The sequence below is a fragment of the Microcaecilia unicolor genome, chromosome 8 (genome assembly GCF_901765095.1).
Source record: "Microcaecilia unicolor chromosome 8, aMicUni1.1, whole genome shotgun sequence".
NCBI lineage: Eukaryota > Metazoa > Chordata > Amphibia > Gymnophiona > Siphonopidae > Microcaecilia > Microcaecilia unicolor.
In genome coordinates, this window is record NC_044038.1 from 202,012,275 (window position 1) to 202,084,363 (window position 72,089).

General features: G+C 44.0%; 1 protein-coding gene across 2 annotated transcripts; it reads left to right on the forward strand.

Moving 5' to 3' along the window:
- Window positions 1-1,472: 1,472 nt before the first annotated feature.
- Window positions 1,473-43,863, forward strand: LOC115475857 (CDK5 and ABL1 enzyme substrate 2-like). Of its 2 annotated transcripts, none has more exons than XM_030211902.1 (9): window positions 1,473-1,904; window positions 11,232-11,324; window positions 29,051-29,128; window positions 30,403-30,511; window positions 35,955-36,105; window positions 36,722-36,825; window positions 38,578-38,684; window positions 39,166-39,370; window positions 42,576-43,863. In XM_030211902.1, exons 1-9 carry the CDS (start codon window positions 1,522-1,524, stop codon window positions 42,645-42,647), a joined length of 1,302 nt encoding a protein of 433 aa, XP_030067762.1. In that variant the 5' UTR covers window positions 1,473-1,521; the 3' UTR covers window positions 42,648-43,863. The 2 variants fall into 2 exon arrangements, with proteins under 2 accessions (XP_030067762.1, XP_030067761.1); XM_030211901.1 differs by lacking the exon at window positions 42,576-43,863 and adding an exon at window positions 39,520-40,666 and having other exon boundaries at window positions 1,474-1,904.
- Window positions 43,864-72,089: the final 28,226 nt, after the last annotated feature.

Consider the following 72,089-nt stretch of genomic DNA (forward strand, 5'->3'; position numbering starts at 1 on the left):
GAGGGACCAAGCCTGGGAGTGTGGGATAGGAGCCTGGGAATGCCCACGCCGAGGCCAGGATGGGCCAGTACAAAGGTCACCCTGGGTGGAGGTTAGGTAACTGCTTTGGTGACCAAGTTAGAAACTATGAAAAAAACAACTGAGACACTTAAAATGGATTATACAATTCAACTGGACCAGGTCCAGTTAGATGTGAAGGGTTTGCAAGACTTTAAGAATGCTACAATTGTGGACAAATGAGTTGTTCATATGTGGATTGAACTATTAGGAAATTACAATAGAAGGTTGAATTCACCTATTTTGAATTTTCCAAAGACCTTGGTCTCCACTCCCCATAGCTTTGTCCACCTTCAGATTCTCCAGCTGTTTATCTTCCTGTAAGGATTGTCCAGAGTGAAGCAGTAGGCCGGCTGCCAGATCCATCATTGGACTTAAATAATATATCAGCTATACTAGAAGAATCTATGACAGAAGTTGCGGAAAGAGCTACATTAATAATGTTCATGGTGTTTGAACATGTGAACTCTATTTGAAACAATATTTTAGGCACTTTCAAGAACTTTTTGGTGGGTGTAAAATATTTCCGAACAGTGCAAAGTTTACCCAAGAAAGGAGACAGGCTTTTCTTACAATGCGTCAAGAAGTGAAAGATTTGAGTGCATCTTTTTTTTTTTTAGCACTTCCATACAAATGTAGAATAGTATATGGTCAATTGAAGTATGTTTTCTTTGCCCCTGAACAGCTGCGTTACTTCCTGGGCTTCAAAAAGATCCAGTTTTGCTTGGTTTGATTTATAATCGAGGTATTTTCTGTTACACCTTGCTTTCTGATTTGTTACTTTCACTGCTATATTTCTTCGAGAGTTCTCTCTCCTCATTATTGTGGTCTAAGGAAGATTACTATATATTCCTGACTAAATCTGCCTATAGTGTTATTATTAATCTGTATTGCTGGGTCAACAGAAATCTTGTAATATTCATACATTTATATATATATAATTTTTTAAACAATATCGGTAAAATAATACTGCCGTGTACAGACAGGACGACAACAACCATAATTCCCAAGTTGTGGTACTGTTCAGTATGACTGCTAACCATAAACATTGCTGCTTGCTCAGCGACGGCGGGGTATAATTTATTTTGCAGTCAAAACTGTCAAGCCAGTGTCCAATCAGAGCTCGCTAGAACAGTGTGAGCCAAAGACAGCGCGGGACGTACACTGATGGACCAATGTGCTTGGCTAGACGTATGGTCCAATAAATGCGAAGGTTGGGCGGGGCGAAGCGAAGCCCTTGAGTAAATGGGTGCATGCGATGGCAGGAGTGCGACAGCCGGTTGGGTCGGTACGTGTGACTGTGCAGGATAGGCAGAGGCGCAACAGTGTGGTCTAATGAATGGGAAGTTTGGGCGGGCGTGACCGTTTGAGCCAATGAGTACATGAGGTAGTCAGAGCGTGGCCCAGTGAGCCAATGAGAGCGCGATGGGGGGTGGGATGAGGCACTGAGAGCTCAGTCGGAGAATGGCCGCCGCTGCTTGCGGGCCTCGGGCCTCGGCGAGCAATGGCGGCCGGGCGCAACAGCAGAGGAAGCGCGGAGACTCCCGGCGCAGGCAGGCTGCCCTCACCTTCCTCAGCAATATCTCCCTGGATGGGCGGCCGCTGAACGGGAGCTCAACACCCCCGCTGGTTGACAGGCAGGGCCCGTATCCGGGGCCCCCCAATGGGCCTGCGGCACTTCTGCCCAAAGAACCCGGCGGGACCGGGCCACTCAAAAGCGAAGGGAACGTGGATGCGGCTTGGTTAAGCGGCCTGTGCCCCCCGCTCTCCCCCGCCTGCGCGCAAGGGCCGGGGTTCCTGGCGCCGCACAACAACAGCAGTTTCACGCTGGACCTCCAGAAGCAGAGGTGAGTGAGGAACGCTGTCAGGAAGCTTACATACTTAAGTATTGCCACACTGGGACAGACCAAAGGTCCATCAAGCCCAGCATCTTGTTTCCAACAGTGGCCAATCCAGGTCACAAATACCTGGCAAGATCCCCCAAAAAAGCTCAATGCATTTTGTGCTGCTTATCCCAGAAATAAGCAGTGGATTTTCCCCAAGTCATTTTATTAATGGTTTCTGGACCTGTGCCTTTAGGAAGCCATCCAAACCTTTTTTAAACCCCGCTAAGCTAACCACCTTTACCTTGTTCTCTGGCAACAAATTCCAGAGTTTAATTACACGAGTGAAGAAAATTTTCTGATTCGTTTTAAATTTACTACTTTGTAGCTTCATCGCATGCCCCCTAGACCTAATATTTTTGGAAATAGTAAACAAACGATTCCACTCCACTCATTATTTTACTACTACTTAAAATTTCTATAGCGCTACTAGATGTATGCAGCGCTGTCCTCTATCATATCTCCCCTCAGCCATTTTTTCTGCAAACTGAAGAGCCCTAGCCGCTTCAGCCTTTCCTCATAGAGAAGTCGTCCCATCCCCTTTATCATTTTAATCTCCCTTCACTGTACCTTTTCTAATTCCACTACGTCTTTTTGAGATGCGGTGACCAGAATTGAACACGCTATTCGAGGTGTGGTCGCACCATGGACTGATACAAAAGCATTATAACATTTTTGTTTTTCATTCCTTTCCTAATAATATCTAACATTCTATTTGCTTTCTTAGCCACCGCAGCTCACTGAGCAGAAGGTTTCAACGTATCATCAACGACGACAGCGAGATCCATTTCTTGGTCGGTGACTCTTAACGTGGAACCTTGCATTACGTAGCTATAATTCGGGCTCCTCTTTCCCACATGCATCACTTTGCACTTGCTCACATTAAGCGTCATCTGCCATTTAGACATCCAGTCTCCCAGTCTCATAAGGTCCTATTGTAATTTTTCACAGTGATTAGAGGGAAGAGGAAGTGGCAAGGCCCCCCCCCCATGGTATAACCAATGAGTGTTCCAAGCCTCGTTCTGTTGCTCCAGTTGCATCTGTCTCATTATGGAGTCGGCAGAGATTTTGACTGCACTTCATGACAATTTCTTCTATCCCCACCGGAACCCCACAGCAACTTCATTAGCTTTCGTCTAGACTACTGTAATGTGGTCTATGCAGGAATTGCTAAAACTGAACTCAAAAGACTGCAAACAATTCGAAACACTGCTTCCTGTGTTCTATCCAAAACCCAACGTTGAGACCACGTTACTCCCTTGTTCCAAAGCTTCACTGGCTGCCAGTCAACCAGAGAATTCAGTTCATGATCCTGACTTTGACTTACTGGCCTCCCGGATTATCTGGCTAGACTCCGTTCCCTTAACAATCACCACCTTACTCTTCCTAATCCTCTATAAACACCCTGGCAATCCATTCTTGGCCCCTTACTTATGGAATAATCTCCCCTCTTTCGTTAAGATCTGAGCCATCCTGTAGTAATTTTAAAAAAGCCTTGAAATTGCATCTGTTCGCTTTAGCCTTTGAATGCTTTTTTTTTTTATCCCTATAGTGTCTGGCAGTTGGCTAGCATGGTTGACAGTTGGACTTTCTAATGCTCTTGAATGATTGTGTTGATTGTGAATGTTAACTTCTATCCAAACTTTTTTGTTTGTTTATTTTAATGGAGTTCTTTTCTTGCTTTTTTTTTTTTTATGACTTTTGGGTTGTTCATTGCTCTGATTTGTCTCTCAGTATCCCCATTCCCGTGCAGTTCTCTAGTTTGGGATCAGACATCCAGGGGTGGGGTGCTCGATTCAAATTCCACTGCAGCTCCTTGTGATCTTAGGCAAGTCACTTAACCTTAACCTCAAATATAACAATTAGATTGAGCACTCCAGGGACAGGGAAATACCTAATGTACTTGGATGTTAACTCACCTTGAGCTACTACTGAGAATGATGTGACAAAATCTAAATTACTAAATACACACTACTTGAGTGAATCTCTTCAGAGTTTAGGTATAGCCTAGTAATTAGTGCAGCAGACTTTGATCCTGGTGAACTGGGTTTGATTCCCATTGCAGCTCCTTTTGACTCTGGGCAAGTCACTTAATCTTCCATTGCCCCAGGTACAAAAATAAGTACCTGTATATAATATGTAAACCGCTTTGATTGTAACCACAGAAGGTATATCCTTGCATAAAGATGATTAATAAAAATATAGGTGTGGAGGTTATTAGAAAATATTAGGGGGTAAATTATTCTATTACTTTTAGCATATAACATCATGAAACACATACTGGCATGAAATAACATCACATGCTGGCACACATTATTATTACACAATAAAGTGAAAGAAAAATGTTAAAAAAAAAACTAAAGTGGAAGCTTCTCAGTATACCTATATAATACATGGCATACGCACTGCCATCATGCATGCCTACAGCTAGAAAGGCAAAAGCTTCTAATGTGTGACAAGTTAAACAGTAGTAGCTAAAAGGAGACATCAGGAGAGACCTCCAACAGGGAAAACATTACTGAAAAAGATGTCCCTTTAAAAAAGCTTTAGGGCCCAGATGCACTAAACCTTAACGACCCTTTAACGAAGACATTTTCAGCCGTAGCATGCATTAAAGGCCATTTTCCAACGATGCTAGCAGCTAACGAAAACGGAATGCAAACGAGTAACTACCATTGAAATGTGGACAATTCGGGATGCACTAACCATACCGACGATTGCAACGAATCATTTACCGTGATAAATTTAACGTGAGGTCAGACCTGTCGTTAAGGCCTGAGCTGTCATCTCCCCGCTTCCCCCTGCAGCATAAAAATCCAAGCTGGCATGTTTAAAAACAAAAGTGAGATAAACAACACAAACACGCTTTCCCCTGCATAAAATTGAAAATCAAAACAAACATCAAAAAAGGATCGGGAGGGGGCAAAGGCGCTCATCAGGAGCGACCTGTATGGACGGCCTTGCCCCCCGCCCCCCCCTCCCGCCCAAGGTTGCCGCTGCTCCCCGCTTTTCCCTGTATTAAATAAAAACTCAAAATAAAAATCAAAACTTTTGCAGCGCTGGGCCCCCCTCCCTTCCTGTCTCTCTCTCCTTCTCCCACCACTGCCCCTCCACCGGGCCCCTCCTCCGCCTTACCGGGCCCGCGCAGCGCCTCTCACCTCTATGTGAAGGCGCTGTACGGGCAAGAAGTACAACAGCTGATCGACGCGAGTCTTCAGGACGTCTCTCCTTCCCTGACCTGGGCACGCCCCCGTCTGACGTAAGCAACGTTACTACGTTAGACGGGGGCGTGCCCAGGTCAGGGAAGGAGAGACGTCCTGAAGACTTGCGTCGATCAGCTGCTGTTCTTCTTGCCCGTACAGCGCCTTCACACAGAGGTGAGAGGCGCTGCGTGGGCCCGGTAAGGCAGAGGGGGGGCCCGGTGGAGGGGGGAGCGGCGGCGACGACCTCATGGGGTGGGGCACGGGGCCAGAGGATGGCAGGAGGCGGAGCAGTGGTGGGAGAAGGAGAAAGAGAGAGACAGGAAGGGAGGGGGGCCCGGCGCTGCAAAAGTTTTGAGTTTTTATTTTAAGTTTTTATTTAATACAGGGAGAAGCGGGGAGCAGCAGCGACCTCGGGCGGGGGGGCAGGGGGCAAGGCCATCCATACAGGACGCTCCTGATGAGCGCCTTTGCCCCCTCCCGATCCTTTTTTGATGTTTGCTTAGGTTTTATATTTTATGCAGGGGAAAGCGGGGAGCCATGTGTTTGTGTTGGTTTTTTTTGTTTGTTTGTTTTGACGTTTGCGGCATGCGCAGAGCAGCCAGCATAACGCTTGGCTGCTCTGCGCATGCTTTAGGGGCCGATTACCGATGGGGATTACACCAATTTAACAAATCTTTAATGCATTGTACTTTACAATACCGTACCGTTTTTTTGGTGCATTCTTCGTTTTTTAAAATTCGTTAAGGACTTTTACGTTTTACATTTTTTTACGTTTGGTTGATGCATCTGGGCCTAGGTGTCAATGAAACACTGAAAACTAGCAGCTAGGGAAACAGAAACCGAAGTGAGCAAATGGTCAAACTAAGTGTACTTCATGGACTTGACAAATACATAGTGAGAGGTGTTGTACAGGAAAAGCATCCAAACTGCACTAGTATCACAAAATTAGGACACGTCTACTAAACACACTCTATGCACACAGTGGTTTATTTAGTTAACAATGGGGCTCATTTTCAAAGCACTTAGCCTTACAAAGTTCCATAGTAATCTATGGAACTTTGTAAGGCTGAGTGCTTTGAAAGTACGCCTCAATATGTCTCTAGAAGAGAATGCTGGGCACGTTTCTTGTCTGTTTTATATACAAAATAATAAATCCACAGGATGTGAAATAACGTACAGGGAAAAAGCCTCAAAGAGCTTGGGGACTGTATAGTAATTCTCACTCTCAACAAGCTGAACGGACAAAAAGTCCTCTCCATCATCAGCAAAAACCCCTGCGGCTACGGCTATAAAAGAAATATTTGCGGTAGCCAATTATTTTAAAAAGTTTTCAACGATAGATACATTTTCAATATATTGAACGCTACAATAGGAACACAGACAAATTTTTACTAATCACTGGTTCACTTATCTCTATTAAGCGTGTTCAATCCACGGTTGCTCCCGCTGTGCGGTCCCTCAAACACTGCCCTGAGCCGACGGTGGCCAGCGTTTCGCTGCTTCTTCAGGGTCTCAGGCTGCAACTATACAAAGTTAAATCGTCAGGATACTAGGTTAAAGTAGCAAACAAATATATACTCTATCAAAATATTTAGTAAACCCCCCCCCCAAAAAATCACACAGTACATGGAATGCTCGCACAGCTTCCTTCGGCAACGTGTTGGTATTAAATAGACGCCATGATGTGTTGTAGTTATAGTCCTTGTGACGTCAGACGCTGAGATGATTTTGGCCAATCGGCAGTGTGGAAAAAATGACAACCGATCAGCTGAAAAAATAACAACCAATCAGCCGACTGAATGAAAACCAATCACCATTCTAAAAAAAGTGACACCATTCTATGCGACTTGTTTAGACCTCTCGGTTCTAGGGAATGAAGTCTGTAGATCCATTTCTGTTCTGCTTGTAATAAATATCTGCGGTGGTCTCCACCTCATGGGGATTTTAAGATTTCTTGTAAGATCGTGCAAGTAAAATCATTGAAGGCATGTGAGTAGGCTTTGCACTGTGAAACCAAGGGTGAACCTATTTTCTGAATGTTGATCGCACTTCTGTGTTCAGTCAGGCAGATGGATAGAGATCTCGAAGTTTGACCCACGTAGATTTTATCGCATGGGCATTTCAAACAGTACACAACAGAACTAGATCTACACGTAGTGTTAGTGCGAAGAAAATACTTTTTCTGATTACTTGGATTTACAAACACGGAGGACTCTGACATGATCCATCAAAAAGAACATTCTCCGCATTGTCTATGACCTGTCGGGGCCTCCGTTCTCGTAGCAGGATCATTAGGGCAGGATAATGCAGCCAGACATAATAATTCCTTGAGATTTCTTTGTCTACTGTAAGCAATCCTCAATTGCGCATCTTTGAACAGTGGGTGGGTTTGAATTAAAGTCCAGTGTTTCCTGGCAATCGCTGCTACCAGGGGTGAGGCCGAATTGTATCTCATAACATAGGTGAATATTGTGTCTTCATCTGTTGATGCTGTACGTGATGTATTTAATAAAAGATCTCGGTGATTGTATCGTGCTCTACGATACGCCTTCCGGATTGCCGCTTTAGGATATCCCCGGGTTGCCAACTTCCAAGACAGGGATCATTGCTTGATGTTTAAATTCTTGATCACTAGAACAGATCTGTCGGTGTCTCAGAAATTGAGAAAGTGGTAAGCTGTTTTTAAGAACCGTTGATTGACAGCTTTCATAATTGAGAAATGTATTTTTATCTGTGATTTTATGAAAAACTGTCGTGTTGAAACCATATACAGCACATTTTGACTTGAGGGCAAGCTCCAAAGAAAGGGGGCTGACTGTATATTAGAGAGGTAAAGTATCTCTTACATATAGAGCATGGCTGTTATAAAATGTCAGGGATATATGTGTGCAAAATGTAGGCGCCCAAAAAGCTTTTTGAAAGGGATTTTGGATTTGGCTCTCTTCTTTTTTTTAGTAGTAGCTCAAAGTGAGTTCCATTCAGGTACAGTCTGCATTCCCGAAGGTATAATTTGGGCACAGTTACAATACACAAAAACCTGCTTGTGTGCACAAGCATTTGTACCCTACTAGGAAGCATTGTATAAGCCTCTTCTATAAAGGTACATGGGCGTCTATTTCTTTATAAAATGGGTTCTTTTTTTGAAGATTTTTTTTTTTAGGCACTCTGTTAATTTTGTGTCTCTACAGCATTGCATAGATCTACAGAAATAACAGTTTTATTAGCCCCTAGCAGTGTTATCTCCACATAAATGATAGCTTACTTCTGTTTTGGTGATGTCTGAGATTCAGGACATGAGTGACCAGTCAGGATGCATGTTTCTTGATCGCATTTTGGACCTGAATGCTTGTCTTGTGGAGCTGAAAGAACCACTCAGCTCCACAATATAGGTCGCACTCCGTATATTGTTTTTTTCAATGAAATTTATTGGATTTACAGACCTTAAATTTCTATCTAAATGGAGAGTCAAATGCAATACATTTTGGTTAGTTATTTTGGTCTTATTTAAAGAGGTGTTTGAACATTTTGGCCAGCATAATTGCATGGCCAAAATTGGACATGTTTTTTTGTTTTTTTTTAACACTGCAGGCATGAGAAATGGTGTCTTGTCCTGCATTGTTTCCTATGGCTCGATATTATGGTATAGGATTCAGAAAGCTTTAGGAGACAGACCTAAATATAAACCACAGCAAATGCATTTAGAATTTAAACATGCCATATGTTAACAAAGATATGAAAACGGAGGGTTGCTGGTCTCACATAAGTTAGCCCATTGATGCAGATGACACAAAACTATTCAAGGTTGTTAAAACACAATCAGGTCACCGAATTAACCAGTGTGGTCTGAAACTGCTGTTATTATCCTCAAGTTCAATAAAACATCCTGATGGAAATTTCCACATGTAAAGTTTATCCACTTTACATGTGGAAATTTCCATCAGGATGTTTTATTGAGGATAATAACAGTGGTTTCAGACCACACATTTGTGTTGACCACATTGGTTAATTCAGTGACCTGATTGTGGCTCAGTTGCAGCTGAAAATATGGGCAACACTGTTGAGATGAAATGACTATTAATTATCAAGGGAACTCAAGAGGGTAGGCATATAGGTACAGGTGGACTTTGCAACACTAATGGTGGATTGTATGATGTATGTATGTGCATGTATTGAGTATTAAAAGTTTTGTATATTCATAATCGGAGTACATTTACTGTATAAGGTTGGAATAACTTAGTACTCTGAGATAAAACATTATCCCTCTGTGTTTATAGATTAAATTTTAACTGCCAGACCCTCGACCATTCTTCTAACGTTCAGAGATCCCTTCTCATCATTTCTACTCCCTCCAGGGTATCCACTCTATTGGCTATTTTCGTGTCATCTGCAAAAAGGCATACTTTTCCTTCTAACCCTTCAGCAATATCTCCCACAAATATATTAAATAGCATAGGCCCCAGCACCGACCCCTGAGGAACTCCACTGCTCACCTTCCTTTGCTCCGAGCGGATTCCATTTACCACCACCCTCTACCACCTGTAGGTCAACTACTACTACTACTTAGCATTTCTATAGCGCTGCCAGGGTTACGCAGCTGTCAACCAGTTTCTTATCCAGTTCTCCACTTTCAGTCCTGAGTTCAACCCTTTCAGCTTATTCATGAGTCTTCTGTCTGCATTCTGTATTGCACCAGTCTTCAGAGGTACCTTCTGAGCAGCATCTGTGTTAATTCCCTGGATGCAGTATTCTTTATCTCCCCCTCCCCATGCTACTTGTACCACACTGGACACCTGTTTGCATATTTTCTAGTTTTCAGTATGAAGTTTTTCAATGGCTTGTTTGCTGTCGGATATGTTTTGCGTTTGCCACTTGTGAGTGGCAGTGATCTGCACAAGTGACAGAGAATAAGCTTACATTCGAGATACAGACATTGTCTTACCTACCTAGGTGGTGCTTCATTTAAGAATATAATAAATGAAGTTAAGCAAATTCAGAGCCTGCGTAAATGGCAAAAACAGATCAGGATCAAGGCTGGAATAGACTTTGATGGCAACTCCAGTAGTTTGAAAGTAGGACCAGTGCCAGGCAGACTTCTGCGGTCTGTGCCCCAAATTTGGCAGGGAAACGCAGAAACAAAGTATGCCAGTGACTAATCATGAAGAAGTAGAGTGGAGTGGCCTAATGGTTAGTACAGTGGACTTTTATCCTGGCTACCTGGGTTCGATTCCCACTGTAGCTCCTTGTGACCTTGGGCAAGTCACTTAACCTTCTATTGCCCCAGGTACAAAAACTTAGATTGTCAGTCCTCTAGGGACAGACTTCCGCATACCTCTAGTAACGCTATAGAAATAATTAGGACTAGTAGTAGTAAGTAGAACCAATGCAGTTGTGTCAGATTCAGTACAGGTCTTTAGCTGTAAACACTTACTATGTTAGTACATAAGTTAGGGTCTATGAATCCTGACTTATCATCTTGACAGTAGTCAGTCTGGTTCTGTGGCTGCTGCAGGAACTTTTGGTTTAATGGTGGTACGCATGCCATCCATTAGTCTCACTAAGGCTGCTAGCTTTATTGATGGTGTGTACCCTTAATGATCCCAGAGGCGCTTATATTCCTTTGTTCCAATTCCAGGTCATAGTACACAGTAACATTTCAGCCAGTCCTGAAAATGGACTAGACTGAAATGTTCTTTGTGGTTGTATACCATGAAACGTGGTATACATCTTTCAACAGAAGAAATAACAAGAGATGTGGTCTTTGTAATACAGATGCTAGTAAATGAAGAGCTCTAATACCTGTACAGACCTTTCGTGTAGCCCTGCTTAGGCTAGCAAAGGGGAGAGAACAATTTTCAAAAGCCATTTGCACGGATAAGTAGCCTGGCTGAAAATGGCTCACCCTTTCTGATGGTAAAAGTGCACACTTAATCTGCTATGTGGCGGTATTTCATGCAGGTAGGAATTGAAACAGCATGCATAGTTGTATATTTTTCAATCAATTGCTGCTTTTAAAATAAGCAATAGGATTTATTCATTGTTTACATTAACGAGTTTACATGATTCTATATAAAATATTTTGCAATTTCAGAACAAGGCACTTGTCTGGATCTCCAAGACCCAAAACTTTGAAGAAAATTCATTTCATTAAAAGCATGAGGCAGTATGACACAAGGAATAGCAGGTAATGGAGTCCTAAGTCAGGTTTCAGCCATAAATGATATTTATAGTTTGGATTTTATTAGAAGGATAGTTGAGGATCTTGAATTCCTTGTCACTTGCAGCAGATGAAACCAGGAACTAGTGGGTTAAGTCCGCCTACCAGCAGGTGGAGATAGAGATAAACTAAAGACAGTGATGCCAGACAGCCACTATCTCAGCAGGTGGTGGATGGCTTTTTCTCCAGCTCCTGAGCCCAAGGCCTCTGAGGGTGCTCCTGGACCGGTGATCAGTTTGAGCCGGGGGTGGCGGACTGGTGGTGTCCCCTTTGGCAGCATACACAGTTGCTGGGTCCCTGCTGCACCTCAAATTCCCTCTGAACAGGCTTTTGCTGTTCCTTTCTTTCCCTGTTTGTTTCTGCCTCCTCACTGAAAAAAAAAAAAAAGAGAGAACCATAGAATTTATTTAAAAGAGAAACAGAGAAGCACAGGGAAGTGTGTTTTTCTCCGAGGACAAGCAGGCTGCTTGTTCTCACTGATGGGTGACATCCACGGCAGCCCCTCCAATCGGAATCTTCACTAGCAAAAACATTTGCTAGCCCTCGTGCGCCGATGCGCACCGCGCATGCGCGGCCGTCTTCCCGCCCGAAACCGGCTCGTGTCGGCCAGTCTTCTTTTGTCCGCGCTCGGTACGGTCGTGTTACGCAGTTCGCGCCCCTTAAGTTGACCTCGCGCGTCTCTTTTGACTTTTCGCAAAAAAAAAAAAAAAAAGGATTTCGGAAGACCTTTTCGGTCTTTTTCCCTTTCCTCTAGTTCTAGTTTTTGCCCCGGTAAGTTTCTTTTCGTCTTCGGGGTAGGCCCTTTTGAGGCCTCTGGTCAAATTTTTTTCTCCCCCTCTTTTTGGTGCCTTACGCAATCACGAGTTTTGATCTCGCCGGCGTGATTTTTCCGCCCATGTCATCGAAGTCTCCCAGCGGCTTCAAGAAGTGCACCCAGTGCGCCCGGGTAATCTCGCTCACTGACAGGCACGCGTCGTGTCTTCAGTGTCTGGGGGCTGGGCACCGCCCGCAGGCCTGTAGTCTGTGGGCCCTTTTACAAAAGCGGACTCAGGTAGCGAGATTGGCCCAGTAGAACGTTTTGTTCTTGGGCTCTTTGTCGGCATCGGCACCGGGAGTATCGAGTGCATCGACGTCGACAGCGTCTAGACCTCCGTCCTCGGCCGCGACTGCATCGAGTGCATCAAGGCATCGACCCTCTGCATCGGGGCTGAGACATTGGAAGGCTGCGTCGGCGGTACCGAGATCTCCACTTCTGATGTCGGACGGTGGTGCTTCGACTGGAGTGCAGGTGAGGGCTGTCCATTCCCCTGCTGGTGGCGGTGAGCCTTCGGGCGGGTCTCCCCCTACCTTGAGGGCTCCTGCGGTACAGCCCCCCCCCCCCAGACCGACCTTCTTCGGCCTCGGCCCCGAGGAAGCAACGGCTGGATTCTACGTCGTCCTCGTCGGTGCCGGGAAGCTCCGGTGACATGCTTCGTTCCAAGAAGTCGAAGAAGCATCGACACCGGTCCCCTTCCCGTATCGGCACCGAGAGCTCTGGGTCGCCGAGGGAGTCGGCACCCAGTAGGCATCGGCACCGAGAGGACCGCTCACCCTCTGTTCAAGAGGTGTCGATGCGCTCCACTATGGACAGCCCGGAACAGCCTCCACGCCCGGAACAGACTCTGACATCGACACCTGCATCAGCTTCCACGTCTTTCTCCACAGCCGCTCTGCACGAGAGTCTCCGGGCCGTCCTCCCAGAGATCCTGGGAGAGCTGTTGCACCCTTCCCCTCCGGTACCGGGGGTGCTTGCGCCACCGGTACCGTCGAGTGAGGTGCCGGCTGGCCCCTTGCCCGGGGTGAGGTCTCCGACATCGGTGCCGCTTGCGGTACCGACTGCGGTCGCCTCCCAGGAAGGCTCCCCGACGACGTCGGCGGAAGGAGCTTCGCCGGTGCGGGCGAGGGAGTCTACCTCTCGACGCTCCCACCATGGCCGTGGTTCCACGGAGTCGAGCCGGGCACGGCTTCAGACACAGGTCCGTGAACTTGTGTCTGATACCGATGGTGAGGCCTCGTGGGAGGAGGAGGAGGACATCAGATATTTCTCTGACGAGGAGTCTGATGGCCTACCTTCTGATCCCACTCCCTCCCCTGAAAGGCAGCTTTCTCCTCCCGAGAGTCTGTCTTTTGCGGCCTTTGTCCGGGAGATGTCTACGGCCATCCCCTTCCCGGTGGTTGTGGAGGACGAGCCCAGGGCTGAGATGTTTGAGCTCCTGGACTATCCTTCTCCACCTAAGGAAGCGTCCACAGTACCCATACATCATGTCCTCAAAAAGACATTGCTGGCGAACTGGACCAAGCCATTAAGTAATCCCCACATTCCCAAGAAGATCGAGTCCCAGTACCGGATCCATGGGGACCCAGAGCTGATGCGCACTCAGTTGCCTCACGACTCTGGAGTTGTGGATTTGGCCCTAAAGAAGGCTAAGAGTTCTAGGGAGCATGCTTCGGCGCCCCTGGGCAAGGACTCTAGAACCTTAGACTCCTTTGGGAGGAAGGCCTACCATTCTTCTATGCTCGTGGCCAAAATACAGTCTTACCAGTTCTACACGAGCATACACATGCGGAACAATGTGCGGCAGTTGGCGGGCTTGGTGGACAAGCTCCCCCCTGAGCAAGCCAAGCCATTTCAGGAGGTGGTCAGGCAGCTGAAGGCGTGCAGAAAATTCCTGGCCAGAGGGGTATATGACACCTTTGATGTTGCGTCCAGGACCGCTGCTCAAGGTGTGGTGATGCGCAGACTTTCATGGCTGCGTGCCTCCGACCTGGAGAATAGGATCCAGCAGCGGATTGCGGACTCGCCTTGCCGTGCGGATAATATTTTGGAGAGAAAGTCGAACAGGTGGTAGAGCAGCTCCACCAGCGGGACACCACTTTCGACAAGTTCTCCCGCCGGCAGCCTTCAGCTTCTACCTCTACAGGTAGACGATTTTTTGGGGGAAGGAAGACTGCTCCCTACTCTTCTGGTAAGCTTAGGTACAATCCTCCTTCTCGACAGCCTGCGGCCCAGGCTAAGCCCCAGCGCGCTCGCTCTCGTCCGCAGCGTGCGCCTCAGCAAGGCCCCTGGGCTCCCCAGCAAAAGCAAGGGACGAGCTTTTGACTGGCTCCAGCAGAGCATAGCCGACATCCAAGTGTCAGTGCCGGGCGACCTGCCGGTCGGAGGGAGGTTGAAAGTTTTTCACCAAAGGTGGCCTCTCATAACCTCCGATCAGTGGGTTCTCCAAATAGTCCGGCAAGGATACACCCTCAATTTGGCCTCAAAACCTCCAAATTGTCCACCGGGAGCTCAGTCTTACAGCTTCCAACACAAGCAGGTACTTGCAGAGGAACTCTCCGCCCTTCTCAGCGCCAATGCGGTCGAGCCTGTGCCATCCGGGCAGGAAGGGCTGGGATTCTATTCCAGGTACTTCCTTGTGGAAAAGAAAACGGGGGATGCGTCCCATCCTAGACCTAAGGGCCATGAACAAATATCTGGTCAAAGAAAAGTTCAGGATGCTTTCCCTGGGCACCCTTCTCCCCATGATTCAGGAAAACGATTGGCTATGCTCTCTGGACTTGAAGGACGCCTACACGCACATCCCGATACTGCCAGCTCACAGACAGTATCTGCGATTTCAGCTGGGCACACGTCACTTCCAGTACTGTGTGCTACCCTTTGGGCTCGCCTCTGCGCCCAGAGTGTTCACGAAGTGCTTGGCTGTGGTAGCAGCGGCACTTCGCAGACTGGGAGTGCATGTGTTCCCTTATCTCGACGATTGGCTGGTGAAGAACACATCAGAGGCAAGAGCTCTACAGTCCATGCAGATGACTATTCGTCTCCTGGAGCTATTGGGGTTTGTGATAAATTATCCAAAGTCCCATCTTCTCCCAGTGCAGAGACTCGAATTCATAGGAGCTCTGCTGGATTCTCGGATGGCTCGTGCCTATCTCCCAGAGGCGAGAGCCAACAACTTGTTGTCCCTCGTCTCGCGGGTGCGAGCGTCCCAGCAGATCACAGCTCGGCAGATGTTGAGATTGCTGGGCCACATGGCCTCCACAGTTCATGTGACTCCCATGGCCCGCCTTCACATGAGATCTGCTCAGTGGACCCTAGCTTCCCAGTGGTTTCAGGCTGCTGGGGATCTAGAAGATGTGATCCACCTGTCCACGAGTTTTCTCAAATCCCTGTATTGGTGGACGATTTGGTCCAATTTGACTCTGGGACGTCCTTTCCAAGTTCCTCAGCCACAAAAAGTGCTGACTACGGATGCGTCTCTCCTGGGGTGGGGAGCTCATGTCGATGGGCTTCACACCCAAGGAAGCTGGTCCCTCCAGGAACACGATCTGCAGATCAATCTTCTGGAGTTGCGAGCGGTCTGGAATGCTCTGAAGGCTTTCAGAGATCGGCTGTCCCACCAAATTATCCAAATTCAGACAGACAACCAGGTTGCCATGTATTACATCAACAAGCAGGGGGGCACCGGATCTCGCCCCCTGTGTCAGGAAGCCGTCAGCATGTGGCTCTGGGCTCGCCGTCACGGCATGGTGCTCCAAGCCACATACCTGGCAGGCGTAAACAACAGTCTGGCCGACAGGTTGAGCAGGATCATGCAACCTCACGAGTGGTCGCTGAACTCCCGAGTGGTGCGACAGATCTTCCAAGCGTGGGGCACCCCCTTGGTAGATCTCTTCGCATCTCGAGCCAACCACAAGGTCCCTCAGTTCTGTTCCAGGCTTCAGGCCCACGGCAGACTGGCATCGGATGCCTTCCTCCTGGACTGGGGGGAAGGTCTACTGTATGCTTATCCTCCCATACCTCTGGTCGGGAAGACTTCGTTGAAACTCAAGCAAGACCGAGGCACCATGATTCTGATTGCTCCCTTTTGGCCGCGTCAGATCTGGTTCCCTCTTCTTCTGGAGTTATCCTCCGAAGAACCGTGGAGATTGGAGTGTTTTCCGACCCTCATCACACAGAACAAAGGGGCGCTTCTGCGTCCCAGCCTCCGGTCCCTGGCTCTCACGGCCTGGATGTTGAGAGCGTAGACTTTGCCTCTTTGGATCTGTCAGAGGGTGTCTCCCGTGTCTTGCTTCCAGAAAAGATTCCACTAAGAGGAGTTACTTCTTTTTATGGAGGAGGTTTGCCGTCTGGTGTGACAGCAAGGCCTTAGATCCTCGCTCCTGTCCTACACAGACCCTGCTTGAATACCTTCTGCACTTGTCTGAGTCTGGTCTCAAGACCAACTCTGTAAGGGTTCACCTTAGTGCAATCAGTGCATACCATTACCGTGTGGAAGGTAAGCCGATCTCAGGACAGCCTTTAGTTGTTCGCTTCATGAGAGGTTTGGTGTTGTCAAACCTCCCCGTCAAACCTCCTACAGTGTCATGGGATCTCAATGTCGTTCTCACCCAGCTGATGAAACCTCCTTTTGAGCCACTGGACTCCTGCCATCTGAAGTACTTGACCTGGAAGGTCATTTTCTTGGTGGCAGTTACTTCAGCTCGTAGAGTCAGTGAGCTTCAGGCCCTGGTAGCCCAGGCCCCTTACACCAAATTTCATCATAACAGAGTAGTCCTCCGCACTCACCCTAAGTTCTTGCCAAAGGTTGTGTCGGAGTTCCATCTGAACCAGTCAATTGTCTTGCCAACATTCTTTCCCCGTCCTCATTCCTGCCCTGCTGAACGTCAGCTGCACACATTGGACTGCAAAAGAGCATTGGCCTTCTATCTGGAGCGGACACAGCCCAACAGACAGTCCGCCCAATTGTTTGTTTCTTTTGATCCCAACAGGAGGGGAGTGGCTGTGGGGAAACGCACCATCTCCAATTGGCTAGCAGATTGCATTTCCTTCACTTACGCCCAGGCTGGGCTGGCTCTTGAGGGTCATGTCACGGCTCATAATGTTAGAGCCATGGCAGCGTCGGTAGCCCACTTGAAGTCAGCCACTATTGAAGAGATTTGCAAAGCTGCGACGTGGTCACCTGTCCACACATTCACATCTCATTACTGCCTGCAGCAGGATACCCGACGCGACAGTCGGTTCGGGCAGTCAGTGCTTCAGAATCTGTTCGGGGTTTAGAATCCAACTCCACCCCCATAGGCCCATGTTTATTCTGTTCCAGGGTGCACTCTGTTAGTTGGATAAATTGTTAGGTCAATCTCAGTTATGTCCTCGCCGTTGCGAGGCCCAATTGACCATGGTTGTTGTTTTGAGTGAGCCTGGGGGCTAGGGATACCCCATCAGTGAGAACAAGCAGCCTGCTTGTCCTCGGAGAAAGCGAATGCTACATACCTGTAGAAGGTATTCTCCGAGGACAGCAGGCTGATTGTTCTTACAAACCCGCCCACCTCCCCTTTTGGAGTTGTGTCTTCCCTTCTCTTTGTCTTGCTACATATGAGACTGGCCGGCACGAGCCGGTTTCGGGCGGGAAGACGGCCGTGCATGCGTGGTGCGCTTCGGCGCGCGAGGGCTAGCAAATGTTTTTGCTAGTAAAGATTCCGATTGGAGGGGCTGCCGTGGACGTCACCCATCAGTGAGAACAATCAGCCTGCTGTCCTCGGAGAATACCTTCTACAGGTATGTAGCATTCGCTTTGCTGAGAGCAGGTTTGTGTTACTGCTGTCTGAGTCCTGTTTTCTGTTGCCTGCTTGTCTGAGCCTGCCTCGAAGTGGAGTCGGAGGGTTGTTTTTCTTCAGCTCAGCTGTCAGTTCCCGAGCTTTCCTGGTCTGGGGTAAGTCCTGCTGGGGTCCTGTTCAGGGACGGACGTTGGCAGTGGAGGTGGTAAAACGCTGTTTCCGATGCGGGAAACGGCGTTTGGCAGCAGGCCTTTGCAACGCGGGGTGCGCTGATTTGGCGGGACTCGACGGAGCTGTGGCGCCCCCCCCCCCCCGAGCGTGCTTTCCCGCTCCAGTGCCTGGCGATTCTCGCGCCATTTTGCAATCGGTCGTGGAGCCGGCTCCGGTAGCGGTTTTGGGCAAAGCTTCTTCTCCACTGGTAGGGGAGTCGGGGGAGCCGTCAGGCACTGTGGGCGGTGGTGCAGGTGCCATGGCTGCGACCTCCATTGCGAGGGAAGGGTTTTCGCCAGAGTTTATTTTGCTACTCCATCAGGCGTTTTTGTTGAAAAGGGCCTTGCCCCCCCCCCCCCCCCCCCCCCCCACGCGGCTGCGACAGCTTCGGCCTTGATTCTCTCAGGGGGTAACCAAGAGATTTGGTGGTTTTCCTCCCTTAAAAAGCCTAGGCTTTCTTTGTGGTCTGAGGAGGGGTCCTGCATACTGTCGCCTGCAGCTTCCTCCGTGGTGACTCTCTCGGAGCAGACGGGGGTAGAGGACGTGGAGGACGGTGTTCTCACTGACCAACTGGAGGACTCTTCCGCCGTGAAGATTTTCCATAAGGAGGAGTTGTCCTCCTTTATCTCTCAGGCGCTGGAAGCCCTGAATATAGAGTACCCCTAGGTTGCGGCTTCTCAGGCTGTCAACCCCAAGATGGCTAGTACCAGACGACCTTCTAAGGCCTTTCCAGTACATGAAGCTATTGAAGAGTTGATTTCAGCCCAGTGAGCGGATCTGGATGGGCTGGAAGTAGCCAGGGCTATGGCCAGGCTGTATCCAGTGTCAGTGGACCGTTTAGAGCAGTTTGCTCTACCTAGGGTGGATGCCCTGGTGACGGTGGTCACTAAGAAGACTGCTCTTCCAGTGGAAGGTTGTGTGGCACTTACGGATATGCAAGACAGATGGCTAGAGGCCTCATTAAAACGTGCCTTTGAGATGGCCGCTTTGACACTTCAAGCTTCTGTTTGTAGTTCTTACATAGTAGATGACGGCAGAAAAAGACCTGCACGGTCCATCCAGTCTGCCCAACAAGATAAACTCATATGTGCTACTTTTTGTGTATACCTTACCTTTATTGTACCTGTCCTTTTCAGGGCACAGACCGTATAAGTCTGCCCAGCACCGTCCCCCCCTCCCGCCACTGGCTCTGCCACCCAATCTCGGCTAAGCTCCTTAGGATCCATTCCTTCTGAACAGGATTCCTTTATGTTTATCCCTCGCATGTTTGAATTCCGTTACCGTTTTCATTTCCACCACCTTCCGCGGGAGGGCATTCCAAGCAATCCACTACTCTCTCTCTGTGAAAAAATACTTCCTGACATTTTTCTTGAGTCTGCCCCCCTTCAATCTCATTTCATGTCCTCTCATTCTACCGCCTTCGCATCTCCGGAAAAGGTTCATTTGCGGATTAATACCTTTCAAATATTTGAACGTCTGTATCATATCACCCCTGTTTCTCCTTTCCTCCAGAGTATACATGTTCAGGTCAGCAAGTCTCTCCTCATACGTCTTGTAACGCAAATCCCATACCATTCTCGTAGCTTTTCTTTGCACCACTTCAATTCTTTTTACATTCTTAGCAAGATACGGCCTCCAAAACTGAACACAATACTCCAGGTGGGGCCTCACCAACGATTTATACAGGGGCATCAACACCCCCTTTCTTCTGCTGGTCACATCTCTCTCTATACAGCCTAACAACTTTCTAGCTACTGCCACCGCCTTGTCACACTGTTTCGTCGCCTTCAAATCCTCAGATACTATCACCCCAAGATCCCTCTCCCCGTCCGTACTTATCAGACTCTCCCCGCCTAACACATATGTCTCCCGTGGATTTCTATTCCCTAAGTGCATCACTTTGCATTTCTTCGCATTGAATTTTAATTGCCAAACCTTAGACCATTCTTCTAGCTTCCGTAGGTCCTTTTTCATGTTTTCCACTCCCTCTGGGGTGTCCACTCTGTTACAGATCTTAGTATCCTCTGCAAATAGGCAAATTTTACCTTCTAACCCTTCGGCAATGTCACTCACAAATATATTGAACAGAATCGGCCCAGGTGGGCTCCCACTCGGATATTTGACACGCTATCCCCATGTGTGAGCACCAGATCCAGCGTCGCTCCCTCCCTCGTGGGTTCTGTCACCATTTGTCTGAGCAAAACACTTTGGAAAGCATCCACGATCTCTCCACTTCTTTCCGATTCCATAGACGGAACCTTCCAATCTACATCCAGCAGATTGAAATCTCCCAGCAAGAGCACCTCTCTCTTGTTTCCCAACCTTTGAATATCTGCGATCAGGTCTTTATCTAATTATTATGCGGCTAGAGCTTGTCTCAGTTGGCAACATTCTGTCATGGATTCGATTTCGGAGTCTGATATGCCAGGAACTCCTCAGATGTCGCTGATGGATATTGGGCTGGCGAACTTGGCGGATGCCTTGTATCATTTGGTCTGTGCTTCGGCCAAACTCATGGCATTGACCGTTTCCTCTCAGCGTCTTCTGTGGCTCCATAATTGGGCCGCAGATATGGCCTCTAAGCAACGGCTCATTAATTTGCCTTTCCGAGGGAAATTGCTTTTTGGGGAAGACCTAGAAAAGATTGTTTAAAGATTTAGGGGATTCCAAATCTCAGCGTCTTCCAGAGGATAGACCCAAGTCTACTTCCAGGCAGGGAGCCTTGAGTTCATGTTTCAGAGAGACGCGACAGTATCGCCCGGGGCAGTCCAATGCAGCCTTTCAGCGTCCTCGTTTTGGGCAGCGTTCTTCCTTTTCGCAACAAGAAGCGCAGGTCCACTCAGGAGGAGAGCAGATCGGTGGTCAGCTTTCTCTTTCTTCCAGAGTGGGCCAGAATTACTTCGGACCAGTGGGTCCTCGATGTGGTGCGAGAAGGTTACAAGCTAGAATTTTTCTCTCCCGTCGCAGACTTTTTTCTGGAGTCCCGCTGTGTATCCCGTGCCAAGAGGACAGTGGTTCTGCAGTGTTTGCGAGACCTGCTAAGGATAGGGTCATAGTAACATAGTAACATAGCATAGTAACATAGTAGATGACGGCAGAAAAAGACCTGCATGGTCCATCCAGTCTGCCCAAGACAAACTCATATGTGTATACCTTACCTTGAATTTGTACCTGTCCTTTTCAGGGCACAGACCATATAAGTCTGCCCAGCAGTATTTCCCGCCTCCCAACCACCAGTCCCGCCTCCCATCACCGGCTCTGGTACAGACCGTATATGTATGCCCTCCCCTATCCTCGCCTCCAACCACCACCCCCTCTTCCCCCCAACTGCTCCGCCACCCAATTTCAGCTAAGCTTCTGAGGATCCATTCCTTCTGCACAGGATTCCTCTATGCATATCCCATTCATGTTTGAACTCCGTTACGTTTTCATCTCCACCACCTCCCGCGGGAGGGCATTCCAAGCGTCCACCACCCTCTCCGTGAAAAAATACTTCCTGATATCTTTCCTGAGTCTGCCCCCCTTCAATCTCATTTCATGTCCTCCTCGTTCTACAACGCTTCCCATCTCCGGAAAAGATTCGTTTGGCGGATTAATACCTTTCAATATTTGAACGTCTGTATCAATCACCCCTGTTCCTCCTTTCCTCCAGGGTGTACATGTTCAGGTCAGCAAGCCTCTCTTCATACGTCTATCGTGCCTGTTCTCGTCGAAAGGCGCACAGGTCCGGTACTCCATCGTTCTTTGTGGTTCCAAAGAAGGGAGGGGATTTTCGCCTATTAATCTCAGAAAAGCAAACCAGTTTTTGCGGGTTTGTCACTTCCGCATGGAGACATTAAGGGCAGTTATTGCTGCTGCTCAACCAGGCGAGTTTTTGACAGCTCTCAATTTGAGGGAAGCTTTCCTGCACATTCCCATTTGCAGCCCCATCAGAGATTTCTCAGATTTGCGGTGCGGGTCAGCACTTCCAGTTTCGGTCCCTTCCTTTTGGGATGCCACTGCCCACGCACTTTTTCCAAGGTCATGGTGGTGGTGACAGCGTTCCTGCGAAAGGAGGGGATTCGAGTGCATCCATATCTCGACGACTGGCTGATTCGGGCGACAACAGCAGAGGAGAGTCGAGTGGTCACCAACCGAGTGATTGCAGTGTTGTAAACCTTAGGTTGGGTGGGCAGTATGGACAAGTCATCTGGTTCCTACTCAGTCTGGAGTGTCTTGGAGTGCAATTCGATACGAAGCGGGGGAAGGTGTTTCTCCCCGAGGGGCGAAGGATCAAATTGCTTTCTCAGGTACGGACCTTATTGAGTCGTCGTGCTCCCTGAGTGTGGGACTGTGTTCAGCTCCTCGGTTCCATGACGGCGACCTTGGAGGTCATTCCATGGGCAAGGGCTCACATGCGGCCTCTTCAGAATTTCCTTTTGAGCAGATGGTTGCCGACGTCGCTGGATTATCAACGACATCTTCCTTGGTCGAGCCAGGCCAGGGACAGTCTCGCGTGGTGGCTCCGGTCAGCCAATTTACAGAAGTGTTTCTCTGGCGTCTCCCAATTGAGTGGTAGTCGTGACGGATGTCAGCCATGCGGGCTGGGGAGCCCATTGTCTTCATCGAGTAGCCCAGGGATCGTGGACCCCTCTTGAAGCGACTTGGCCAATAAATCGTCTGGAGTTGCAAGCAGTCGTGAATGTGCTGCAGAGTTTTCAGGACCTTCTGCAGGGGCAGGCGGTTCATGTATTCTCAGACAAAACCACGACGGTGGCCTACATCTATCGGCAGAGGGGCACTCGCAGTCTTCCCTTGGCAGTGGAAGCATCTCGTCTTCTAGTATGGGCGGAAGCGCATGTTCAGAGTCTGTCGGCAGCGCACATAGCGGGTCAAGACAATGTTAAAGCGGATTTTCTCAGCCGGACTCTTTTGGTCGCAGCGGAATGGACGCTGTCAGACTCGGCTTTTCGGCTGATCTGTAAACATTGGGGAAGACCAGTAATGGATCTCATGGCCATGGCATGCAATGCCAAAGTTCCCCAGTTCTTCAGCCGCAAACGGCAGCCAGGATCCGCAGGATTGGACGCTCTTCTCCAGCCATGACCGGAACAACAGCTACTGTATGTTTTTCCTCCGTGGCCTCTGATAGGGAGAGTTCTTTGCTTGCATAGGGCGGCATCGGGGGCCAGTCATTCTTAGTGCTCCGATGGCCGTGGTATGCCGGATCTCGTTCGAGCACTCTGAGCCACCATTGCGACTTCCTGTGACTCCCGATCTGCTGCATCAAGGGCCAGTTCAGATGGAAAATCCATCCGTTTTGGTCTTAGGGCCTGGCTATTGAGAGGCAGCAGCTGAGGAAGAAGGGATTTTCAGGACCAGTCATTGCACTGTTTTGGGGGCCAGAAGCAGTCTACTTCAGCAACGTACGTGCGAGTGTGGAAAGCTTTCTCGGCGTGGTGTGCTTTGCGTGCGCCTTTTCGGGCGGACATTCCAGTTATTCTGGAGTTCCTTCAGCATGATCTTCAAAAGGGATTGTCATATAATTCCTTTCGATTGCAGGTGGCTGCGCTAGCTTGTTTTAGGGGCAACTGGACGGTTCCTCTTTAGCAGCTCACTCTGATGTGGTCCGTTTCCTACGCAGGGCTCTTTGGCTTTGGCCTCCTCTTTGGCAGCCGTGCCCAGCATGGCATTTGAATGTGGTACTGCGAGCCCTCCAGGCCCCACCATTTGAGCCGTTGAATAAGGTTTCTGAGAAGGATCTAACACTTACGACAGTGTTTTTGGTGGTCATTGCTTCAGCTAGGAGGATTTCTGAAATTCAGGCTTTCTTACAGAGATCCTTATTTGCAGTTTTCTGAAGCAGGGGTGTCGATCCGAATGGTGCAGTCATTTCTACCCATGTCAATCAGTTGGTTTATCTTCCGTCTTTTTGACTAGAGGATTATCCGTGGGAGTTTGCCTCACTACGTTTCCTGGACGTGCGGAGAGCCTTGTTTCGTTACTTGCAGATCTCTAACGAGTTTCAACGCTCGGATCATCTCTTTGTGCTCTTGTCGGGATCGAAAAGAGGTGAGGCGGCTTCTAAGACTTCCATTGCTCACTGGATTAGAGAAGTCATTGGAGCGGCGTGTCTGCTACAAGGGCGGGCGTCTCCAGTGGCCCTGAAGGCGCATTCTACTCGGTCACAGGCGGCTTCTTGGGCGGAGGCGGAGGCCTTATCTCTGGAAGAGATTTTGTCGGGCAGCTACTTGGGCATCCCGTGGAGTGGAGGAGTGGCCTAGTGGTTAGGGTGGTGGACTTTGGTCCTGGGGAACTGAGGAACTGAGTTCGATTCCCACTTCAGGCACAGGCAGCTCCTTGTGACTCTGGGCAAGTCACTTAACCCTCCATTGCCCCATGTAAGCTGCATTGAGCCTGCCATGAGTGGGAAAGCGCAGGGTACAACTGTAACTAAGATAAAAAATACTTTTGCAAAGCATTACAGGCTAGACGTTTCTGCTTGGGAGGATGCAAGTTTTGGGGCGAGAGTGTTGGCGCAGGGAGCGTTGGCTTCCCACCCTACTTAAGGAATGCTTTGGTACATCCAGGGGTGTGCTGGTAAACTTTTAACAACGGGCTCTCTCTCCGGGCATAACCGGCCCTGAAATTTTTTTTTTTTTGGGGGGGGGGGGGGGAATACATGCCTCTCTCTCCCCTCCCTTGTGCAGGCACGCTAGGCATACCTTTGCCGAGCCCCACCAGCCAATAAATGGACTGCCACCATTCTCTGCTGCTTGCTTCTGGCTCTGAGCAGCATGATGGAACCTTCTTGCGCTTGCATGAAAAGTCCCAGCCTGATGCTTAGAGTCAGAAGCAGGGAGCAGCAGCAGTCTATTTACTTGGTTGGTGGGGCCAGCATCACTGCCAGCAAAGTAAAAGAGAATTCAGGAGGGGGCCCAAGCCCACATTTTGGGAGTCACTTGTTAAAGTAGCCATGGGGAGGCCTACTTTAACAACCGGCTCCCAAAATTCTTAAAAACTTAACAAACGGCTCTTGCGAGCCCGTGAGAGCCCGCTCCAGCACACCACTGGGTACATCCCACTAGTTCCTGGATTCATCTGCAAGTGACAAGGAAGGTAAAATTATGTCTTACCTGATAATTTTCTTTCCTTTAACGCAGCAGATGAATCCAGGATCCCTCCCTTGTTCAGCTGACGTTTTTTTCATTTTCCGCTTAGTGTGGCTATTTTTTCTTCCGGGTTCTCTTTTGCAAAGTTCAGACAGATATGAGAACACAGAAAGGATTCCGATTTCTTGATCAAGTTGCAGTTATTTCGAAGTTCTTATTTGGTTCTCTGTTTTTCATAGTGAGGGTGGTTTCTGGTTGATATTGGTTTCATATTTTTGGCCTTGGCAAATGCTTACGAATGACATACTAACTGAGGAAGGAGTTGGCCGTCTGGCATCACTGCCTTTAGTTTATCTCTATCGCCACCTGCTGGTGGGTAGACTTAACCCACTAGTTCCTGGATTCATCTGCTGCGTTAAAGGAAAGAAAATTATCAGGTAAGACATAATTTTACCTTAAAATTGTTGGGGTCGATATTCAGCTGTGGTGGTGAGCGTGTTTTGGTTTTTTTTTTGTCTTGTTTTAACCGCTGCCTGGATTATTCCTGGATATTCAGGCCCTCATGATCAAAAGCCCTGCGCTGTTCCGAAGAGCGCCCTAAAAATAGCGCCGGGACAGCGCAGGGCTTTTCTGCATCGATGATCAAAGATAATGCATGCAAATCTAAGCAGCGCTATTATCTTTGATTATCATGTTTAAAGTGCAGGAGAATTGTGCCGAGCATGCGCTCAGCGCAATCCTCCCGCACTTGTTTGACAGGTCTGGGCTGTCAAAAGCCCAAACCTGTCAAACAGCCTGCTCCGAGGCCCCCCCCCCCAAACCCCCAGAAAACGTCGTGGCCGCCGCCGGCCAAACCCTCTCCCACCCACCGACGGGGGGGGGGGGGGGGGGTTGGAGGATCGGTGGGTCTCCAGCCCCCGAAACCCCCAGAAATCGTTGATTGGCTGCCTCCGGTCAAAGGATCTCCCACTGTGATCCATCGACGAGGGGGGGTGGGGGCTGGAGGTCCGGTGCAGTGCATGCAAATATCTCATGAATATTCATTATGGGTATCCTGAAAATCTAACTGGCTGGGGTGCCTCCAGGACCAGGTTTGGGAACCACTGCATTAGTAGTTAGCTGATCTGCAGAAAGAAGGGTGAAGCAAAGTTACTGGGGAGAGGAGGCTTGAATTCTCCAAAGGCAAGCAAGCTGCATCATTTCTACATATGGGTGATGTCATCCAACGGAGCCTTGATGTAGACACTGATTCACTAGCACTAGAGAAAGTTCTAGCAGCATCCTACCGCGCATGCATTATGCCTTCCCGCCCAATGGTCGAGCGCGGGTCCATCAGGTTTTTTGGGAGGTTTTTTTCTTGTAAAGCTGAGAGGATGCGTTCCCCTGCAGGTAATTCTTTTCTTTTTCTTTTAAAGTGTATATTTCTTTTTCCCTTGTAGTTCTTAGTTTTTATTCAGCCTTTTTTTTCCTTTATTTTTCGCTGGTGCCTGCGCTATTAGGCCGCAGCACCAACCTCAGTTAGATCTCTGACCTCTTTTTTGTTCAAGTTTGAGGAGTTTAATTTAGCTGAGATTCTTTTTTAAATGTCCAAAAGACCCCCACCCCCCCCCCCCCCCCCCCCCCCCCCCCCCCCCCCAGTGGTAGCACCATATCCGGAAGGCTCCCGAATTTGAGAGGGCCCAGCTGCCTCACCACTCTTTGGTCATCTAATCTGCTCTCAAATGAGCCAAAAGCTCTCTGTCCCATGCCTTGGCTTCCCCGGGGCGAGAGGCCAAAACCTTGGACTCATTTGGGAGGAAAACCTTTCGGGACTCTATGCTCGTTGCCATCATCCAGTCCTGCCAGCTCTTGTCCTACACAAAAACTGTTTGAATACCTCCTGCTCTCTGAGTCTGGCTTGAAAACCAATTCTGTAAGGGTTCAACTTAGTGCAGTTGGCATTTAGGGGGTGAGTCCATCTCTGTGCAACCCTTAATTGTTCACTTCATGAGAGGTTTGTTGTTGGCAAAACCCCTTACCAAACCTCCGTTTGTGTCATAGGATTGCAACATAGGCTTCACCAGCTGATGAAAGATCCTTTTGAGCCTCTGGATACCTGCCATCTGAAGTTTTTGACCTGGAAGGTTGCGTTTCTGGTGGCACCCGCTTCAGCTCACAGTTAGTGAGCTCCAAACCCTAGTAGCTCACCCACCATACATTAAGTTCCATCACAACAGAGTAGTCTTCCACACGCACCCCAGGTTCCTTCCTAAGGTCGTTTCGGAGTTCCATCTTAACCAGTCAATTGTTCTTGCAACATTTTTCCGCAGATCTCATGCCCATCCTGGCAAAAGTTACTACATACTTTAGACTGCAAGTGAGCCTTATCCTTCTATCTGGAGCAGACTACAGCCCCATACAGTCCACCAGATTTTTGTTTCTTTTGACCCCAACAGATTGGAGGTGGCCATCGGCAAATACACTTGTCAAATTGGATAGCAGACGCATCTCATTTTCATATTACCAGGCTGGGCTGACTCTTTAGTGTCATGTCACAGCGGCTCATAATGTTGGTTGGCCACTTGAGATTAGCCTCCGTAGAGGACATTTGCAAGGCTGTAGTGTGGTCTTCAGTCCATACATTCACATCCTGCTAATGTTTAGATCAGGACACCGACACAACAGTCAGTTCGGACAAGCAGTTCTGCAGAATTTGTACAGTGTCTAGAATCCAACTCCACCCTCCTAGGCCCTGTTTTGTTCTGTTCCAGGCTGTACCTATAGCTACTATGTATATAGTTTCAGATTGATTGGCATTACAGTCTCCACGTTTCAAGACTTCATTATCCTAGCTTTCTTGTTTTCAGTGAGCCTGGTAGCTAGGGATTCCCGCATGTGGGAATAACGGCCTGCTTGTCCTTGGAGAAAGCAAAAATTCTTACTCGTAACTGTTGTTCTCAGAGGACAGCAGGCCTCATATTCACACATACCCACCCACCTCCCCTAGGAGTTGTTTATAGCTGTACTTTTTATGCTTTTCACCTGACTGAGGGAGACGCTTGTCCGAAAGGGCAAAAAAACACCAATGCATGCGCAGTGGGATGCTGCTAGAACTTTCTCCAGTGCTAGCGAATCAACGTCCATACCTGGGCTCCGTCGGATGAAGTCCACCAGCATGTGTGAATAAGAGGCCTGCTGTCCTCAGAGAACGCAAAATACAGGTATGTATCTTTGCTTTCTGGATATCACATTCATGTTATAGCAATTGGCTAAGTATTTAGTGCTATTTGTGTACATGTTTTGTTTAGATGAATAAAAGTAGATTTCTAAGGTTAGCCTTCCAGTGTTGGAAGCTCCCCTGAAGAATATTTGGCTGTGTTTGTTTAAATACTCTTAATTGTCTAGAAGAAACTAAGACGTTTTCTAAGAGGAGTTTGTGTTTACCCTTCTGAGTGAAAAGAGGGAAGTTCACACTTTTGAATTAAGCGGAATAAAAAAGGGACACTTCGAATTTGAGAGCATGATCTTTTATTGAGCACTAGGGAAACTTCTGGAGGGATAGCAGCTGGAGATGAAAAAAGGGGGCCTGCCACTAGAGGGGAGCAGGGTGCAGTGTAGACAGAGTACTCCCTCTTCAGGACAGCGCCTCCCTGGCTGATGATGGCTCCAGTACAGGGAATCAGTCGTTGCTTGGGCAGTGGAGTGAACCTGGGAACAGACACCAGGGCACCTCATAATTGTGACAATGTACACAATAAAAGGAAAATACATAATAAAATCAAAACAAATTAAAAAGTTTGTACTAATGGTCTTTCCCTCCAGAATTGTGTTAATATGCGCCAAGAGATCGCTCTGTACTGCCTTTTCTATCCTGCCATACGGAGAGAATCTGCAGATCAAGTAAGTAGCAGTTTTCTGAATATTTATAATGATGCATTCAACGCAGCTCTTTCATTTAAAAAAATTAAAATGTGGAATTGTCTTAATTCCCCTGGATATTTGTGAGTATATGTCACGCAGTGCAACTGGTAAAACTTACTTGATAAAAATAAAGTGCAGAAAATGTACTTTGTTTTGCATATTAATTTTTAAAACTGTGCTGAAAGTACTGTACTTTATAAAATGTAATCTAACTTTCCAGGCACAACTTATTAATTTGTGAATCACACTTGTAAGGTCCCTCTTTGAACAGAAAATATCAAACCACATTTAACATTATAGAGTAAGGTAAAATAACAAACATGGACTGACTAAGTGTAAAAGTTTCTGAAATAGTTCTGAACTACAAATAGATGTAATTTTTTAATTGTGTAGAAGTGTCACGTGTCTGAGTATAATTCTTGGAAGAATGGGCAAGAGCAGGATGCTTACTGGTGGAAATTGTATTTTATTTATTAAAAAAAAAATTGTGAGAGAGAAGCATCCAGTTCTCAGACCGTGGGAAAGGAAAAAGGATTCGAGAGGAGGGGGAGGGAGAGAGACTGCTGCAGAATCGCAAATTAGCTGGAAGTGTCTTGCTTCTTTAACTTGTTTAAATCTACTGCTGAAAATGATTGAGGAACTGCTAAATACCTGCTCAGGTTAAGGTGAGTGGGGTGATTGGGCTTGAGAAGCAAACTGTAGTGTAGTAATGTTAAGATTCAAGGTCACGTCAGCTGTGAGTGTGCTTGAGCATGCACTGACAGATCAGCAAAGCGCAGTCCTAAGCAAGAGGAAACAAATTCTTGTTTTAAGTGCTCCTTGAGTGCTGGTTTGAGATGTGGGATGCTTTGTCAGTCTGTAAGCAAAACCATTTTTAATATCTTGTTTCTCTTCTGTGTATAACCTTCCTATTTCTAGAACACTTTTCAGGATTTCAGTCTCTTGTACCTATTTATAGGACGTGGGAGAATTTGTTTTTGTTCCAAAAATGTATGTTCTTTATTGAAACAACAAATGCTAACACAGAATAATTCTCAGTCACAGTGGATATCAGGCAGTATTAGTGTGTTTTGATGGAGAGCTGCAGCTGGAAAACCAGAAACAACACACAAATTACTTTTTAGTTCTGGAAACATTTACGTTTTACACCATTCTCTGTTTCCGTGCTAAATATTTGTTGAAAATGTTGAAGTAGTTCAATTTGTTTCAGATAAAATTGTAGTAGCTATGTTTTCTCCTGCTTACATTGACAGTGACTTAAAGGTGGAGGGACAGAAGCAGCGCCATCCTTCTGGTGGCGTTTCAGCCGTGGCAGAGATGGCACTTGGACTGGAGGGAGTGGAGCCTGGAGTGGATGGAGAAGTGAGTATGTTTACCGCAATTTGTACCATTTGCTAAACTGCTTATTACTTGTAGCGCTATAGAAATAAGTAGTAGTAGTAACACTTGACTGTCTGAGCAAGCCAGAAGTAAAATTCCTTTTGAATTCTTAAGGTTGGTAATTCCTTCGTGCTGCTTTTGGCATCCAGAACAATAAGAGCAAACTTCTGTTGCTATGAGTCTTCATTTGAAAGTATCCCTGGGGGAGTTTCCTCTTCCTACCCCCTTCCCAACCACAAGCGCCTATGTTTTGCCTAGGGAGGGGTAATTTGTATTGTGTTTGGTACCTCCAGTTGTTCAATCATTTTAAAACATTGGCAGCTGTGAATCTATATACATAGTGCCCAAATGTTTAGGAGGAACCCCTCATACATGCTAATTCAGTGACCCCCCCCCCCCCCCCCCCCCCCAAGGTAGAGTTTTGCCACATTCAGCAGCTGGTGGAAAGAAAGGGTAGGGGCATGGAGAACCATAGCCATTGCTGCTCAAAGAAGACTGTTTATACCCCCCACTCCCCTCTCTCTATTATATTACAATATTACATTACATTCTAATCCACATATTCAATGCAGGGTACATAAAGATATTGGAGCATACTCTAGGAATTTCAGTGACTCAAAATAAAATCATATCAGATTGTCGTGACAAATTTTTGGAATAAACTTTTTAACACCCCCCCCCCCCCCCCTCGGGTCGCTGCCACTTAAGCATCGTCCTTCAGTCAGAGTTTTAAAGTGTATTTATATTACCATGGTAGGCCCTCTGCGCTTGTTTTCCTAGGGCCCACTAGAAATGTAATCCTATCTTTGCCTACAGCCAGCAATTCCGGCTGAAACTCGGCTAATACAAACCCTCAGTCTGGTACCTGTCACCATTGAGAGCTCCCCAACCTCCCAGTTGCTAAGACCACCACCTCTATACCTTGCCAAACCAGGGAGCAGACATCTGCCTCGGGAGTTTAATTGAAATAATCCCACACAGTAATGGAAAGCATCGCCACTTGTGCGACACCTTTCGATTCCTTCTCTTCTTGGCTTTATTGCCTATTTAAAACAGACTTGTTTTGTTTCTTAACAAAGAGCTAACATTTTAGCAGTCCTAAATTTATTTATTTATTTATTTATTTTATTTATAGATAATTTAAACAATACCGTTTCAAGAATGTCTTGTACAGCAAAAGAAAACATTTCAGAAAAATGTAAAGGAAATCTCAAATTAGAGAACAATATGGAAAAATATTTTCAATGCTTTTCATTTAAGTCTACAATATGGAGAATGAAGAATGGAAAACTAAATTAAAGAATATTTATTTATTCATGACACTTATACCCCACATTAGCCCAAAATAGGCTCAAGTTCAATGTGGCTTACAAACAAACAAAGTGAGTAAAACGTAATAATGTACAGAATGTAGCACAAATTACAATAATTTCAAGATGCAAATTTAATACATGAGTAGTAAGTAACCATGGATTTAGACAATCTAACCTGGGTTAAAGAATATCGCTTCTAATTTAAGACTGAATAGTCTCTTGAGTTTCCATGGTAGAAGGAGGAGCAGTGCTATTCAGTGTTCTAGTTGACAAAAAAATATTCGGATGGGTCAGTTCAAAGAAAATATACTGTACAGAATGGTATTTGATGACATATTTGCATGGAAACTAAAAAAAAGTGCTCAACTTTAGTAGCCCAGGTTTTAAGAGGAGAAACGCTTTCCTCTTCCTTTGGATATCTCTTGACACATCGGCAAAAAAGTGTAAGCCACACTGAGCCCGCAAAAAGGTGGGAAAATGTGGGATACAAATGCAATAAATAAATATCTTAGGAAGGTACTTGTCATGATGTTTAAAAATAATCTAAGAAACCATTCTTTATCTCTTATTAATTCAAAAGTGAGCAATATAGTTGCCAGGCTGACCAGCTCAGATTCAGAACATTCCAAAATGTTAGACGTCTACATCCCAACAGCTTGCACTTGCTGACTTTGCTTCTTTCAGTGACAATAGATGGTAACAACCCTGATTAAATCTGTAAAATCTATATTGCATATCTCTTAAACAATTCTTGTGGTGATATTTGAGGTTATTTTGGAAAATTTAGGAGATGCAAGTTAGCAGGTGTGACTTATTTTCCAAAATTTCTATTTTAAGCCTCATATTCATTGAATCTTTAACACATTTTGTACTGTATTAACACGATTCATTCCCTTCTCTAATTGTTCCACTCTAGTAACCCTGTGTGTCAAGTCTGAAACACATTTATATAGTTTAGTCTCGACCCCCTTAATTTCAAAGTAAGATGGTTAATATGAGGAACGGATGAATTCCCAGTTGACCAAAGTAATGTTAGCATGATGCTGAAGAAATGATTGTGGCAAGGACACACCTGTAGTATGCCAGAAAATCATTTGTGAAGCTCCTGCGAGTCCTTCACCAGCTGCCACCATGTCTCCCTCCATTGAAGCTCATGAGAGCAGGCAAACTTTCCACACCTCAGACAGTTGCCTCATGCAGAGACTCAAAACTTAGAACTGCTCTAGTCAAAATATTTCCAGGAATACAGGCCCCAACCTGAACAGTAGGTGAACCAGTTCCTAGAGTAATTGCATCCAGATAACTGGTATAGAGGGGCATTTTCGAAAGAAACGTCTAAATTTGGATTTGGACGTCTTTGTAAAATGTCGAAATCTGGAGGCAGGGAAAAGTGTATTTTCAAAAAAACATGGACATCCATCTTTTGTTTCGAAAATACCAAGGATGTCCTTAGATTGGACATCTTTGACTTTTCGGCGATTTTCGAAACCAAAAATGTCCAAATGCAAGCCATTTGGACGTGAGAGGAGCCAGCATTTCTAGTGCACTGGTCCCCCTGTCATGCTAGGACAGCAGTTGGGCACCATAGAGGGCACTGCAGTGGACTTCATAAAATGCTCCATGGTACATAGCTCCCTTGTGTGCTGAGCCCCCCCAAAACCCACTACCCCCAACTGTACACCACTACCATAGCCCTTATGGGTGAAGGGGGACACCTAGATGTGGGTACAGAAGGTTTCTGGTAGGTTTTGGAGGGCTCACTGTTTCCTCCACAAATGTAATAGGTAGGGGGATATGGGCCTGGGTCTGCCTTTCTGAAGTGCACTGCACCCACTAAAAGTGCTCCAGGGACCTACATGCGCTGTCATGGACCTGAGTATGACATCTGAGGCTGGCACGTAATATTTTTTTTTTTTTTTTTTTTTTTTTATTTATAAATTTTTAATTTCTTACAAGTACAAAACTTGTTACAGAAAAACAGCCAATTTTAAATTTTTAAAGTAAAAAAAAAAAAATTTAAACAAGAATAAGTTTAACAGCTTTCTTAGACCTCAATTAAGGGGGGGGGAGTTACATAATCAGTGGAGATTTAAAGGTATTATTGCCAAATTATACATAACGCGGTTTATGTGCACTAATTCGTCTCTCATCATTTTACTATATTTGCATGCAGTTGTTTCATGTCCAGAAAGGATTTCAGCTGTTCTGGGTCATAAAATACATACTTTATCCCACTGAGCTTGACCAAGCATTTGCAAGGATATGCTAACAAAAATGAGCCACCTAACTTAATGACTTCCTGTTTCATTAGTAAAAATAATTTTCTCCGTTCCTGAGTTACCTTAGTAACATCAGGAAATATCCACAATTTGTTTCCAAAGAACAGTTCTTTTGAATATTTAAAGTACAATTTAAATATTGTGTTGAAGTCCTGTTCAAATACCAGGGAAACCAAGAGGGTAGCCCTCTCCGGTACAATTTCAATAGATTGTTCTAAAATTGCTGATAAGTTGTTGAAATCTACTCCTTCTACTCCGAGGCCATCTTTGTTTCCTTCTTTTCCAGCAAGTCTTGTTGGCAAGTAATATATTTTACTTATAGGGGGAATAAGTTCTTGCGGTATTTTCAAATTTTCCAACAAGTATTTTTTGAATAAGTCAATAGGTGTTTTACCGGGAATTTTAGGAAAATTCAGTACTCGGAGGTTTAGTCTTCTATTGAAGTTCTCAATTTGTTCAATTTTTTTATGCATTGCCAACTGATTTTTCATTACCGTGATTTTAAATTCTTGCAATTGAACAACATCTTTTTTTAAATCTTTAACTTGTATAGTCAGCTCTTCTTTCACCATTTCTAAATTTTTCACCATGTCTTCAAATTTCAGGGATAAAGTATTTACCTTTTCAGAGGTATTTTGAAGAGTAGAGTCGATTTTTCCCAGCATCAGCCATATCCTCTCCAGATTCACCTCCGGGGTTGTTCCGGGTCCCTCAAACACAGGGACTCCTCTTTCTCGGCTACTTTCTTGTGGTAAAGGGTCTCCGCTTGCAGCCACCTTGATCACCTCCATGGGGTCTCGGGTGCTTGCTCCCTCGACCATCACAGACGCCGGACACGGAGGACAGCTTGATTCTGGAGGCGGAGATAACGATGTTTCAAGGCCCAATAGGGGAACCGCTCCACCGGCTGCCCCTAAAGCAGGCGTCTCCGTCTCTAATCTATGAGACGAACGCGAAAGGAAGGGCTCGATGCTGCCTTGAAGTGGAGAGGAAGCAGCTGCGGGTCGCGGAGGAATCCTCACTGCTCCTTTCCGCTTTGTATGCGGCATTTTGCGGTAGGAAAAATCTATTTCACTCGTGCAGCAAGGAGCTCTCTTCCCAGACGCGGTCACAAATCCGCCATCTTGGAAACGCCCCCCGTCCACGTAATATTTTTAATGATGTTTTTTGAGGGTGGGAGGGGGTTAGTGGCCACTGGGGGAGTAAGGGGAGGTCATCCACGATTCCCTTCGGTGGTCATCTGGTCATTTCGGGCACCTTCTTGTGCTTTATTCGTAATAAAATCAGGTCCAGGTGAAAACATCCAAGTTGTCATGGATGTCTCTGCTTTTTTTTCAATTATGGGTCAAAGACGTCCAAGTGTTAGGAAGTCCCGCCTTCACCACGCCTCCGATATGCCCCCTTGAAATTTGGACGTCCTTGTGATGGACTTCAGTTAGAGACGTCCAAAATGGGGTTTCGATTATACCGATTTGGACGTCTCTGAGAGATGGACGTCCATCTCTTTTGAAAATGAGCCTGATAGTGTGTTTGCAGCAAGGTGGTCCCTTAACTGCGGGCTCAAAGTTGCATTTAGCTGAAGAGAAGCAGCTGTAGCTCCTGCTTCCGTACGCTGCTCTTGCAGGCCAGTCGCTCTGGTCTTCGATACATTTGTATGCTGCACAAAGGAGTCAGTCACTGGGCTCAGAGGGGCAAGCCTGTGTCTTCCCACGTTGTTTGCCCATGATAAGGTTTTTAGAGGAAAGAGCAGTCCAAGTGCTTGACTCCCAGCAGTCTTAATTTAAATGTAGATGTGTTTGCTTTATCACTTTGGTTTTTTTTCTTCTTTCCAAGGTGGTTTCCTACTCCCGTTTCTTATATCCAACTAACGCTCTGATGAACCACAGAAGTGATAACGTTTCTGCCCATCACAATCGATTGATGGAGTCAAAATGGAGTTACAGAGCCTCAAGATTAGCTGCCATGCCATCAGGAACAGAGCTAGGTAAAGTAGTAGCCATTTCTTTTTTCTTTTTTTTTTTAGAAAGGTCCTTATTAATGATCCAGCAAACAAGAAGATACTTCAATTCATTGATGTTTTGTAGGATTTCCAAGATAACAAATAGTAATACAACAGTAAACATGTTCCAACATAACACAGGATCATCATTTTTCCCCCTTGTTTTACCCCCCCCCCCCCCCCCAACCAAATCTTTGGTCAGCAAGGTGCTCTGAGAAACATTGGCATCCCATGTCTAATCACTCTCCAGTTGGTTGAGGTGGAGTAGCAGCCGTTTCTTATCCAAAGCCTGTCACTCCCAAAACAAAGCCTTGTACAATGGCTATATTTCTTATGTGATCATTTTTCTTGTAATGAAACCATTCATATACTGATCTATGTTAAGTCTTTTGCTTATAGAAAAATGCAAAAACATGGCTCCAGTAATGACCGATACCCCTAGAGAGGGATTGTCATAACCCTATTTTAAAAAATGTATTGAATTGGCAATCTTGGTGGGAGATTTTCTAGTATCAGTACTGCAGCCTGATTCTGGATGCCTTCTAGTCATGTCAGCACTAGTGGTATTCAAATGTTTATCACCCCTCTTTCCCACCGCTAGGAAACGAAACTGGGGAGACCACAGAGTATAATCCAAATCTCTTAGACGATCCGCAGTGGCCCTGTGGCAAGCATAAACGTGTCCTGATCTTTGCTTCATATATGGTAAGACCCTCTATGACCCTTAGTATTGCAGACCGTCAGCATGTGCAGTTGTAGATTGATGGGGCACCCTCTGACATTTGAAGAAAGACAGATCCGGTATTTGTGCATCTGACAGGGTTAAAATGGCAGAACCAAAACTTGGGATTTGAGAAACAATCTGGTCAATAATCAGGGGGAAATACATGGGCACCTGCTGCCAATATCTGGATATTATTTATTTAAAACACAACTACAAACTGCAAAACTGATGGATGACCATTCTGCAGGGTATATAAATTTGTACACAGTTGTTATTCAAAACATACACAGGCAAGATTTATTTACTGAGGGGTCCTTTTACTAAGCTGCAGTAGCAAATGGCCTTAGCGCGCCTTTACGTGTGTTTTTTCCTGCACGTTAAGGCCATTTTTACCACAGCAGTAAAATGGCCAATTTTTATATATTTTGTATTAATGGCCATGGGCTAATATAGCATGTGGCTGTTAAAAGCAGTTACCGCATGAACGCTTACAGCCACCCATTTTATAGGCGGTAAGGTCTCAAGCGGTAGTCCTGCACTAATCCGCTAACAGTAATGTAGATGTGTTGATTTGACACACACGCACCCCATCAACCAAAAAAATAAAAATAATTTTAGCACTTGCAAATTTGAAATTTACAGGAACACCCAAGCACGTCCCATGGTAAGCCATTTTAACCTGTGGTAAGCACGTGCTAGCACATAACTGCAACTTGGTAAAGAGCCCCTTAGTTATTTTTTGGGATTTATTACCCACCATTTTGCAGATATTCACTCAAGGCGATGAACAGTTTGAGGTAAAGCTTAGTTTTGTTAGCAGCGTAACATTATGCTTATGTTTGGTCATTTTACTAAATACAATCAAGGCAAATTTGGTTTGCCAATCGTACACATCAGAGAAAATGAGATAAATATAAACTCATAAAGGCTTCAGTAAATTAAAGAAAAATGTTAAGCCAATTTGTAAACTGCAGCAAGCCACTCTGAGAGCACAGAGCCTCAGACAGGAAGATTCCAGAATCCTTGACCTGGAATAGAAAATGCCATTCCCCAGGTAGGGGCTGTGAGGTGCTCATCAGCTGAGTTACACTTTAAGAATGTAGGCAGTGTACCAGCAGATAAATGACTTCTTAATTTTCACAAATATTCAGATGCAGCCCAGAATGATTTAATAATTTAAAATCATTAAAGCTTTTCAATTTCACTCTTTGTAAAATGGGCAAGCAGTGAAGAAGTCTTATTGTGGTGGTTATTCAGTGGCCCTGTCCAGATAGTGCTGCTGAATATGCCGAAACTGCCTCAGCACTGTTCGGATAGTGATGCAAGGGCAGAGTAGCAAAAAATGGCAATATTGAAATTGTCTTCTGGATAGATAGGACAAGTCCAGATAGTGGTTTGAATATGGCCATTTTTCAGAGAGCAGCCTCACTTCCTGCTCAGCACAAGTATTCGGTGCCACCCATCTACTCAGTGATAGCAGCACAGAATATCTGTGAATAGATTAGACACCAGAGCCAGCATTTAAATCAAATGCCAAATACATTTTAAATATTGTCCCATATGTTTTCATCTCAATGTTTCTGTAAGGATTTTGTTCACTATTGCAGTGTGATGTCTTTTGTGCACGTAAGGTTAGATGGTCAATACTGCATTCTGCTAGGATATTTTAAGTACCTAGTGAGAGTGCCTTCAGTGCATCATTTGGTAAAGTAATGTAAAACCTCTTTCTTTAGACCACAGTAATAGAATATGTCAAGCCGTCTGACCTCAAGAAGGACATGAATGAAACATTTAAAGAGAAGTTTCCTCATATCAAGTTGACACTTAGCAAGATCAGAAGGTAATGGGGCGTTCACTAGGAAGCTTTACTACAGAGGGTTGTGGGAGGTATGTGATTTTGGGCAGCAGTGACTTTACAAAGTAATTCGAGTCAGATAGCTTCCCTGATAGGATACCGGTTGGGGTTTTGGGCTGTCACAGATTTGATTCCCTGTCAAGGAAGATCATTTTGGAAGGAATAATCTGGTGGTTGGAACATTTGGACTGATGGGAGAAGTTATGGGCAAGTCACTTTTTCCATATGTACTTCTGGCATTTATCTTGATTTTGTTTTGCCGGTTAATAAATTCATTTTACATTAGGAAAAAATATAATATGCTGAGCTTTTTTGATTGTGGATTTTAGATCATTTTAATGCTTTACATTCTGACATGTCTTAGCTACTTACACAAAAAACGTTTGGTTAGAAAGTTCTCCTGAAGTCTTTAGGGTATCTGAACAAGCAGACTTGAAGCACTCATTCTCTCTGTGGCTTCCAATAGCTTGAAGAGGGAGATTCGGAACCTGGCAGCAGATTGCAGTCTGGAACCCGTCACCGTGGCCATGGCTTACGTTTACTTTGAGAAGCTCGTGTTGCAAGGCAAACTCAACAAACAGAACCGAAAGCTGTGTGCCGGTGCCTGTGTGCTGCTGGCAGCTAAGATCAGCAGTGACCTCAGGAAACATGATGTTAAACATCTTATTGACGTAAGTGTCTGAGGATGTGGTGCCAGAGGAATAGGACCTTTCTTGGAAGCCGGTGTGATGGTCTGTCCTCCTTGTGTTTACATGTCCTATCTTATTGCTAATGTTTCTTCTCCCCCCCATCTCCCTATTTCCTTTCTTTTAAAACACAGAAGCTAGAAGAAAGGTTCCGATTCAACCGGCGAGATCTGATTGGGTTTGAACTTAAAGTGCTTGTAGCTTTGGAACTGGCCCTTTATCTTCCTGAAAACCAAGTTTTACCTCATTACAGGCGCCTCGCACAGCAGACCTAGCCACAGCAAGATTTCAGTAGCTCCTCAGTGACTCCAGAAATCACAGCCAAACAAGATATGCAGAACTGGTCATGAACTCTTCGTATCGGGAAGAATTTAATACAAAGAAACTTCCATTTCAAAGTGGATCCAGTGAGATAACGTAACAGGCAGGGTTCATGAAGGGGCTGCAAAGATGCTTCTGTATGGGTCCCTGGCTTGCTTATGTTTGGATTGTAAGATGCTCAGAGACTGGCTGTACACACTGAAATGGTGAATTAAGATTGACAATTCAGGGATGGGAAACCTCAGAAGCCTTAGAAAAGCACCATAAAGCTCTCCAAGGATATTTAATCCTGTGTTTGAAAATAAACTGTACCGCTCCATAATGGTTCCCTTAGGACAGTCCTGTAATGGAGCTGTCCTATTGCACAAATCACCATGTAGTTCAAGTGAGTGTCTTCTGCAGTCTGCCAATCAGATTGCCCGATTCCCATGGTGTTTTGCAGTAGCTGACTTAAATGCAGGCACAGAAGTTGTCAAATTAGCATTTATTTTTCTTCCTTTTTATTGTGGGTAGTAAAGCACAAGGAATCGATTTATGCAGTTGCTACTGTACTGGGTTATCCCTTGAGTTTTTGGAGGTGGGAAGACGAGTACTGGCATTAAGCTGCATTGCCTTTAAATGTTTTTAGCACTGAGTTTTCTTCCTCTTCTACTGAGAAAAGAAATTTCTTCCAGTGACTTCCATTCCAGAATATCTGATGAAAGTACAAAATATTTTCTTAGTTTTACATGCATCAAGATGCAGGTTTTTTTTGTTTTGGTTTTTAAACATGTGCCTAAAACTGGCTGGTCTGGTTTCCAGTATATTTAAGTTAAGTTATTGTCTGGAAGTAAATTCTGGAGTTAAATAGCAATTTCTCTTTCAGCTTTTCTATCTGTTTTGCATCAAATCAAACTTCCTGATACATGCATTAACTATCCACGAAGTCTGCCTTTTTCTAAGCACTATCATTTCTTTTTTTTTCGGGGGGGGGGGGGGGGGGGGGTGAAACAAGAGTGCCCAAATAAAAGGTTTTTATGCAAGAATATTTAACTCTGATTTGAAATAGATCCTGACTCCTTGGCTGCTGGAGCAGCTGCAGCAAATAGTGACTGAGTTCATTTGTTTTTCTCTCTCTCTTCTGATTTTGCACTAATTTCAGTGTTTGTCATGGTTTTCTGTGCTCTGACAGAGATTCTTTTGAAATGTGGTGCGATTATAGACAAATGTATGTGTACATATTTTCTCGTTTTCTGTGCTTTTCAGTGAGTGCAGTTGCCATTACCAGAAGGAGCCTGTGAAATGTTCTTTCTTTGCCTGTGATATTGGAATTGTCCTCTCTGTTCTTCCGAGCTGTCACCACTGAGACAGTTCACATGAAACAGTGTTTCATGCATGCTAGAGCAGCTCTCTATGTTAGAGGTTTCATAATCCAGCACATTGCTCGTGCTGTACTTTTTTTAAGTTTATGTGACTATTGCAATACATACACCCTTATTCTCCTCTCCCACCCGCCCATACATAGGTTTTGAATGTTTGCTGCAGTTCAGACATTTGAGACTAGACTGGCTTTATAAGTAACAATATGTGATGGAAAGCAAAATCAAGCACATACTCAGCTTCCAGGAGTGGAATCCACGTGTGATCCATTATACTGTGCTATACTTGGTGCTGCCATATGTGTGTTAATTTCCAAGCCACAGTGCCAAGGGTTTTTTCTTGCAGTATTTTGCTAGAATATCACACTTCAATGCTTGTTTCACTGGTGCATTGAAACTTCATTTCTTGCAGTTGAAATAACTTTGCCAGAATTCACCTTACAGTGTATCCAAGAGTTCTTTGAAACTGTTTGCCCTTTCCATCCAGCAATGAGGAGCACGTGACTTCACCCCAGAGGTTTCTGCAAAACTTGCACTCAGAATGTTAGTGTATTTCTGGTGTTTTCCTCCTGATCAGTATCTGAATGAAGAGTTTTGCCAAGTGTTTCTTACCTAGTGACCACCACCTCTTTCCCTCCCTTTGTCCTTCGATGTTTACTTAATGAGACACTTGTACCCAGCTCTGTGGGCAGGACAGACCACATAGCAGAAGTGTTCTTTTCTATAAATCTCAGCACCATAGGCATGAAAGAGACATGTATAGAATCTATTGCTCGATTCCTTATTCTAACACCTAGCACCATACCAAGAACTCGCCATATTTGCACACTGTGTCTCTCACCCACTGGCCCCCATCCTTATTTCACCATCGCCAATGAGAGGAGACCAGGGGCTGGTAGGAGTCTTTGCATCTCTCCATATTGCGCTCTGTGCGACTTGCTCACTGCCCCACCTTTCACCACCAACAGAAGACTGGGCCCTGCACAGAGCACAAATATGGAGAGACAGAAAGATTGCTGCAGCCTACAGTCTCTTGTTGTTGATGGCAGTGAAACAAGGGGGGGGGGGGGAGCAGTGGGCAAATCGCACAGGGTGCAACTATAGCTTGCTACAGTCCTAATACCTTTGGCAGGCGCTTCCAGGGAAGGAAGTTTCCAGATTGCCTTCAGTTTCTAGTATTTCCAATACTAAACATAAATTAATTACAGCTCATCAAAGAGCCTGACATACATCAGACTTAAAAAAAACTGCAGCATTTTCAGGAGGGCCACAGAACAACCTTTTTGTTAAATATACAGTTATAAATTGTTCGGCTTTTTTCCCCTCACTTTCACTGTAGATGTGAACTTGGGCCAAGCCTTCAATTTAATATAAAGCTAGCAATAATTGTAGGAGATGGTTGTGATGGTTGAAGTAAAAATCTTTCATATACTAGTGTTTAATGTCAGAGTTCTTCCCTTGTTTTCTTTTATAACTGTCTTATTCTTTGCAATTAAACTTTGACACTTTAGGGCCAGGGTGCCAAACTGCAGTGGCTGACCTTTGTTCACAGTAATGGGAGTCAGCAGAGAGATCCAAGTTGAACAGATGCATAGTCGCAAGGGAATTTTTCATTCAAAAACCATGAACATGGCAGAGGTCTTTTACTAACAGGTAACGTGCTAATGCCATTAATATGTGTTAGTGGCCATAGGATCCATTTTAATGCAATGAGCTCTTCTGCAAATAGCACCTTAACAATGCTAGCACACAGCTATTGTGAGTAAATGGCCCCCTGTGATCTGCGCTTAGATGTGATAGTCTAAGACATGTAATAATACAAATGACTTTGCACATTTTGATTACGTTCTAAAACAGGCCTGGAAGTCTGGTGAAGACGTACTGGCTATATTTGTTTCATACTATTGTTAAAATTCATTTTGTGGTTAAATGTTTGTCGTTGAAACCAAAAACAAAACAGGCCATGGAGATCTGGTGAGGACATGTAGTGGCTATTTTTGTTTCATACTATTGTTAAAATTCATTTTGTGGTTAAATGTTTGTTGCTGAAACAAAAGAAAATCCTGCATTTTCATCCAGTGATTTTCAATTGTATTTATTCAGCTCAACTTCATTGCCATAGGCACATTATTGCATTGAAATCATCCTTTTGTGGTACAGACTTTTTTTCTTTGGACAGACTCTGTCCAGAGCCTGATTTCCATTCCTGGCTTCCTCTACCTCATGTCCACGCAAGCTGTGACATTCAGTATCATGCACTTCTTGGTCTGGTTTAGCTGACAGAGGATCAGCTGTCGCCCAAATACTTGGGCCCAGTTCTGTTTTAAAATAGTATTCCAGAGAATCATCAGGTGCTGATATTTCCAGTTCTGAGGGTCTGATCCACAGTCACATAGTTTGGGCATGTTAAGATGTGGATATTTTTATTTGCCCTTTGTCTGATGCACCGTGGAGTTTGTAGCCTTCTATCTGCCACTGTTAACTAGTGACAGAAGATGCACAAACTGCCACGGTGATAGTCCGTATCTAGTCCTTTGAGAAATAATTTATTTCAGATCTTACTGCTGTCTTAACTGTGTTTCCCTTTGTTGTGGAGTCCTGGTTTCCTTTGAATTATGTAATCCAGTTTAGCCTCGGCACATGAAAAAGGCCTGTATCTTTGTATTGTGAAAAATCAGTTGTGTGAAGTATCTTTGTTTATAACTCAGATTGATGGTGTTCTTCCTATGATTCATGAATTTGTAAAATTCTGAAGCAGCTGTGAATAAAATTGTTTTTGATAAATGTTTTATAAGTAAAGGTTGAATCTTGACTCTGCTTTAGAAACGTATTGTGGTGAACTTTGGGGTTTAAGAGTCAGAAACATTAAGAAACAGGTGATCGTATAGGGGAATTCTATAGCTGAGTTGCAAAATTAGATGCCTAGATGTAGCGCAATGAGTGCAAACTCTATAATGGCATCTGGGCACCAGATTCCACTATGGAATGCTAGTGTAAATTGGCATCTATATGCCTACAGTGAGGCACTCCACTAATGCCATGTCAATGGCAGGCATAAATGCAGCACCTTAATGTGTAACTGAACAGTATTCTGTAAGTTCTGTGTGTAAGTGGGAACCCCGCCCCTGAGTTGCATTGATGTGTTAAGAAAATTGTGTGCCTAATGAGAGCACACACAGCATTTAAACTCCATGGAAGTGAAAGTATTCTACAGTTTTAGTGCACAAATTGTGCTTATATTTAGACACCAATGTTACAGAATGAGGGGGATGGAAAACAATTCTGTAACGGGGCAGACCAAGAGTAATATTCTATAAAGGAATATAGGCATCTACTTTCCCCTGTATAGAATTTTAGCAACATTTAGGCACTCGCGTTTACACAGCTGTACAGCTAGTGTAAGTGTGACCACCTAAGAGGAGCATAGACTGTACTTAACATCTAAACAGCTAAGAACTCGACAGGTTGGGCTTATATAGATGATAAATAAAATAACAGGGCTGACCCTCAGGGGAATCCTGTTCATAAACACATCAATTCTGAGTGATTTCCAATTTGAACTCAAAACTTTCTTTGGGAAAGAAATGGTTTAAACCAATCAAGAACTTTTCTCTAATTCCCAAAGCTTTCGGTGAGAATACCATGGTGAACGGTGCCAAATGCTGCAGAAATATCAAGTGTCACTTTAAAATATTCTGTGCCTCTGTCAAATTTGCTGGAATAGAATTAAATACTGATATTTAAAAGATTTTATGTGGAGTGTTTAGGTCTGAAGCCAAATTGAGACGAATCTAACAGATTGTCTCAAGAAAATCCTGTAGTTGCAATAAAACCATGTGTTTAAGGATTTTAGAGAGAAACCCTAATGATGAGTAGGTGATAGTTTTCAAGATTATTCTATTCTAAAGCTGCATTTTAAAGTAAAGGACGTACAGATGCATTATTTCAGGCCCTCTAGGATGATTGCCTCTGTAAGGGATTTATTAATAAGGAGGGAGAGAGCATTTTCAATATGTCTAAATCCAATTTTGGATGTTTTGCTGAAAACATCCAAAAATCAAATGACGAACATGACCATTTTCGAACCAGAAAAACATCTATCTAGGCTAATTCCTAGACATTTTGTGACCATTTTCAAAAAAAAAAAAAAAGTCCAATGGAAAAATACACAAAAACAAGCCACTGGGAGGCCAGCGTTCTTAGTAGACTGCACCACAGACATCCCATCAGAGCAGTAGGGCACCTTAGGTAGCACTGCAGTGGACTTCACATGAAAGGTCCCAGGTACACATCTCACCATACCCCCTTATATTGTATGGTGAGCCCTCCAAAACCCACAAAAAAAAAACTTATGTACACCACTACAATAGCCCTTACATCTGCAGATGTCACCTATATGTGGGTATAGTAGGTTTTTGGTGCATTTTGGAGGGCTCACACTTTCCACCACAACTTTAGCAAAGTGGGCTATGGGCCTAGGTCCCCTTCTCTACAGTGCATTGCATTGACTTTTCTGGTCTAATAGGACTGACCATAACATCTGAAACTGTCATAGAGGCTGGTGTGAATTGTTTCTTTCACATCTTAAGGGGTTAAGTGACCACTGAGGGAGTAAGGAAGTATCATGCCTTAATCCCTCCAGTGGTTATCTGGTCATTTAGGGCACCTTTTTGTGACTTAGTCTTGATTGAAACAGGTCTAGACCAAAATGTCTAACTTAGCCCTGGACATTTTTGCTTTGTTCATTATGGCTGAAAAAATGTCCAAGTTCTGGGAACACCCAAACTCCACCCCTGACATTGCCCCTTGTGATGTGGATGCACTGCAGGTGAACTGCATACAAAAAAAGTCTTAAAATGGGTTTCAAAAGTAGCGATTTGAACATTTTGGCAAAAAAAATCCATTTTCCGCTTTGTATTGCTTTTTGGACGTTTTTCTGTTTCAAAAATGAACCCCAGTATCAACTTAAATCAAGTTTTAATAATTTTATTATAGGTGCACAAATGGACAATAAATATATTCTTAGATTGAAAACTGAGAGGCCAGAAGCTGTGTTTCTTAGCATGAATAGATCTGGAAGACATCTGTAGAATAACAGTCACCATATAGGCCAGTGCCACACCATATAATATTTTAATCACAAAAATAGGAATCTTAAACAATGTGAGCCTCAATCAGAAATGGGATGGATATATCCCAGCTCTTACCATCCAGTACTAGTTTGGCTACAGTATTCTGCAGAATTTGCAGTCTTTATAGCAACCTGTCTCATAAATATTTGTAATATTTAAATCTAATGTTGACAGAATTAATGCCTGTAGCTTGTAGATCTTCAGTAGGTAAGTTTGATTTGATCTATCATATGGAAAGTCCTTTTTTGGTAACCATCTCTGTGCAGTTCCAAGGTCAAAACCAAAACCAATGTAACTCCCAAAATGTTCTAACTAATATGGTAATTGTATCAAAATTGTGTGTTCATGAGGGTGATTTCTGTCTCGGCTCCGTCTCTCCATAGCGAATTTGTCTTGTCAGGTTAATTAGCACTGAAATCACTTTAAAATTATCAGCTATTAAAAAAAAAAACAAGAGACTGATATTCAGCAGGAGTTAATCAAGTAGGATCCTCTTCCACGTGGTTATTTCCCACTGACAGATCAGGGTTTTTTTAGCAGCACATAACCAGATAGTGCTGCTGAGAATCTGGGGAGAGCACTGCAGCACTATCTTAAGGCCGAGGTGCTCTGCGGGTGGAGTCAGGGTAGAGCCAGGAGCAGCTTGGGCACTGCCAATATTCAGCGGCATTCTGGTTAACTTTTTGTTGTCTGAAGATAACTGCGGAGTTCTCCAGGTATCACTGTTGAACAGCAGTGGTACCTGGGTAATTCCCGGTACATTGATAACTGACTTGGATATTTAATGCTGATACCTGTATAACTGCCAACGCTGAATATCCAAGCATATTTCAGCCAACCCACATATCTAGTAAATCATAAGTAGATGCAACAGTACTTTGTCAATACCTGAGTCAAAGGAGCTAAGAAATGTTAAAACGGTATCTGAGGTAATGGGAAATCCTGACAGTCTTTGATATTTCCCCATGCTGTCTGGGCAAGTGCGTGATTCGGAGTCTTCACAAAGTTTATTTTGGTGAAGATTTGACACATTAAACTGCTATGCACATAGCATCTGTTCCCTATACACACCACCATTGGGTCTTAGTGTTTGTGACCCCTGAAGCAGGCGGTTGCCCTGCCGAAACACGGTCCTGGGTTGGGTCCTACCCTGGGCAATACTTTGGTTAATAAAGATCTCTATAGCCACAACTGGCTCCTGGAAGTCTTTACCTGTACTTTCTGGTGTTTGTTGAATCCTGACAGACCCCACAACTAGTATTCCAAGGGGCAGAAAACTCCTGATCCCTGGACATACTAGTTATCAGAAAACCTGTGAGTCATGCTAGCAATGAACCTGCAAGGATATCCCGTTACGTATCCCAATGGCTTTTAGAACAAGAGGGAAGGAAGCCAAAGCACCAAGAAGCAAGCACAGCAGAAAAAGTACGGGTGGCCACTAAGCTGGGTGTGGCATCCAAACTTTAATGAAAGACCAGATATGGGCAGTGTTTCAGCAGTGGTCTGTGAAAAAAAACATATATGAAAAATATATACATATACAGTAAACAGCTTGATGATATAAATGAAGATGTTCTATGGAACCACCTGCCTTCAGCATTACATCTGGAGAGCTCTTACTGAAAATTCAACACTGAAGTAAAAATTGGGGGTATTTGACTGTTCTTTTTGCACTTCCTAATTCATATCCAGGATTTGCAGTCAACTGAGCTTCCCCCCCCCCCCCCCCCCCCCCCACCTTTTTGGCATTCCATTTAATATTAACGTTGTTGCTGGTTTCTCATTTTTCCTCCAGCAAAACAAGGAAAAAGGAGAAACCCCCCTATGAATGTGTACAAGTCTCAGGGTAAGGGAGTAGAGGAGGACCAATTAAATTCCAATAAACTACAGAGGTGAATAAACATAAAGTGGTATTTAACAGACTGTAAAACAATAATGATAAAGATAAATAATAGTCTAAAACCAATAAAATACAAAAACATTGCCTGCTTCAATTACATACAGAAAGAGCTTTGCGATACACAGAAAAATGTTGCCAGACTCAACACGTATCTGTGTTTCGGTGAAAATGACTGCCTCTGGAGTCACAAGATCTAGCCAAAACTGTGTCTGACTTGTGTATAGGCAAATATTGTCCATGAATCAGCATGTGTTCAGCAAAAAGGCAGAACAAGCTCCAATCACTTCAAGGGTTAACAGTCAAGCTCACCTTGAAATGATTGCACCTTGTTCTGCCTTTTTGCTCAACACATGCCTATTCATTGACAATATTTGCTTATACATAAGTTAGGTACAGTCTTGGCTAGCTCTAATGGTCTATTGTTTATTTTGTGATTGTGCTTTTTGAATGTCTGTAAATGTGCAGTATCGTATCTAGAATTTGTACACTGCCATGTTGATATCTTAGATTTTGAATGATAGCGTATTAAATGCCGGATGAATAAATAAATTGCTTTATAACCAGAGAAATGCATTCTGAAATCATGGATTTAGTTTTGGAATCCCTTTTGTGATTGGTTATTTCCAGAGTAGAGGTATCTGCTTTTTTTTTTTTTTTTGTTACATTTGTACCCCGCGCTTTCCCACTCATGGCAGGCTCAATGCAGCTTACATGGGGCAATGCAGGGTTAAGTGACTTGCCCACAGTCACAAGGAGCTGCCTGTGCCTGAAGTGGGAATTGAACTCAGTTCCTCAGTTCCCCAGGACCAAAGTCCACCACCCTAACCACTAGGCCACTCATCCACTCGTTGTGAAATCACCTGCAAGAGGAGAGTCAGGGGTGAGGACTATCCTGCGCCAAGTGGAGATGGGGAAGACAGACTGTATCTGAATTCGAGAAAGCTTTGAACAAGTACATAGGATCTGTAAGCGAGAGGAAAAGATAGTAAATGGCATGGATGGGCAGACCATATGCTCTTTATCTGCCTTCATTTGTCTCTCTTTTTATATTTCTACATCTGCCAGAGTCAATCAACTGAAGGTACCAAAAGTGTGAGACAAGAAACCCCACCTAAAATCAATATTGTGAATGCAGATTGAGGCTCAAGTCTGCCAAATAAATAAGCCATTTCTGGAGTATTAACTCACCCTTGAGGAAAACCAGAGAATATACCAGGTAGGATTTCAGTTAGTTGAATTGCTTTGTCTGCAGCTATTAGAGTTTATTTTACATTGATTTTGCTGTGGCTTTAGCTTATAAACTCCTTTTGTACATGAGTGTTTTTATAAGAGTTATCATTTCCCTTTCTTTATGAAATGCTGATAGCATTTCCTTGGCAGGGTTGCAGCAATCAGAAGACACATTATGTTGGTTAAAATGAAACCTTCAGGAGAGCTTAATCTCTTGCATTGGCGGGCTCCTTAATTGTGCTGCCTGTTTAAATAATGATGATGTGGATTATCCAAACAGTATTTAATAGTTTCACAGTCATTCTACAGCTCCTTAATGGTCTATTAAACTTTTTACCTGCTGTCATGTTATTTCTAGCTGACTCCCAGGAAGATCCTCCCTCCTTGGGGAGTATAACTAAGACAGAACTGGACTGTGTGGCAGACAGACTGACAGCATGCCTGTCTGTTTGCTGTCTAGTGAATATCCACAAACTTGTACTTTTGACCTGAAAAAAGGCAGCAGCAAGACAACTGCAGATGTGCCTGATCTGAATCCAGTGTTTGGGGAAGAAGGTGGCTGGAGTGTCACTTCCATGCTTTAATTCTGTTTGTTTTACAGACACCCCAAGCCTTGAGTTTTGACTGCTTTGAAGGTCAACTATTTGGCTCCCCGGTGGTGGGATAGCTTTTCCTCATTTTTTAAGGTATTGTCTCATGTCCCCTGGTGCAGGCACTGTGTGCTGAAACAGGGCCCGTGTCGGGTCACTGATGTACAGCATCATTTTTACTTCTATCAATTAAAGGACATGCTCTCATCTTGAAGGCTCCTGGTGCTTTTTGATTTGGGGCTTAGCATGCAGTGGCAGGTTTTGAGCAGCAGCAAATAAACTCCAATACCAGACCTGCAAGCCCTTCCATGCTAGCTGGTGTTGCAGTGTCCTGCCCCCTCCACTCCTATAGGTTTCTATGATAACAGGAACCCTGTGTGAGAAGAGGGGGTAGCACATTGCGGGACCCTCACAGCACAGGAATGTTTGTAAGCCCTATGCTGAAATCTGAAATTGGTCTGAAGAGTAGCCTAGTGGTTAGTGTGGTAGACTATATAAACCAAAGGACTCGGGATCAAATCCTACTTTATTTATTGCATTTGTATCCCACATTTTCCCACCTATTTGCAGGCTCAATGAGGCTTACAGAATTTGTTATGACATAGTCATTACATGATATCAGATATACATAGTATTGAATAAAGATTAAGTAAGGGAAGAGAGTAGGAAGGTGTTAGGCAGGTTAGTATGGAAGGTGGACTTTGATAATTGGAAGGATTGGTGAGGTAGTTTTGTGAGGTTATGGGTTCTCTTTGTAGGCCTTGTGGAAGAGATGTGTCTTCAAGGATATGCGGAAGTTGGTTGTTTCGTCAATAGCTTTCAGGGCTGTAAGTAGTGCATTCCACAGCTGCGTGCTCATGTAAGAGAAGGTGGTGTCGTGTATCAGCTTGTATTTTAGTCCTTTACAGCTGGGGAAGTGCAGATTGAGAAATTTGCGGGATGATCTTATGGCGTTCCTGGGAGGCAAGTCCACGAGGTTTAGCATGTAGATTGGGGAGTCTGCGTGAATGATTTTGTGTACAATCGTGCAGATCTTGAACGCAATGCATTCCTTGAGTGGGAGCCAATGAAGTTTCTCTCTTAGGGGTTTTGCACTTTCGTATTTGGTTTTTCCAAATATGAGTCTGGCGGCGGTATTCTGGGCTGTTTGGAGTTTTTTGAAAGTCTGTTCTTTGCAGCCAGCGTACAGTGCGTTGCAGTAGTCCAGATGACTTATTACCATTGACTGTACTAGGGTACGGAATATGTATCTCGGGAAGAAAGGTTTTACTCTTTTGAGTTTCCACATGGCGTGGAACATCTTTTTTGTTGTGTTCTTCACATGAGCATCGAGTGTGAGGTTTCAGTCAATGGTAACTCCAAGAATTTTCAGATTTTGTGCAACGGAGAGAGAGCAGTATGGTGTGGTTATGGTGAAGTAGTTGTTTTTGTTGTGTTGTGAGGTGAGTACGAGACGTGTTTTTTCTGCGTTGAGTTTTAGCTGGAATGCATCTGCCCAGGAGTGCATGATTTGGAGGCTTTGGTTGATCTCGTTGGTGATTTCATTTAGATCGTGTTTGAACAGGATGTAAATCGTGACATCGTCTGCGTATATGTAGGGATTAAGGTTTTGATTGGCTAGAAGTTTGGCTAGCCAATTATTAGGTTGAAGAGGGTTGGTGATAGTGGGGATCCTTGGGGAACTCCACATTCAGGTATCCATGGGGGTGATATATCCGCGTTCATTGTTACTTGGTATGATCTTGTGGTCAGGAATCCTTTGAACCATTGGAGAACTGTGCCTCCTACTCCGAAGTATTCTAGTATATTTAGTAGTATTCCATGATTAACCGTGTTGAAGGCGCTAGACATGTCGAATTGTAGGAGAAGTATGTTGCTACCCGTTGCAATTGCTTGTTTGAATGAGTTCATTGCGGATACTAGTACAGTTTCGGTGCTGTGGTTTGATCGAAATCCTGATTGAGATTCATGTAAAATTGAGTGTTTATTTAGGTATTCAGCGAGTTGTTTCGTCACTATGCCCTCCATGAGTTTGGTTAATAATGGGATAGATGCTACTGGACGATAATTGGTTATGTCCATTGTGCTTTTCTTGGCATCTTTTGGCAGCGGAGTAAGATGTTTCCTTTCTCCGTGGGAAAGAGACCATTTTGAAGCCTGTGGTTTACATGATTCATGAGGTCATTTTTGAATTGTTTGGGGGCAGATCTTATTAGGTTATTGGGGCAAATGTCTAATTTGCATTGTGACTTGGCGTATTTTCCAAGCCATTGTGAGATTTCATCTGGCGATATCGTGTCAAATTTGGTCCATGATCGATCTGCTGGGATTTCATCGGGTTTTGGATCTAGACATTCAAGGATGCTTGTGTACTCAGTTGTGTTGGTGGGTATCATGAGTCGGAGCTTTATGATTTTTTTTATTGAAGTATTTCGCAAGATTAGTTGCGGATGGGGTGTCTATGTTGTTAGAGGTAACCGGTGTAGTATTTAGGAAGAGTTTGTGTGTATCCTTGTAGTTTGGTCCTATTTTGGTTTTGTAGTACGTTCTTTGTTTGTCTGATACTGTATTTGTATTTTCTTTGTAGCTGTTCCCAGTCTTTGAGTGTATGTTCGTCTTCAGCTCCTACCTTGAATATTGTGTTCAATTCTGTTTGCCATATCTCAAAAAAGATAGCAGAATTAGAAAAAGTTCAAAGAAGAGTGACCAAAATGATAAAAGGAATGGAACTCCTCCCATATGAGGAAAGGCTAAAGAGGTTACGGCTATGGGGGATATGATTGAGGTCTACAAAATCCTGAGTGGTGTAGAATGGGTAAAAGTGAATCGATTTTTCATTTTTTCAAAAAGTACAAAGACCAGGGGATATACAATGACTGCACAGGTGAGATGTTTTTTGTTTTGTGTTTAGGCTTGACTTGTTATAAAAGTTGATTTGTTTTTGTTGTTTTAGTATGAAAGTTTTGTCTGTCCTTTCCCATCTTTTAATGGAGTTCTTAATTAATTTTATGGTTATTTTAGTATAGGATTTGCTTTGTAAATTGTTCTGATTTGCCTTGCAATAAGTGACATTATAGTAAAATGAATAGATGACAAACCGTAAGAAATATTTTTTTCACTTGAAGAATAGTTAAGGTCTGGAACTCGTTTGCGGAAAATGTGGTAACTGTGGTTAGTGTATCTGGGTTTTAAAAAGGTTTGGACAAGTTCCTGGAGAAAAATTCTATAGTCTGTTATTGAGGTGGACATAGGGGAAGCCACTGCTTGCCCCGGGATTAGTTACATGGAATGTTGCCACTAATTGGGTTTCTGCCAGGTACTTATGACCTGGATTGGCCACTGTTGGAAACAGGATACTGGGCTAACTGGACTAGTGGTCTGACCCAGTATGGCTAGTCCATTTATCTTTTCTTCTCTCTTTTTTTCCATTCTCTCACTATGTATTGATTTCCCCTTTGTTACTTCCTCCCTTTTTTTCCTTTTCTGCCTCTAACCACTCATTCACTCTCTCTCTCTCTCTCTCTCTCTCTCTCTCTCTCTCTCTCTCTCTCTCTCTCTCTCTCTTCTCCTTTTTCAATTTCAGCTACAATTTTCTATCTCTTCTCAGTCTCTAGCTCTCCCATTTCTCATTCCACTCCTTTCCCAGTCTCCTATCTCATTTAGAATACTATATGAAGTCAGTCCAGAAAGCAGCTACTGAAATTGTCAGTGGTCTTCATAAAGCATATGGGAACAAAGTGATCTCAATATGTATACTTTGGAAGAAGGGTGTCAGAGGGGGAGATATGATAGAAACATTTAAATACCTCTGCGGCTTAAATGCACAGGAAGCAAGTATCTTTCAATTGAAAGGAATCTCAATATTGAGGAAGCATAGGAGGAAGGTGAAAAGGGGATAGACTTAGAAGTAATCTAAGGCAATACTTCTTTATGGAAAGGGGTGATGAATGCATGGAATGGCCTCCCATAGGGGTTTGTGGAGACTAAGACTGTATCTGACTTAAAGAAAGAATGGGACAATACATAAGATCACTAAGGGCGAGAAATATATAGTGGATGGTGTAGATGGGCAGACTGGATAGGCCATATGGTCTTTATCTGCCATCATTTTCCATGTTTCTGTATTATAATTTTTGTTTATAACAGACAACATGTCAAAATTCTTTTATAGTTATTCAATGTAAATGGTGATTTTGCAGAATTTCTAAGCATGGTCTTCCGATTGACAGGAGTGTGAGTCAACATTGGCAGAGATTCAGCCAAAATTCTTTTATAGTTATTCAATGTAAGTGGTGATTTTGCAGAATTTCTAAGCATGGTCTTCCGATTGACAGGAGTGTGAGTCAACATTGGCAGAGATTCAGCCAATGCTCTGTGTCTGAAGAACTCTTTCTACATTTATGGTGGAGGGAAGATTTCTTAGTGATGGGTTACTATATCTCTTGAAGGCATTTCAGATACCTAACACCATATTGGTGAAAATTTTTGATGTTACTCTTTCTCCTCTCGTGGAGGTTCATTCTTCATTCCAGTTCTATAGCATACTTTCTACTGGAAAGCGATTGTTATTTATGTTTTAATATCTTTCACCCATTTAAATGTCTCTCTTCTGCGCTAGCTCTTTAAGTCTTATCTCGTAGGCTTCTTAAATGATCTTGGTTGTTCTTCTCTGGACCACTTCTGGCCTGTTACTGTCTTTTGAGATATGGCCTCTGAACCAGAGATCTTACAGGAATATTATCATCTCATTTTTTTTCTGTTGGTTATGCCTCTTCTTGAGGACCCCAGTAAATGCAAGCTAAGTGGACAAAAGAGATGCCAGTATTTTAAACCTGTGCTAGTTTAACCAGAAGGCTTATTTCTGTGTAGGGCAAGCCATAACTGGGCTAAGCTGGCCTGTGTGTGGTCAAAGCACAAACATGTTGTGAAATACTGGAGATAAAGGGAGGAGAAGTGAATAACATTTTCCTAATGGTGTAGGTCCTGTCAGATTCTTTGTACACTCAGCTTTGCCAACACTTGAGATAATTTACATATTTCTCTTGAGCTGTGGGCAGGTCGCTTTCTTCCCAAGCACTTTTTGATACATAATTATCTTAAGTGCATATATTTCAGTTGAAAAGGAATTTGTTTTAGCACAAAGGTATGCATCTGAGTGAAGTAATAAGCTTGCCTTGTAGCTGAAGATTGAGCACCCTGTTCTAAGAGCTGTAGCATAAGGTTACATTGGCTTCCAAACATGCACTTTATATAAAGTACTGCAAATCATTTAGGGGCCCAGAAAGGGAAGGTGGTGTGGAGACAAGACGCAGGGGCTTTCTGAAGTCTCTAGATGCACTTATTTCCATTTCTCTCATCTGTGATGACGTGAGTATGACCACATAGAGGACTGCCATCATTTTAGTCTGTAACAGTAGCATAGTAAATGATGGAAGAGAAAGACCATTCAATCTGCCCAGTAAGAGGCTGAAACTGCCACTCCATGTGAGTTACCTCCCCATGCCTTTTTCTTTTGAGGGGGGGGGGTGTAAATCCCATTCCATGCAGGTCACCTCCCCTATGCCTTTGTTTTTAGGGTTGTAACTGATGCTCTGTACAGGTTACCTCCGTTATAGTTTATTAAAACTTTCTATACTGCTAAAACTGACAATGCAGAGCAAAGTGGTGTCAGTCTAAACATGAAAGTAGGAAAGGAATTCCAGTTAAAACAGGACAGGAACTCAACCACACAGAAGTAGATAGGGAAAAAGTAGAGAAGTGTAGGGGCATAGTGTACTCACGTCAAATGATCCCAGGGGTTCAATAGAAGTGTTATAGGTTTGATTAGACAGGCAGGTTTTTAAATCCGATTTGAAACTCCTAACAGGTTGCTATGAATTGAGAAAGGGAGCTTGTTCTATGCTTTTATCTTGGGATTGTAACTGATATTCCATGCAGGTTACTCTCCTCTATGCCTTTGTTTTCAATGTTGTAACTGATGCTCTATACAAATTACCTCCCCCGTGACTTCTTTTAAGTTCAAAAGTCATTTTCTCACTACTGGTGAAGTTCTCTATGCTCACTTCCATCCTTTTGCCATTTAGGGATCCAATATGTACATCCCACTCCTTTTTGAATTCCATGTCAGTATTTGCCTTCTCCACCTTTTCTCTAGAAGGCTTTCCACACATCCACCATCCATTCTGTGAAAAAAAATATTTCCTGACATTTCTAGTGACTCTACCTCCTTGTAGCATCATTTCATGTCCTAGAGCATTCCTTCCTCTGGAAAAGATTCATTTGTGTAAAGGTTTGTATCGTATCTCCTCTAGGGTATGTATGTATGTATGTATGTATTTATTTATACCTCACATTATCCCAAACAAGTTCAGGTTCAGTGTGGCTTACATCAAACTTTTAAAGCAAAATACAATAAGGATTAAACAAAGATAAAAGACAATAAGAGGTTACATCAGGGCTCTTCTCATATTGCTTCTGATTTATTTATTTGTAGCATTTGTATCCCACATTTTCCCACCTATTTGCAGGCTCAATGTAGCTTACATTGTTCCATATTGGTGATCACCAATTTCGGAAAAGAGAAATACATAGATAAGATGGATGCAGATCTTTAACCATCTTGGCCACTCTTCTCTGGACCACCTCCAGTCTTTTTACATCTTTACTGAGAGACAGCTTCATAAACTAAATGCAGTACTCCAAATGAGGCCTCACCAATAACCTGCACTTCTGCAGGGCTGGTTTGTGTCTCTTTCTATATAGCTATAGCTCAGTGTCTCTCTGGCTTTAGCCACCACCTTGTTTCACCACTTTGAGGTCTTCAAACACTATCATCCCAAGGTCTCCTGGTCCATGCACAACAGCCTCTCACCCATATCTCATTCAGCTCCTTTGGATTTCTGCACTCTGAATAGAATAGAAACATGACAGCAGATAAGGGCCGAATGGCCCATCCAGTCTGCCCATCCCCAGTACCCACTAACTCCTTTACCTAAGACATCCCACGTGCCTGTATCACGCTATCTTAAATTCTGACAGTCTTCATCTCCACAACCTCCACCAGGAGGCCATTCCACGTATCCACCACCCCCTGAAAGAGTGTTTTCTCAGAGTCTTCCTAAGCCTATGCCCTCTAATTCCAGAGGTTTCCTTCATTTGAAAAGGCTCACCTCCTGTACATTAACGCTACTGAGGTATTTAAACGTCTCTATCATATCCCCTCTCTCCCACCTCTTTTCCAGCATTTACATGAATATTTTTACTGTTGTAAGGGGTCCTTTTGCAAAGGTGTGCTAGCGTTTTTGGCACGTGCCGATTGCTTAAGATGCCTAAAGGAATATATGGGCATCTGTAGCGTTCAGCGCATGCATGTTTAACACATGCGCTAGGAGTGCTGGCGCACCTTTGTAAAATGACCCCTAATTGCCTATTGCTTATCTTTGACTTATTCTTGCTGTACACTGCCGAGTGAATTTCTACAAAAAGGCGGTAAGTAAAGCCAAATAAATAAATTAAATAAATAAATATACAAAAGCACAGAGGCAGGATGCAGAAAGGTGTATATAAGTAACGTGTGCAGTCAGGTACGTGAATGTACAAAACAGCAGGCAAGAAAAGGACTATTAATACTACTAAAAGTTTCTACAGTGGTATTGGACACATGCAGCACTGTACAGATATATATCCATCCCTGCTCCATGGAGTTTACAATCATATCAAGATATAGACAAGCTAAATAAGAGTCATAGTTAAAGTCTACAAGGCAGTAATTAAGGAAAGCTAGGATTTAAGATTTAACATCAGTTATAAAAAAGAAATTTCGGGGGGGGGGGGGCTTCGCAGGGCTATTAAGAATCCAACATGCCAGGATGCTAAGTTTCCTCAAAGCTGGGCACCAGCACCAGAAGGAGGCTGCGCCAAGGCTATTCATTTATATATTGGACTTATAACTGAATGCATCACTCTGCACTTCTTCACATTGACGCTTAACAGTCAAACATTCAAACAGTCTTGCAGTTTCTGTAGATCACTTCTAATTTTGTCCACTCCCTCCAGGAAGTCCACTCTGTTGTAAATCTTAATGGCATTTGCAGAAAAGCAAACCTTCTAGCCCTTCAGCAATATTTCTCTCACAGCTATTGAACAGAATCTGTCCCAGGACTGACTTGAGGTGATCCACTACTCACCCTCTTTTATGAATGAATTCCACTTACCCATTAATCTCTGCCTTCCATTAGCCAACCAATTTTTAATCCAGTTCACCCCTTTGGGACCCACCCCCAGGTCACTGAGTTTATTCAAAGGCCTTCTAGAAGGAACTATATCAAAGGCTTTGCTAAAATTCCAATAGACCACATCGAGCATGTACCTTCATAGGATCCGACTCTGTGGGTGCTTGAGCACCCCCAGAATTGAGAAAGTTCCTTGTATGTGTCCAAGGAAGGGTTAGTTCCACTGGGCTTAGCACCCCTAACAATTTTGAAAAGTTGACTCCTATGTGTACCTTTATCTAGATCTCTAGTTGCCTAATAGAAGAAATCATTTGATTTCATTTGGCATGATCTGCTCCTAGTCAAACCATATTGCCTGAAATAGTGTAACCCACTAGACTTTGGTAATGAACTACCCTTTCTTTCAGTAGCATCACTCTTACTTTTTCCACCACAGAGATTAAGTTACCGACCTGTAGCTCTATGTTAAACACTTTTATGATTAGGGACCACATCTGTCCTTTTCCACTCTCACGGATCCTCTCCTGTCTCCAGGGATCTATTAAACATATCTTTCAATAAATCAGCCAGGACCATTGAGATTGGCAGGATATAAACATTTTAAATACATCACACTGGTAAATGACTTCCGACATTTGCCCTGTCCAAGGAATACTCTCTTGGTGCTAGATTTGGGCAATTGGAGTTCTAATTATTACCAGCAAGCTAATTCTTAGCAGAAGTATCATTGCTCAGAGCTGCCTTGGTTTTGTGATTCTTTTTTTTTTCCCTGCTATGCTTGGGAAGTGTGAATTCTGAACATGAGGTTACCTAAGCTCTAAATCCACTTTGCCCATCCTTCTGTTAATGGCTTTGGGAACTATATCACTTCAGACTTGAAATCCTTGGGCAACAGCTGTCTACCATTATCCTCAAAAGCAGTCTTATCTTTACAAAGTCATTTTGGTTTTTGAGTATGATTTAAATGGTGACCTGGGTGAGCACACTGACTGAGCCTGGAAATCATTGTAAACGGTTTGCGTCAGTAACTATCTTTTTGTAGATACCTCAGTGGGTACATTTCAGGAATCACTCTCAGGAAGCCCTCTTGGACCACCTCGAGTCTTTGTGAACAAATTATACATTGGAGCAAGGAGATAAGATGCATTTTACGTTTGGATCGCTCCATTTTAACAGTAATCTTTTAATCTAGGTATGTCGTCTTTTTCTCAGTGTTTACAGACAGTTGAAGTACCATTTGGATGATGAGTTTTACAGCAAAAGGACTGCACAGAGATTTTCCTCATTCCAAGGACTGATCAACATGAAATTACTTTCCACACTTTCTTCTGTTGGTCATCTCTTATAAACAAAAGTTTATGGTGTAAAAGAAAAAGTCTAAATTATGCATTAAGGAAATAATTTTATAAGCCACTTCTGTAGGTAAAGTAGCATTTTACATGTAGAAACAGGCATTTATACAATTGTGTGTAAATTTATGCAATTACATCCTACATACATCCTATATTGTTATAAATTTCACTGACCTGAATGGATTCATTCCTTGGACTAGGGTATGTACTTGTGCATGTATGCTATATAAAATGCATGCATAATTTGATTTATTTTGGCATTTAAAGTCCATGTAACCCTATAGAATTCAAGATGGGTCACATTTAATTATCTTCAACTATCCCTGGTTGAACTCTTTGTATAATTCTTAGATCATCTTGTGGTTGGAGACTTTGACATAATCACTAAATCAAGCATGTGCGCAGCTACATGTGTAGGGCTACTGACAGCTTGAGTAAGACCTTGACCGAGGATTATCTGGAACATCTACGTGTACATTTAATTTCCTTTCATAAGGACAACAGCGTTTGCCATACTGGGACAGACCAAAGGTCCATTAAGTCAGTGGTCAATCCAGGTTCCAAGTACGTGGCAAGATCCCAGAACAATACAATACATTTTATGCTGCTTATCCTAGAAATGAGCAGTGGATTTTCCCCAAGTCCATCTTAATAATGGCTTATGGACTTTTCTTTTAGGAAGTTATCCAAACCTTTTTTTTAAACACCGCTAAACTAACTGATTTTACCACATTATCTGGCAATGAATTCCAGAGTTTAATTACACATTGAGTGAAGAAATATTTTCTCCAATTTGTTTTAAATTTACTATTTTGTAGCTTCATTGCGTGCCCCCTAGTCCTAGTATTTTTGGAAAGAGCAAACAAGTAATTCACCTCTACCTGTTCCACTCCACTTTTATAGACCTATCATATCTCCCTTCAGCCATCTTTTCTCCAAGCTGAAGAGTGCTAGCTGCTTTAGCTGTTCCTCATAGAGTAGTCGTCCTATCTGCTTTATCATTTTCATCGCCCTTTTCTGTACCTTTTCAAATTCCAATATATATATTTTTTTGAGACGCTGTGACCAGAATTGCACACAGTATTCGAGGTGTGGTTGCACCATGGAGCAGTACAATGACATTATAACGTACGCCTTGTAGCGCTATAGAAATGCTAAATAGTAGTAGTAGTATTATAACATCCTCAGTTTTGTTTTCCATTCCTTTCCTAATAATACCTAACATTTTATTTGCTTAGCCGCTGCTACACACTAAGCAAAGGGTTTCAACGTATCATCAACAATGACACCTAGATCCTTTTCCTGGTCGATGACTTCTAATGTGGAACCTTGTATCATGTAGCTATAGTTCGGATTCCTCTTTCTTCTTTCCAACCTTTTAATTATTCCACTAAAGCCCTTTCCTAGACCGATCACTTTCTATTCTTCCATTTTCATACACCTTACCCCAACCCCACAAGAGATGCCCCAAGCCCCAACAACAAATAGCCTTCTTTAGTATCACATCTATTCCTCTTCTATTTACCCTCTTCCTAGACAATTTTTCAGAATGCCCTTTGGGGGATCAAGTTCGTATCTGGGACAAATCATTGGCGTTCTGTTGCATATCAAGCACTCCAGGGTCTACCTCTCATTCGAGTTCTCAACAAAAAAATCCCTGATATCATCAAAGACTGCAATTATTAAAGAGTCAGGCTTGTAGAGCAGAGAGATCATAGCGTAAACATCAAATGCCTGCTATACTACAAGCCTGTAAACTTCACCACAACATTTACAATTCCCAGGTAAAGTTGGCTAAATAAAATTATGAGAAATTGCATCCTCACCAAATTGCATGAATATGCTATATAGCATTGTCACCCGCCTCACTTCTCAAAGGTTGGAAGTTTTGTCATCTATTCAATCTTAGGCAGATTCTCTTGCCAATTATTTTTAATCTAAAATTGAACAACTTAGAAAACCTTTTAACAGTAGTTGCCATCTCACAAATTCCCATCTCATCTACATTGCCTACAGTTAATTTAATCCCACTCAACATTTTTTCATCTACAAAATGGAATGCCTAATATCCAAAATCTTCAATCTATATCCTCTGTCCTTGCTTTGATGAGACCTACTACTTCATCATTGGACCCTAAACTTTCTACCTAGCTAAAATCTACTGATCATGGTCTTCTTCACTTGATCCTGTAGATGGTGAGATAGAGCCTAACCACTAGCCTTGTACCATCCTCTTCGAAGAAGGTGGTGATGCATCTGATTTTGAAAAAAAATTACACTTGAACCCTCGATTCCTGCACTTTACTGTCCTGTCTCCAATCTTTGTTTTCTTGTTAAACTACTAGAGAAAATTATTTTCAATCAACTCCCTGTGCTTGTTGAACACTATTCTGTCCCATATCCTCATCAATCCGGATTTCGTTCAAATCACAGCACAGAAACTATTATCACTGCCTTTCTGAGCAAGATTCATTCTGTTCTTCATTTGGGTATGGTCCTTGTTTTGTCACTTAAATGGTCCACCACATTTGACCTCATGGATCACACTTTCCTACTATCGCAGCTTTCTAATATTGGTTTGAGGGTATTGTTTTGGACTGGTTTGCATCTATCTAACCGCTCTATTTCTGGTATCACTTCTACATAGGTATCTAGCTCTTATCAACTCATGGTGTTCCCCAAGTTTCAATTCTTTCTCCTTTTTAATATGTTCCTCAGTCCACTGGCAACAGTAGTCCAGGATCATAATGTCAGAGCTTTTTATCATGCTGGTGATATCCTTCTAATTTACCTGATCTTGCCCCTCAGCCACTGCAAGATTGCCTCATAACCTTATCCTACTGGCTGCATGCTCACAAATTAGCTCTGAATCCAGAAAAGACCGTTATTATCCACAGTTGACTTTGATTCTGTATTTGTGACATGTATATCTCACCTGTACAGTCATTTCGTTACTTAGAGGTGGTAGTCAACTCGCATCTTACTTTTGAAGATATCCAGGCATTCTTGATTTTGTGACTGGATTATTGCAATTCAGTACATGCAGGTATCACCAAACAACAATTGCAATGTCTACAAACTTTACATAATGCTGTAACCCAAGAAGAACAATCATGTTACTCCCCTACTGCGTTCTTTACACTGGTTACTGATTCATTTTCACATACAATATAAGATTTTATTTATTTATTTATTTGTTGCATTTGTATCCCACATTTTCCCACCTATTTGCGGGCTCAGTGTGGCTTACAATAAGACTTGAATAATAGAAATACATTTGTTACAACTAAGTTATGGATTACATTGAACAGAGTTGTGCGAGGCATTCGAATATCATTGGTAGTATAACAATGGGACAACAACATAGAAACATTAGAAAGAGACAATGGGAAAAAAGGGCATTATTAGGCGCCTAGACATATAGTGTACATAGTTCCGTGGACGAATGTATGGTTGACTGGATAAAGGGATGATGGGTCAGATGTGGATGTGTATTGCATTGTGGACAGTGAGTGGTCTCTATGTGTTTTGGCTCTTTCCATAAGTTTGTTCGAACAGGTGTGTCTTCAGTAGTTTACGGAAGGAGGCTTGTTCGTTGGTCATTCTTAGGTTGCGTGGTTTTGTGCTTGGCCTTTAAGACCTGCTATCTGGGCAATCCTTCCTGTTTGTCAGCCATGGTCATTATATACACCCCCACTGGTTCTTTGTTTTCTTGATGATCGCCATCTCACTCTCTCTGCACCAAGAAGGGCGCACTATGAAAGCATGAGAATATCAGTGGGGGGTTTTTTTTTATTTGGCTCCAAAATATAGAATGATCTACCCACTTATAACAGAGTGGAACTATCCTTGTCAAAATGACTGATGGATTTAAGAGTGATTTTTTTCCCTTTTGTTATTATCCCCTTACCTTACTTTCCCCTTTTTCTTCCCTTTCCTTTGTCACTTCCCCTTCCTATATTCCTTACCTTATGAAAGTGAATGTTTCTTATTGATTGTATTGGCATTACTTTCTTACGATTCTACTCCGGAGAAGGCTCGCTTGCGGGCATCACATCGTGTAATGTCTTTTGTAGAGGGTGTGTTAGTAATAGTTCTTGGGAGGACCTTAGTGTCCTTGGTGGTGTGTGGAGGATCATCCTATTCTTCAGGTACTTGGGGCCTTTCCCTTTGAGGACCTTGAAGATCAGACATAGAGTTTTAAATGTAGCCCTGTCTTGTACTGGTAGCCAACAAAGTTTTTGCAAAAATGGTGTGATGTAGTCACGTCGCTTGCAACCTTCTATGAGTCTTGCTGCTGCATTCTGAATCAACTGGAGCTGGTGCAGGCCCTTTGTAGTCAGACAATTGTATAGTGCATTGCAGTAATCCAGTCTTGATGTTATCATGGCATGCACAACTGCGATAAGATTTATCTTCTCGATGTAAGGAAAGAGGCAATATAGCTGTCGCAAATAGTAGAAGCAGCTCTTGACGGTTGCTTGGGTTTGGGAATCAGAGTAAGTGTTGAATCTAACTGTATTCCAAGGTTCCTGACTTGTGATTTGAGAGGGAGTTTGTACTTCCCAAAAGGGATTTTGATGTCAGGTATGTATCCACTTGTGTTAGGGACCCAGAGGGAACCAAGCTGCTCAGCCATGCCTTCTCCAACATAGATAATAAATACGATGACAGCGCTTTTGCATGCACTTTATGGACGTGCTTATGTTGATGGCAGATGGCAGCTCCTAAAGTTACCAGCAGTTCCTGAGCACCGGTAAAATTTACCATGTTAATGGTGTCTGGTCCTTTGTGTGCATTGCCCGTAAATGGCTGTGCATCATCCGTTGCCATCATTTGAATGAGAACCAACTAATTGGCATACATTTGTATTGTGTTTTTGTTGTGTGCTTGCGAGTGCGGTAAACAGGTCGCTGTAGGCTTTTGCACATTCATCACTCAATACTGTGAACGCTAAACCGCTGGAACTGGTTGAAAATGATCGTTGCCAGCCCAGTAAGTTTTGTGCATCCTGCCCTGAATTCTAATAATGGTCTGTAATTGCATTGATTCCTTAAACATACAGTCACTTTAAAAGTAGAGTGAAGCTGAGCAAACTTTTAAAACTGGTTCACAGATGTCAAAAACGTCTATGTTGATTCCTGAAACTGGCAGCTTCTCAGATTAGAATAATTCCTACACATCAGTGTCAGCTCGGGCTGGATATTCCCCTAATATACTCCGGAAATTCTAATATATTTCTCTAGCAAATGTGGGAAAGATTTGGAAATTCTGTTAGATTCGAACCAAGCTGGAATTCTCCTGGGTCAAGTTGGGTTTAAGTCTTTCCTAAACATCTCTCTTTGTGATTGCCGCACTGTATATGTTTCACAACTGACTTTTAACACAATTACTGTTTTGTACATTGTATAGTTAGTTGACTATGTAATATTTTGAAACCTAGTAATTCACAGATAAATAGCAAATGGGTGTATATGACAGTCATCCATCTGCAGATCTGCACCCAGTCTAGAGTTAAATTCTTTGTGCTCTCCTGGGATAAAAAGAGCCCAGATCCTGTCAAGCCATGAAAGGGAAAGAGCAAGGCTTTGCAGAGCAAGACTTGCCCTTAAATGGTCTCATTGCAGCAAGTTGCCAAATTCTTTGCTGTAGGGAGGGTTTAGCAGTGGCATTCAAAAGTCATTGAAACTTTAGAGATGTTACTCCCAATACAATAGGCCAGAATTCAGCTGTCTGAGCTACAGAGGAGCATGCACTGATTGCTGCTCAGTCCATGAAAGGAGGGCAGGAGATTAAAGTATGCACTGGCTCAAATTCACTTATGTGTGGCTTTGTATGAAAGAAAGAAGTGTAGAATAACATGGGCAGCCATGACCTTCCCTTAGCCCTGCAATTTCTGCTTCCTACCTATCTCGTCCGCCTCAACAGGTTCCCAGGAGAAATGATTAGCCACACTATTGATGGTAAATATTAGGTTGCAGCTTTTATTAAATGCATCAACATGCCATTTCAAACAACTCAGTACCTGAGTCATCTGGTACTTTTGATCCTAAACATCATGTAGGCCCACCTTTCTATCCAGCAAGACCCTCTGTTACATTTGCACGGTGGGGGGAGGAGGGGGGGTAGCAACAGCCATGAAGCAAGGTGGCCCCATCCTGCACCTACTCAAGCGTGTGAGAAGTCTATTGCTCTAGGGGTACACCGGCCCTGCCTACAGGGCACCCCTCTGCAGTAATATCCTTCTCATAGTCAATCAATTTCCATTAACAACAGCCTGTGCAGAACCTGTTCTAACCTGTCCACAACTAATCACAACTCAGTGAACTTTTTCTAGCCAGAAAAAGGGGAAGGGGATGGAACTTTGATATACCACCTTTCTGCGGTTTACATATTATATATAGGTACTTACTTTGTACCTGGGGCAATGGAGGGTTAAGTGACTTGCCCAGAGTCACAAAGAACTACAGTGGGAATCAAACCCAGTTCCCCAGGATCAAAGTCTGATGCACTAGGCTACTCCTCCACTCCATTGGGCAAACCTGGAAAATAAGGGTCTTATTTTACACTCACTTTTTCTTTGCACAATGATATACCATTTCAATGTACCATATCAAGTATTATGCTACTGCAAAAATCACATTTTCGCTCAGATTCTATATATGCCACCCAAAATTGGCTGCCAATATTTGGGTACTGATCCAAGATATAACCAACTAAATTGGCTAATGAGTCAATTAGTGTCAATTAGATGCTAATTGGCACTGATAGGCACCAATTTGAATTTGCATGCATATCTCGCTATACACTATTCTATAACAATGTGCTCCCAAATCCCATAGCGCACAACCAAAAGGGCATGTGGCCATGGGTAGTGCATGAGTGGGTAAGGGGGCTTTCCTTAAAATTTGCACACAGTGTTATAGAATACTGGGGATGTCCCCCACATTGGGTGCCGGAAATTACATCTGCTTTCAGCAGGCATAAGTCCTAGCTCTTAGTGCTAATTCTATAATGAGCGCTGATCTTTGAGTGTCCATTATAGAATAGCATTGAGCATTGTCTACATCAAATGTTAATTTCTTGCATATCCTGCAAGCGGCATACATTCAGGTGCAATAGGTATTTTCCTGTCCTTGGAGGGCTCACAATCTATTTGTACCTGAGGTTAATGGAAGGTTAAGTGACTTGCTCAAGATCACAAGGAGCCTGGTTCTCAGCCCCTGCTCTAACCATTAGGCAGCGACTCCATTGTCTAGTTGGGGGTAGGGGCTATATCACTGTATAGATTTTCCTCGCAGCCTTAGTGGTTGTTGCTTCTTTCTGGAGTTTCAGTTAGGTTATTAAAGATCATTTTTTGCAAGATACTGGAACTCCATTTTGAGGCTTCACTGAGCATTCTTAATCAAGCTGAAGATAATTGGGACCCAGACAAGAACTAAGATACCCCATAATTAGGAAGATTTCTGAAAACCATAGGAGCCAACTTGTCCTAATTATTGAGGTTGCTAATCTGAATGGAAATATCCCCTCCCTGGACACATACAAGGAATTCTCTTAATATTGGGGGTGCTCAAGCATCCACAGAGCCGGCTCCTAAACCTTCACTGCAGTGTAATCTATGATTCACTTGTATTTTCGGAAAACATCACCTTTTTGATCTGACTGAAAAAGGGAATGCAACGCCCAAAAGGCTAGTCAAGAAATGTATTGAGTTAGCCCAGTGGTCGGCAAACCGCGGCTCACGAGCCACATGTGGCTCTTTGGCCTCTTGAGTGTGGCTCTTCCACAAAATATGACATGCGGGCGCGCGCGTACAATGCGATTGAAACTTCGTGGCCCATGCGCAGAAGTCGGTTTTCAGCCTGGGCGAGTCTATTTTGAAGAAGTGGCATTAGATGGAGGTGTAGTAGGTGAAATTGCCATTCTCTCTCAGGACTCAGACCACGTGCACTCGCTGCCACCCGCACCGCTTTTGCTTCTTGTGACAATGTCTTCGAAAGTGGGGGGTGGATAATGCTTCGAAGTCAGGCGCTTGAGATAATTTTTAACATGCTGAAGTTAATGCAAAATGAAGCAGTGGAAGGAATATCTATTCCATTGAAGAGTGTGGAACTGTTTCTCGTGAAGTGTGGAAAAAAGCATGCGATCGGGCGAAAAAAGATGATAATTATGTTAATAATGAACTAACAAGGGATCATTTGGAAAGCGATTTAATAATAACTCTGAGTTCTGAGTCGGAAATAAGTGAAACAGACGATGATAGTGACAAAGAAATATAAGCTTGTGTAATAAAAATACTTGTAGATATGACTTGTTTTCTTATTTCTATTTTTACATACTTAGTTGGTGTTTATGTGTTTTTATCCTTAGGCGAGTGCTCTGAAGCGACTTATTGAGAAAACATTTCCAGAAAGATAAAATGTCAATGCGTATCGTCAAGTCATATCTTTGCATTGTGTTCTACAATGTATTACTTCCGGGCGCGTGTCCCCGCAGGAAAGACTAGAATTGTAGTTAAAATCCGCACCCTTGCGGTTGGCAATTCCACCTGCCTCTGTCTGAAGCACTTTGCCTCCCCTTCAAGGTTCCCACACCAGCAGCATTTTCCTGTCCACTCGCTGCCGTTCTGCACATTTAGGGGCCACGAAGTTTCAATCAGCCTGTACGTGCGGGGGAGGCGCACACGATTCATGCACGGGTTGAGTGAGCCAGTCAGTCAGCAGTATCATTGTGCGGTGGTTAGTGCTAGTCACGTCCGCAAATTGCGCGCAGGTGACAAAAGTAGCTACTCGAAGCATAAAGTTACCTGTATTTTTCCAACCAGCTGCAAATCCTACAGGTATTTTTGTCATCAATTTAAGAATTGTAATTATTTTGTGTTGGTGACTTTATTATTATAAGTAAAGTTTATTAAGTTAATTTTAGGGAGTGTTGTGGAGTGAAAGAAGATGTAGTGTCGAGGATTGAGAAAGGTATGTTGAAATGGTTTGGACATATAGAGAGGATGAACAAAATGAGATAGACGAAACAAGTATACAAGACGAGTGTGGATGGGAGAGTTGGAAGGGGTCGACCTCAGTGAACGTACCTCAATCAGATTGAGGACGTTTTTAGCAAAGGCCAGCTTAGGAGTACCCTAATTAAGTTAATAACAATGTACCTACCTATATAGTTTAAGTTTAAAAAATGTATCTCTCAAAAGAAATTTCAATTGTTGTACTGTTGATATTTGGCTCTGTTGACTAATGAGTTTGCCAACCACTGAGTTAGCCGAATGAAAATGTATCGCCTTCCAGTGTTTTGATGGCAGAATTAGAAAAGTTACAGAGAACGGGGAAGAAAATGAGAAAGCTAAAGAGGTTAAGACACTTCAGCTTGGAGAACAGATGGCTGAGGGAGGATATGATTGAGGTCTACACAAGAATCAGTGGAATGCAACAGGTAGACGTGAATCACTTGTTTACTCTTTCAAAAAGTAGAACAACTAGAGGGCACACAATGAAGCTACTAAGTAGTAAATTAAAAACAAATTGGAGACATATTTCTTCACTCAAGGTGCAATTAAACTCTGAAATTTTTTGCTAGAGAATGTAGTAAAAGCAGTTTGTTTTACAGGGTTTAAAAAAGGTTTGGATAAGCTCCTAAAAGAAACATCCATAAACCATTATTAAGATGGACTTGGGAAATCCACTGCTTATTCCTGAAACAGTCTAAAACCTTTTTACTCTTTTGGAATCTTGCCAGGTACTTGTGACCTGGATTGGCCACTGTTGGAAACAGGATACTGGGCTTGATGGATCTTTGGTCTGTCTCAGTAGGGCAATGTTTATGTTCTTGCATCTTGTGTATCTGTGTAAATGGCCTTGAAATTTTCTAACACCTATAGAGAAACCATACACTGAAATTAAGAAGGAGAAATGAAATGTATGGCTGATGATTTCAGATGATTGGTAGTGGTCCCTTTACTGTACGTCTCCTGTCAACCACAGGATGGCGCTATAGACTCTTCATTTAATCAGCACTCACTAGTACTCTGCTATGGGAAAAACAAAGTACATCTGGCCACAGGCCAAGTAATTTAGGACTCAATTCACAAATCTTGTTTCTCAGACACAGAATGGAAGAAAAGCCTCAGTAAATCAGATCCTGGGAGCTGCAAACCTGGCCAGATCCTGCAAAGTGTAATTCATCCGGTTCTCTCTCTTCTGGTTTTAGTCCGCAGTCTCTTTTCTCTTACATCTTAATCTGTTTCATTTTAGTTGTAAACTTTTAGAATTAAAAGTTGTGCATGTTTTATTATGACCAAGAAGCCCCCTGTTTTAAGGACTCTTTTGCTGTATGAATTCAAAGTGTCCTTAAAACAGGGGGCTTGGTCATAATAAAACATGCACAACTTTTAATTCTAAAAGCTTACAACTAAAATGAAACAGATTAAAATATAAAAGAAAAGAGACTGCGGACTAAAACCAGAAGAAGAGAACGGCATGAACTACACTTTGTAGAATCTGGCCAGGTTTTGCAGCTTCCAGGATCTGATTTACTGAGGCTTTTCTTCCATTCTGTGTCTGAGAAACAAGATTTGTGAATTGAGTCCTAAATGACTTGACCTGTGGCCAGATGTACTTTGAACTCATACAGCAATCATCCATGTTGTATTTATGCTTAGGCCCTGATGCTCAAAAGTCGCCATTAAGTACTGAGCCAGGGCCGTGCTAACACACTCAGCAGGGTAAGCATGGCAGGGGGGCGCCTGCCTTTCAGGGGTGCCGCCGCCGGCCGAGTCAATTAAAAAATATAAATTTAAACCTCACCTCTCTCGCGTAGTCGCCTATATGCGCATGCGCCGCTGCTGGCTCTGGTTGCTGCCTTCCCGTGCGCAGCGCTGCCTCGTTCCATTGGTGACTGTTAGCACCCCCCCCCCCCAGCTCTTCAACGCTTGCGCCTGGAGCCTCGCAGGCAGTCCAACTCTGGAGGACTTTGGGGGGGGGGGCATAGGCTCCCCATATAAGAGGCTTGGGGAGGCTAGCCCGCCACTGCCCCGCCGCCCTCCGTACCTTTAAATATTATATTTTTGCTGAAGTCGCGGGCAGCACCGGCATTGAAGGCATCAGCAGGCTCATCGCGCTTCCAGCAGCCTTCCCTCGCAAGTCGGATGATGGCTCCGCCCTCATAGAAACAGGAAATACGTCAGAAGAGGGCGGAGCCATCATCCGACTTGCGAGGGAAGGCTGCTGGAAGCGCGATGAGCCTGCTGATATCTTCAATGCCAGTGCTGCCTGCAACTCCAGCAAAAATATAATATTTAAAGGTGCGGCGGGGGGGGGGCAGGAAGGAAACGAGGGCAGACGAGAGAGGAGAGGAGGGTTGCTGCACATGGTGGAAGAAGGGGAGGGGAGAGGAGAGGGCAGGGGAAAGGAGGGTTGCTGGACATGGGTAGATGGAGGGAAGGGGAGAGGAGGGTTGCTGCACATGGTGGATGAAGGGGAAAGGAGAGGGCAGGGGAGAGGAGGGTTGCTGCACATGGTGGATGAAGGGGAAAGGGGAGAGGAGGGTTGCTGGACATGGGGAGAGGAGGGTTGCTGCACATGGTGGATGAAGGGGAAAGGAGAGGGCAGGGGAGAGGAGAGGAGGGTTGCTGGACATGGGAGAGGAGGGTTGCTGGACATGGGGAGAGGAGGGTTGCTGCACATGGTGGATGAAGGGGAAAGGAGAGGGCAGGGGAGAGGAGGGTTGCTGGACATGGGAGAGGAGGGTTGCTGCACATGGTGGATGAAGGGGAAAGGAGAGGGCAGGGGAGAGGAGGGTTGCTGGACATGGGTAGATGGAGGGAAGGGGAGAGGAGGGTTGCTGCACATGGTGGATGAAGGGGAAAGGAGAGGGCAGGGGAGAGGAGGGTTGCTGGACATGGGTGGATGGAGGGGAGGGGAGAGGAGGGTTGCTGCACATGGTGGATGAAGGGGAAAGGAGAGGGCAGGGGAGAGGAGGGTTGCTGGACATGGGTAGATGGAGGTAAGGGGAGAGGAGGGTTGCTGCACATGGTGGAAGAAGGGGAGAGGAGAGGGCAGGGGAGAGGAGGGTTGCTGGACATGGGGAGAGGAGGGTTGCTGCACATGGTGGATGAAGGGGAGAGGAGAGGGCAGGGGAGAGGAGGGTTGCTGGACATGGGTGGATGGAGGGGAGAGGAGGGTTGCTGCACATGGTGGATGAAGGGGAGAGGAGAGGGCAGGGGAGAAGAGAGTTGCTGGACATGGGTGGATGGAGGGGAGGGTGGAGTGAGGAAGGAGATGAGATGATGGAAAAGGAAGAGAGTAGAAAAACTGCACATGGATGAAGAAAATAGGCAAAAGCTGGATCCACTGGACAGTCAAGTTTGCGGAGGACCCAGCTTTTACTTACGGATGTAGGACAAGAAATGAAGAAGAAAGGCGGAAAGTAACCAAATAAATGGAAAGGAAGCCCTGGAAACGGAGTTAAGAGGACAGATAGCAGCAGAATCGGATACTGGGCCAGCACAATCAGAAAAACAAAGTCACCAGACAACAAAGGTAGAAAAGATCATTTTATTTTCATTATAGTGTTTGGAATAT

Excerpts from the sequence above, each read along its gene's own strand:
- LOC115475857 (XM_030211901.1), top strand. The coding sequence starts at position 1,522 with ATGGCCGCCGCTGCTTGCGGGCCTCGGGCCTCGGCGAGCAATGGCGGC. Across the intron at positions 1,905-11,231 it reads CTGGACCTCCAGAAGCAGAG|AACAAGGCACTTGTCTGGAT; the intron begins GTGAGTGAGGAA and ends TTGCAATTTCAG. Across the intron at positions 36,826-38,577 it reads TGATCTTTGCTTCATATATG|ACCACAGTAATAGAATATGT; the intron begins GTAAGACCCTCT and ends CTCTTTCTTTAG.